Consider the following 72,089-nt stretch of genomic DNA (forward strand, 5'->3'; position numbering starts at 1 on the left):
AATACGTAGGGCAAAAAAATGTTCATCAAAAGAATTACTACGAGGGCGTAAGAAAAGCACTCGATTTCAAAAAGCGACTCGTGAAAAATTAATAACTCTTTGTGTCGTTGTTGGGCCTCCTACGACGGCAATGCTCGGCACCAAAACCGAACATGCTAACAACTATGAATGTCACACGGGCAAGTGTTTCGAAAATCAAAAGAATGACCAAAATAAAAAAAAAAACCAAAAAGTGTACCGACAGAAGAAAGAGTGAAAAACCAATTTAGAGAGTCGAAGTCTAGACTAAGTAATGCTTGAAACTTTGGGAACCTAAACTTTAGCTTATCTTATGCCTAGGACTGGTCCTGCCACTTGGTGCCGATCAGGGAATCAACGGTTAGTGTGTCTCGAAGATACATCGCCAACACCAGGTTTAGTAACTCCAAGCTCCGTCCGTCGTCCCTCGTTTCAAGGATCTCCGCTTCCCCAACCTCGATTCGCACCTTCAAACATGTCCATCGAAGATTTGCGAGACCAGATGGTCCAAATGACCCAACTTATGGGCCAACTGAAAATGGAAAATGAAGCTTTAGCGGCTGCGCAAGCCAAAAATGACCTCGATAACGAGAAGAGGATTGAAAAAATGGTCCTACAGCAAACCATGGGGAGCAAATACTTCTCCCTCGATCCCGAACCTTTTCCTGGCAAATTACCAGAAAAGTTCAGTTCATCTGACTTACCAAAGTTCAAGGCCACGGACAACCCCCGTGATCACATACTGAGCTTTGTGAACACCATGAACTTGAAAGGCGTGGACAAGTCCATGTATTTACCTGCCTTTCCTTTGTCCTTGGAACCTGTGCCGCTCAAATGGTACTATCACCAGGACCCTAAGCTCTTCCCCACTTGGGAAGACTTTGTCAATGTCTTCATCAAGCAATACTCGTCGAACATGGATTTCCAAGTCACCATGCGCGAGCTGGAAGTTCTCTTCCAAAAGAAAAATGAGGGTTTCACAACCTACTTTGCTAGATGGAGGGACCAGGCGGCCCAGCTAATCAATAGGCCTCCCGAAACAGAATTGGTCCAAAAATTCATTGACAACCTGGACCCGGCTTACAGACAACACCTTAGGTACCTGGGACTTGACACTTTCAAAAGAGTTTATGATGTGGGAATAAAGATCGAGGACGACCTCGCCAAAACCATACAGAACAAATCCACATATAAGACCAACACCTATAATCGGGGTAACACATCCCAAGCCCAAGAAGTCCATGCTGTAGAAGAGACTCCCGCCCGAAGAAACCCTGGAAGATGGGTCCGAGACCGAAAGTTTGCCCCACTCGGGTCGACTTTGGTACAAGCCTTTGAAAGACTAACCAATCAAGGAAAGTTGAGACCTATGGGCCCCACCCGTGACCCTCCTGTCAAGAGAAAATATTGGGTCGACGGTACTTACTGCAAATTCCAACAAGGAAATAGGCATGACACTGAAAAATGCTGGAACCTAAAGAATACCATCCAGGACATGATAGAGGATGAAGTGATACCTCTCCCTAACGTTGGCAAACCCAACAACAACAAGAGCCCACTCGGCTCTTGTCACATCTCTCTCGACCAACCAGAGAATTTCGACCCCACGGTGTATATTACACCTCAAGGTGCACCACTCGATGTGGTCCCTATGGATCGAATCGAGAGGGAAGTGTGCGGTGTGTGGAACGATGATGCTGAAGATATTTACCTATCTCAAGTCTCGGGCCAGGACAACTTCACTGAAACTTGGCCCGGGTATGCTCTCATTGACACCACCCCTCAGGAGCCCGAGGTCGATAACCTCACCCGATCCGGAAGAATATACCAACCGGATATTCACCCACCTCCTATGGACGACATCCCGGTTAGGTAAACTCCTGAGAATGGACGGCACGCTACCGTCGCGGAAGTCATTGAAAATCCTCTCCTGAAACAACTAAAAAGAACCAAGGCCGAGATTACCATCTGGGATCTTATGTGTACTTCAAAGGAACATCGCGAAAAGCTTATTCGCTCACTTGACCTCATCTCAGTACCTACAGATATCACACCTGACTCATTGGTTAGCCATGTCACGAGAGATGCCGGAGAAAAGGCCATAGTTTTCACCGATAAAGACTTACCCAAAGAGGGGGGTGCTCACAATAAAGCCCTTTACCTAGTGGTCGGATGCAAAGGACAAAACATCCCCCTAGCGCTCGTAGATAATAGTTCGGCGGTTAACGTCTGCCCATTGCGAACCGCCCATTGCTTGGGGCTAGGAAACGATGACTTCCAAACCTCCACACAAGGGGTACGAGCTTATGATAACTCCCGAAGGCCTGTATTGGGAAATATCAACCTTGCCATACAAACTGGGCCTGTGGCACGCACCACGGAGTTTCAAGTAATCGACATCAAGCCCACTTTCAACCTCCTCTTGGGGCGACCTTGGCTCCATGACTTAGGAGGTGTGGCTTCTACCTTGCACCAAATGGTTAAACTTAACCATAACGGGGTAATACTAGAAATCCGCGCCCCTCCTCTCGACGTTAGCTGTACTATGGTTGGAACAGCCGAAACTGCAGACGACCTTTATGGGTTTCAAATGGAAGAAACAATCCAGTTCATCGAAGATTATGATCCAGCATTCCTAGACCCGCATGCATCCCGAGTCATCCCTAGAATGCTGTTAGCTCAAGGTTATTTCCCAGGAACCCCATTGGGCATAAGGAAGAAGGCATACACATTCCATCCTTTTCCCAACAAATCTACTCCCTTTGGCTTAGGTTATGAACCAACGGAGGAAGATATTGCTGACCGCCTATCTAGGCTACGCCTTAACAAAACCAAACAAACCACCCTCCTTCCCCCATATCAAAGGAACCTTAACGGGATGTTCGTTCGGGAAGGAGAAGAACACCCATGCTGTGATTTCCCTGAACCCTTCATTCAGGATGGCTTGCTAAAACCCGGATTTGAAATTTTCCATGACTGCCACACCTTGGATGAGGCACCCCACCTCACCAAGACTAAAACAGCTGAGATATTGGACAACCAGGCTCTATGGACATTGTTTAACGAATCGAGGCCTATGGAGGACGAGACTGTGATGACTACCCTAGCTTTACAAGATGAAGGTTTTGATCCAACCCGGTTAATCTCTCCTGCATCAACACTAGAAGAGGTCGAGAACGGATGGATGAAGACATATCAGTGGGTCAACGCAAAAGGAATGGAATTCAAGATGAGTACCGGTGAAGGACCGAAGTTTTATGAGACTAAACCCCAGGCTTGAGCCACATAGAGCACCATTAGTAAAAAGCGCGTAGTAGTTCTTTAGATTGATAGAAAAAATAATAGAGACTTTAGATGGTCCTAAGGCCCTTTAGAATATGGGTTAGTTTTATTTCAGTGTGTTTTCCTTACTTTCCGAATCAATAAAGGCGTAATATTTCTCCTGAAAATTTTATTCTAACACTAAATAAACACCAAATGTACTTGCAAAATACAAAAATAAAGAGGCGGCCCACTCTAGGCCGAACAAACAAAGCCCACTCGGTTTTGAAATAGTGCCATGGGAACCAATTCCCGAAACCCACAAAATAAACCACACTATCCCATTCATATCCCCAAAAACCGAAAAAGCCAACCAGTGTCATCATAAGAGCCAATTCATGCAACCCAAAATCAAAGGAAATCAAAAATTTAAAACAATGCAAATGTTACCAAAAAAACAGATTCATAAAACATAGATTCCATCATACCCTTCACTAACAACCCACCTCCAAAGCCTACACAAAGATCTTCATAACTTCCGCACCCTAACTCCATTTTCAAAACTGTTTCGAGTCACCAATAGAAAAAATTAATCCAGACAAAAGTGCATTTCACGCTAACAGTCAAAAAGCCTCCAAAATAGCCTCAAAATTAACTTTAAGTACGAAGCAAAATATCAAGGCACAAAAAACATAGAAATAAACGCAAGAACATGTGAAGCAAAGCGTCAAAATTGACAGCCCAAGTCATTTTCAGCGCCCAGGGCTGGGCGCCGGAATTTCTGACGCCCCAGCCTGGGCGTTGAAACTCTCTGCCTGCCAAAAGTTTTCTTTTTGAAAGTGCTCGTCATTTTATCCGCACACAACGGAAAAATAACGAACACTTGGGGGGTACAGTACGTATCGAAATAGGTTTACCAAGAATATAGCTATACAAATTAGTCGAATTTTACGCAACCTATGGCAAAAAAAAACGGCAGATGAAAATAATGATAATACTTCACTCATTTGACCGATCAAGTAATATGTCTCCACCTCAGGGCATATCTACCGAAATCCGGCATACTAGAACTTATTCTAAAGCTAGAACTACGCGCGACCTGATTCTGACAAGATACGTAGGCAATCCTTACCAAGGAATCGGTCCAAATAAAAACAAATATATTCTTTGTGCAAAAAGTGTTAGACATATAAAATACATAAAAAAGAGGAGAAACAAAATAAAAGAGTGAAAATGAAAACTAAAAATACGCCTTTATTAAAATATAATAAGAAGGAAAACAAAGCGCTAGAAATAAAAACAAACACAACTGAAATAAATTAAGGGCACCTACACCCTAGCAAGAACTACACTACTCTAGTTCTTCCGGATCATCAAATAAAGTCTTGTAGAGAGCAATGTTCGCAGGATCCACCCCCACAGTCTTCTACGCTGCCCCAATATCAATCTCCATAAGAACCGGCTCCTGGACACTAGCTTCCAAAGATGTCAAGGCTTCAGAAACATTCTCAATTATAGCCCGCTCAGCCTCGAAGGCACAGGCAATGGTGGGAGAAGGATTATTATCATCAACTAGACTAGCCACTATTTCTACAGGCGGCTGAGCCTTCCTAACCCATACATTGTTCCGGCGACGATCTTCGCGAGAGCTTGCATTTCTTTTAACAACAGCAGGCCCCTTCATGTTAGGCATCTTTTTAGGCCTGAAACTGGAACGGGGAGGAACTTCCTTTCGCTTTCGAGCAGGACGAGCTTTCACTGTCTTAATACTATAGGTACGAGGTCTGGCAGAATCAGGACCCTCATACTTAACACGAATACGAGGTATAAAAAGCTCAGCCGGCTCCCCATTTCGAGCCTCGGTCCTCACATCTTTGTCATCGGAGCTCATCGACAACTTGTAGTTTTCAGAAAGACCCACAAAGCCATTTGTAGCTACGGCCCAACGCGGGAGACCATCATAATACTTAGCCCACGCTAAGACCCGTGTTTGTGAAAAGGCCGCTACCAAAGGAGGTACCGTATCAGAAAAGGGGATAGTCTGCCTTAAACCATATTGACGCATGACTCGGTAAGGGAAAATATAAATGGGACGAGATAGCCCCAACAAAGAAATATAAACTGATACATCAGAACCCCCTGTCATAGTAGTCAAACCCCACCATGGTACCACCCACTTAATAGAACAAATACCATAAGTAAAAAAGGAGGTCCATTAGGCCTCGTCCTAGCCTTGGTGCAAGTATTTTCGGTTACCAAGAGCTATAGGGCGATAATGTTTAGGATCGGCAGGAGCTTCCAGAAGTCTAAGCCGTTCCGCAAGCCAAATCTGCAAAAAACAGGTATGATCGAATCAAAAGAATGAAAAGAAAGAAAAAAAACGGTTCCTGGGGCGCAGTTTCAACGCCCAGGACCAGGCGCCGAAAATTCCAGCGCCCAGCCCTGGGCGCTGAAATTCAGCCCCAGGCAAAAAAATATATATGCAAAAGGAACGTGTACGCGCGCAAAGAAAAATCGATTACCTGCAGTAATAGGGGGCTTCCCTTAAAATGTTCAGATTTGGCATCCTTCTTCAGCTCATCCGCACTCAGCAAAGTCTCGGCAACAACCAGCGGCATAATAGAATATCAACTTTCCATCTGGCTAGCTAATCAAGGGGATCAACCTTATGTCACCGAACTCACCATTGTTATTCGACAGCAAATAATGATTCAACAAGCAAAATACAAGGGCTCGAATATTCAATTTCTGTTCGGTCATATTCTTACTAGGCCTAAAGTGATGTTTTACAAGTTTTGCCAAGTTAACCTTATCATCTACAACAATTTCAGCAAACATGTTATCATCTAGCCCTAGGAAAGCCCTTATGGTTGTTTTACCCTCTTCAACAGTGTCAGGGGTAACAGGAGTAGCATTAGTAGGATAACCAAGGATCGCAGCAAATTCATCGGGCAAAGGACATATTCCATTGCCCCGAAAGGAAAAAACATGATGATCGGAGTCCCAAAAGCTTAGGGCAGCATGCAGAAAGTTATAATCAATATTAATTTGTTGTAAGCCTAAAAGTGCCTCTAAGTGGTATTCTTTTAACAAAGCTTTTTCTGTGGGAGTAAGGGCCCGTAGCCAACGCCTAACAGTCCGTTGGAGTGAGAAAGTAGGGATCGATATGGCAAAAGCAGTGAATAATTAGAGCACAGCAAAAGGAGAGAAAGAATTTGAGAGTGGTGGGAAATAAGGACGTATCTAGCCCCTATATATAGCTGAACGCACCCAATGACATCCTGATCCCATTCGGAAACGTGTTAAGAGATCCGAAAATCAAATATTACCAGGAAAGGACCTTCAGCGCCCAGGCCTGGGCGCCGAAATGTTTAACGCCTGAACTTGGGCGCTGGAAATGCAGCCCAAGGCCCAGATTTCACAAAACACGGAACAGGAGAGGACTTAAGACCGTGTTGCTAAAACACGAGGCCCTATTGCAAGTAAGATCAAGCCCAAAGCACCTTTAGCTCCCAAATAAGCAAAAAAATATAACATTAAAACTTGGTTGAAACTTAGACTCGTCTCCGAAAATGCTTATGTACACTTTTCAAAAAAAAAACAAGTTAAATATCAGGGTCATTCTTCGAAACACCAAAAATATGTGTCGTCAAGTCATTGGTTTTCCAAATAAAAAATGTTTGTCTATCAAAGGGTTAATCCGGGCCAAGCCAAAACCGGATGTCGCCTGAAAACTAAAGTCGCACTCCACGGCTTCGCTAAAGTAGCACACTACCGTAGAAGGTCGCTCGCACATACGAGCATGACCCCAAACATGATTACAAGATGCGAAAAACAACCGACGAGCCCCAGTGCTTGGGGGCTCGCGAAAAAATAGACTCCAACGAGGAGAGCGCGATCAAAATCACATTCCCAGACTGCGCCATACACCATATCATGTTTGGATATCTCAAAAAAGAACGACAATAGGTTCGACCTCATCGAAAGGACGTCATTGACACTTGTGCATGGTCCTCTGATCAAAGACCAAGTAGTGGCAAAAATCGAGCCGTAAAGACTAGCTCAAACCACGAAAGCGGACGGTCGCAAGACAAAGATCCGTCTGAACACGTTGTCAGCCCACGTTCAGGTTACAACTAATTTCGAGCACCCCTCGAAAGAATTCGCTCTTGCAAGAATGAATAAAAAGAAATTATCAAAAAAAAAAAAAATTACAAAGAACCAAAGAAATAGGAACTTGCCCATCTTCAGTCGGCAAGATCGCGCCACAAACCGCGCGAGTTCCCAAATCGAAAAGAAAACGAATTCAGGGACGTCCACCCTCAGCGGACAGGGCTCGCCCACCCTCAGCGGGCGGGGTCTGCGTCACTAGCCGCGCAGGTCCTCAGTTTTCGAAAAAAACAAAGTCTTCAAAATTAAAACAGGCTCGCCATCTTCAGCCGGCGGGGTCTACGTCACAAACCGCATAGATCCTTATTTTCAAAAAAGCAAAACAAATTTCAAAATAGATTCGTCCACTTCTATCGGACGGGGTGTCCACCCTTAGCGGACAAGGTTCGCCATCTTTAGCCGGCGGGGTCTACACCACAAACCGTGTAGGTCCTTATTTTCAAATTTCAAAAACAGATTCGTCCACTTCTATCGGACGGGGTGTCCACCCTTAGCGGACAGGCTCGCCATCTTTAGCCGGCGGGGTCTGCGCCATTAAACCGCGCAGGTCCTTAGTCGCTGCAGCGATAACTTTTGCTGGATTTTCCTTCGTTTTACGTCCTATAAAAGCAAGGGTGCTGGATTTTCCTTCGTTTTACGTCCTATAAAAACAAGGGTGCTGGATTTTCCTTCGTTTTACGTCCTATAAAAACAAGGGGGTTTTCTCGTTTAGCTAGCCCTGAAAATGAGAATCTTTAAAAAACATTTTTACCTCGTGATTGGGCTTGGCCAGGCCCAATTACACTTTATAGCTTTGATTTCGAAAACATCTGTAGCTACTCCCAATGAAAAAGTGAGGGAGTTTCTACGCACCTTTAGAACCTTCCAATGACAAAGTGAGGAAGTTTCTATACTATCAGTTGACAAATCCCAATGACACGTGAGGGATATGTCGACACTACAAGTGATGACCCTTAAGTCAAATGTTATCACTCGGGGGCTCGTGAGACCCTCGCAAAATAGGTGACATACACCATGGCTTGTGTGACGCACTCCGTCTAATACTTTGACCATCGTCTTACTCCAAGACTCAGTCAAAGTGGGGCCTAAATGTAGACACCTACTTTTGTCCCCATTCCCGCAAGGGAAAGGTGAAGGAAATAATGCCCTTGGTCCAAGTATGCATTCTATGTTAAGTCTAATAAATGCGGTTCAGTATTAATTAACAAGTTAATAATTCAGTGAGATCAAGTGAGCTGAATGCCTAGCTAGAGGCCGCTTCAGTTCAAGTGGAATTAATGATATTAATCCACAGCTTACTCTTGACTGAACCCGTAGGGTCACACAAATAGTACGTAAACGGATCAAGTATTTAATGGCATTAAATACTCCATCTATGAATATTCGGAACCGACGGATCTTGGTTTCAGTGGGAGCTAAGATCGTCACAGGCAAGAAATGAATACTCCGGAAACGATGATATTGCCGGAAACGGAAATATGGATCGTATCGGAAATATGAATATTATCCAAGTCGTAGATGTTACCGGAAACGGAAACATGGTACGTATCGGAAAATATTATTGGAAATGGAAATATTACCAGAATCGGAAATATTGCCGGAAACGGAAATATTGTCAGAATCGGAAATATTACCGGAATCGGAAAATAATTCCGGAAACGGAAATATTAAATATTTGTTCGAAACGGAAATTAATTCCGGAATCGGAAATATTGAATATTGTTCGTATCGGAAATAGATTCCGGAAATGGAAATTTAATCGGAAGCGTATCGTACGAATTAGCATCGGACGAGGCCTGCCGGACGAAGGCCCAGCACGAAGCCAGGCCATCGCCCAGCAAGTACGCACGCCACAGCCCAGCGCGCACAAGGCCGCGCATGCGTGGGCCGTGCTGCGCGGGCTGCTGCTCGCACGCGCATGGGCAGCCCTTGTGGCTGCCGTGTGTGTGTGAGTTTCAGCTCATGCGAGATTCCTGAATCTGCAAGAGTCAGTGTATGATTAAATGTCTATTCCTATTGGATAAATTGATTAAGTAGAATTCGTGTAGAATTCTAATTCCAATTAATTCGCATCCTACTAGGATTACGATTCCTTTTCCATAACTCTATAAATAAAGGCCTAGGGCTCATAATTTATACACAAGTTTTCAAGTATTCAAAAGTGAGTTTTTGAGAGAAAATCAAACACACATCTTGCTCAAAAGTGCCGAATTTTCTGAGTACCTTAAGGGCGATTCTAGTTGGTCAATCTTAAGGCGGATCCGGACGTGCTGTGGACTTTCTACGGAGGGACGACACTTGGAGTCCTAAAAGACTTGTTCTTGTTCGGTTCGGGCGCAGCTAGGGAAGGCACGCAACAAAGAGTATGCATCTAATTATGCTATATGATTATGTGTAAATAATATGTTTCCTGGGTTAATGGTTGTTTCCGCATGATCTATGTAATTGTCATATGTATCATAACCTAACAGTGGTATCACGAGCCCCTTATTATTTTCATAATCTAAATTGCATGAACATGGTTAAATATTACAAATTTGCAAGAATTAAAAGGGGTGATTAATTTTCGTAATTGTTAATTAATTGCAAATTGCGTTTATTTAATTATATGTACGCAGTTTTTCGGCAGTTTCTTCATTACTCATCCGAATTGAGTGATTTTTGTGTCAATTCCGCATGTAAAAGGCATTCTAAAATTTTGACAAAAATAGTATTTTTCTGCCGAACCCAGAATTCTCAAATTCGAAGCCTAACTATGACTTTTCGAAGGTTTTAGTTTTTCGGATGCAAAATTTCGTAAATTTAAGATGTTAAATTAAATATTTGCGATTCCTGTTGATAAATCTTGAATTTTTGATTGACCTACTGCATATGTTTAACAAGTTTGAATGCCTAGTCTTGTTAATTATGCAATCTAATTTGTAATTATGATTAATTTGTTGAAAATTAGAATAATTTAGAATTAATTTGATTTTCATAATTAATTATAATTTAATTAGAAACCTATGATTAAAAACCACCATAAAAATTGTAAATTTACGATAAATTTTAAATTTTTATGACCTAGACTTGAATCCATAACAATCGGAAATCAATTGGATAATAAATTTTCGATTTTTTCGCCCTAAAATTATGAAATTAATAATATTTATTAATTTGTCATTAATTTTAAATATAAATTTTAAATTTTATGCGATTCGTTCAAATAACTTGCACGCACGAAGCAATGGACGCTTCGTGTTACCCTTAAGGGGTGTTGTATAATGCGGGCATGCGACGACGAGCAAGGGAGCTCGTCGCCCGTGCGGCACGAATGCAATGAGCAAGGCCGTAGTGCACGAGCACAAGGCAGCAGCCCTGCCTTGTGTCGTGTGCCACGAGCAATGAACGTATGGGCATGGGCGAGGGGCGAGCCAAGGCAGTCGCGTGTGGGCAGCAAGCGAGCTGCGCCACAGCGCGCGCTGCCTCGCATAACAGCGCGCAGCCTCGTGCGCAGCGAGCGCAAGCTCGCGTGCCACGAGCGCTGCGCACAGCATCACTCGCGCGCACCAGCGAGCGATCTCGCGCGCCAGCGAGCGATGGCTCGCGCGCACCAGCGAGCGATGGCTCGCGCGCGCGCAGCGAGCGATCTCGCGCGCCAGCGAGCGATGGCTCGCGCGCACCAGCGAGCGATGCAGCGCCCCAGCGAGCGATGGCTCGCGCGCACCAGCGAGCGATCTCGCGCACCAGCGAGCGCGGTAACGCGCGCGCGCTGCGAGCGATAGCTCGCGTGCGGTGGGCGCTGTGCGGAGGCTTGCGGATAGGACAGCAGCAGCTATGCGACGAGCGCATGGGCTGCGCGCACATGGCCAGCAATGGCTGTGTGCGTACGGCCCATGGGCGTGCAACGCGTAGGGTGTTTGCGTTTCGATTAGATCGTTTTGAATGTTTAATTTGAAAATTTCAGTTCACGTAATTTTAATTAATTTTAAAATTAATAATTTGAATTAATTTCTTGGATTTTAATTTTGAATATTATAATTATAATAAATGGAATTTATTCTAATTATTTTACTAAAATTAAAATCATGAATTAATTTAAATGCGACTGAAATTAAATTAAATTTTGGATTCAATTATAAATTTATATGAGCTTTAAATTTTAATTAAATTTGTATGTTTCCGGTTAGACTAGAAATACAATTTTATGTTTAAAATTAGTAAAGCATATGAATTTATTGGTTTGAGTGGGAGCACTTTTTATTCATAAACTCTTGATTAGGTCTACAAATCCTTAAGGTTAAAACAACTCGATTAGAATTAATAAGGACTGAATAATTGGTAGATTATTGGTGCCCTTGATTAATTGCTGCAAATGTTTACGTGATGCATAATGTGTTTAACTAACCAGCTATGTGGGCCATTCATGATAATGAATGGGTGAATGGTATATATTGTATATGTACTGTTTTGCAGGTTATGAAGTGACTAATATGGCCCAAATAGGATAGAAAATATGGTCTGCGTACCATTAATTTGAATGTAATTGGTCTAAAGTACCAAAGTTGTTTTTCAATTCAAATATGGTCTGCGTACCATCAAATAGTTGTAATTAGTTATAACTTATCCTATTTGAAGAAAATGGTGCCTCCCACGGAGATTTTCAAGACGGACTTTGAAGTCAAAGCTTCAAGATGAAGTCGGGCCATACTAGATCACAAATATCTTATGCATGTTTTAAGTTATTTATTGCTTTAAATATGTCTTAAAATGCATGAGATCAAAAGCTTGATTATGTTGCATGATTAAGGATTTTAGTTCACTTAAAATCTAACCAACATAGTAAGAGCCTTAAGTTCCAAACTTAAAAATTGAGTTAAAAGGTGCCATGCCAAAATATACACTTGCTTGGATATCCTTTACATCAATCTAGTAATAGTTTTCGCTCAGCGAGGTGTTACTTATTGGTCCTAAAGGGGCAAGGTACACAAATAATTGTGAGTACATGTTAGTTTTGGTGAAACTCAACGATATAAGTAAGGAGTCCTTTTATGTCGTGGCAAAATCGATAGGTTTACCTAATAAGTTCTTAGACGTACCTATCAACCAAGAATAGTTTCTAGACTATTAGCAAAAGGCTTTTGCTTACCTAAGATGTTCTAGGATTAAGTCGACAAACTGTGCTTAGTTCTTCAATGATTTTAGGATCTTGGAATCATTTTATTCACACCTGCCGGAACACATAACTTGAATAAAATGCTTAATAAACATTGAATTATGCATGTATGCTAGAATTTAAGTTTATTAAGAGAAACTGTGAATGGTTATTTATTTGTTTATTCTTTTCAATTGTAGTTTTTAATATGGCAAACAACAATTCATTCAACATTCGATCAATTCTCGAAAAGGAGAAGTTGAACGGGAAAAACTTCCTTGACTGGCAAAGGAACTTGCAAATAGTTCTTATGCAGGAAGAAAAGGAGTATGTCCTAGATGAGGCGATGCCCGAAGCTCCAGGCGACGGGATCACTCAGGCAGCCCTCAATCGTTGGATTGATGCCAACAAGGATGTGAAATGTCTAATGCTCGCCACTATGAGTGCGGATCTGCAGAAAACGTTCATCAACTCAGATGCTTTCACAATCATCAGTGAGTTGAAGAACATGTTCCAAGATCTGGCTCGAGTCGAAAGATTCGAGACTCATAGGCAAATTCTTGAGACCAAGCTTAAGAAAGGCGAGCCCGTAAGTCCACATGTTCTCAAAATGATTGGACTCATTGAGAATATGAGTCGGCTGGATCAGCAATTTTCTCAGGAAATGGCTGTAGACACCATCCTCCATTCTCTTCATAGCGGGTATGATCAGTTCAAACTGAACTACAGTATGAATAGTCTGGACAAAACGCTCACTGAGCTTCACGGTATGCTGAAGACCGCTGAAAAGACGCTCAAAAGTGATAAGCAAGATGTGCTTATGGTGCGTGGGGGCAAGTTCAAGAAATCTGGAAAGAAGAGGAATGCTAAGAAAGGTGGCAACAAGGCCAGCCCAACTAAGCAAACTGGCGCCAAATCTGCAAAGAGGAAGGTCAGTCAACCCACTTCTGAATCCGAATGCTTCTACTGCAAGAAGAAGGGGCATTGGAAGAGAGATTGCTTGAAGCTAAAGGAAGATCAGAAGAACGGAACAGTCGTTCCATCTTCAGGTATTTTCGTTATAGACTGTATACTTGCTAATTCAACTTCTTGGGTATTAGATACAGGTTGTGGCTCACACTTATGTTCCAATCCACAGGGACTAAGAAGAAGTAGAAAGTTAAGCAAGGGAGAAGTCGACCTACGAGTGGGAAATGGAGCACGGATTGCTGCATTAGCTGTAGGAACTTACTATTTGTCGTTGCCCTCCGGGCTAGTTTTGGAACTGGAAGAATGTTTCCATGTTCCAAGTCTTACTAAAAACATCATTTCAGTTTCTTGCTTAGATGCTAAGGGATTTTCCTTTATAATAAAAGACAATAGTTGTTCGTTTTATTTTAAAGAGATGTTTTATGGATCTGCTAGATTAGTCAATGGACTTTATTTATTAGATCACGACAAACAAGTATATAACATAAATACCAAAAAGGCCAAAAGGATGATTCAGATCTCACCTATCTGTGGCATTGTCGATTAGGCCATATAAACTTGAAACGCTTAGAAAGACTTCAAAGGGAAGGAATTCTAGAACCATTTGACTTAGAGGATTATGGTAAATGCGAATCATGTTTACTTGGCAAAATGACAAAGCAACCTTTCTCTAAAGTTGGAGAAAGAGCAAATGAACTATTGGGTTTAATCCATACAGATGTATGTGGACCAATGAGTACAAATGCTAGAGGTGGTTTCAGCTACTTTATCACTTTCACTGATGACTTCAGTAGGTATGGTTATGTCTACCTAATGAAGCATAAGTCTGAATCCTTTGACAAATTCAAGGAATTTCAGAGTGAAGTAGAGAATCAATTAGGCAAGAAGATTAAGGCACTGCGGTCTGATAGAGGCGGTGAATATCTGAGCTATGAATTTGATGACCATCTGAAAGAATGTGGAATTCTATCAGAATTGACTCCTCCTGGAACACCACAATGGAACGGTGTGTCAGAACGGAGGAACAGAACCTTGCTAGACATGGTCAGGTCAATGATGGGTCAGGCCGAACTTCCATTAGAATTTTGGGGACATGCACTAAATACAGCTGCACTCACTATAAATAGAGCTCCGTCTAAAGCTGTCGAAAAGACTCCATACGAATTATGGTTTGGAAAGCCTCCAAATGTGTCTTTTCTTAAGATTTGGGGATGTGAAGTATACGTCAAACGATTAATTTCAGACAAACTTCATCCAAAATCTGACAAATGTATCCTTGTGGGCTATCCAAAGGAAACAAAGGGGTATTACTTCTACAATACATCTGAGAACAAAGTGTTTGTTGCTCGAGATGGTGTCTTTTTGGAGAAGGATCATATTTCCAAAATGACAAGTGGGAGAAAAGTAGACCTCGAAGAAATTCGAGTCGAACAACAAACTCTAGAGAATGCTCAAGATGACATTCAGGATAAAACTCAGAGATCTTTAGAAGAATCTGGTGAGAATCATGGTCAATCTAGAAATGTTACCCCGCGTAGATCGCAAAGATATAGATCTCAACCGGAAAGGTACTTAGGTATTTTGACAAACGAGAGCTATGACGTTCTATTACTTGAAAGTGATGAACCTGCGACTTACAAGCAAGCTATGACGAGCCCTAGCTCCAAGCAATGGCAAGAAGCCATGCAATCTGAATTAGACTCCATGTCTGAAAACCAAGTATGGGATTTGGTCGATTTGCCAGATGGCTACCAAGCCATTGGAAGCAAATGGGTTTTCAAACTGAAAAAGGACAAGGATGGGAAACTTGAAGTTTTCAAAGCTAGATTGGTTGCAAAAGGTTACAGGCAAGTCCACGGTGTGGATTACGATGAAACCTTTTCACCAGTTGCAATGCTAAAGTCTATTCGAATAATGTTAGCAATCGCTGCATATTACGATTACGAAATATGGCAGATGGATGTCAAAACTGCTTTCTTAAACGGCGTTTTAACAGAAACTGTGTTTATGACACAGCCTGAAGGTTTTGAGGATCCAAAGAATGCTAAAAAGGTATGCAAGCTAAAGAAATCAATCTACGGATTGAAGCAGGCATCCAGGAGCTGGAATATACGTTTTGATGAAGCAGTCAGTGACTTTGGTTTCATCAAGAACGCGGACGAATCTTGTGTATACAAGAAGGTCAGTGGGAGCAAAATTGCTTTCCTAGTATTATATGTCGACGACATATTGCTTATCGGAAATGACATTCCTATGTTGAACTCTGTCAAGATTTGGCTTGGGAAATGTTTTTCGATGAAGGATCTAGGAGAAGCACAGTACATATTGGGCATCAAGATTTACAGAGATAGATCTAAAAAGATGATTGGACTTAGTCAAAGCACTTATATCAATAAGGTGCTTGATAGGTTCAAGATGGCGGACTCCAAGCGAGGCTACCTACCCATGTCTCATGGAATGACTCTAAGCAAGACTCAGTGCCCAAAAACACTTGATGAGCGTAGACGAATGAATGGGATTCCATATGCATCATTGATTGGTTCAATAATGTATGCTATGATATGTACACGCCCGGATGTTGCGTACGCACTCAGTGCTACGAGCAGATACCAGTCAGACCCAGGAGAGGCGCATTGGACTGCTGCCAAGAATATTCTGAAGTACCTGAAAAGGCACAAAGATGACTTCCTGGTCTATGGTGGAGATGATGAATTAATTGTTAAAGGCTATACGGACGCAAGTTTCCAAACCGACAAAGATGATTTCAGATCACAGTCTGGGTTTGTCTTCTGCCTCAACGGAGGAGCAGTAAGCTGGAAAAGTGCTAAGCAAAGCACCATTGCGGATTCTACAACTGAAGCGGAGTACATTGCTGCACATGAAGCAGCAAAGGAAGCTATATGGCTAAGGAAGTTCATAGGAGAACTTGGTGTAGTCCCCTCCATTAAAGGACCAATAGCCCTGTATTGTGATAATAACGGAGCTATTGCACAGGCAAAAGAGCCTAGACACCACCAGAGAGTCAAGCATGTACTTCGTAGATTTCACCTTCTACGAGAGTTCGTTGAAAGAAAAGAAGTCGAGATAAGCAAAATTGGAACTGATGACAACATATCAGATCCATTAACTAAACCTCTGCCGCAAGCGAAGCACAACTCGCACACTGCAGCTATGGGAATCAAGCATATTGGAGAATGGCTTTGATGTCTCTGTTTAATGTTTTAAAGTTTTAGAGTTTAAATCTTTGTAAAACATTATTGGTTAATCATTCACAATAAATGAAAGGAATTCATTTTTCCATTTAATTTGTGGTTTATTAAATGATGAGTCCCTTCAACTTGACGATATATTCAAGATAGACTGTCAGGACCAGTCCTGTGACTAAGAAATGTCTATCAAGTGAACTTGAATGTCAAAGGTTGAAAATGGTCCCTAATCGGAGTTTTCTATAAAATTGGACGCATAGAAAACGTTAGACGATTAGAATGCAAGATGACTAGTAGTTCTGTTTCTTGAACTATGTGGACATGGCAATGTCATAATCATTTGCATAGATACTTACTTTGGGAAGACTAGTATCGGACAAGACCTATGAAACTTTACTGTAAGAGATGAAAGTCTGTCATAAGTAAATTTCATTAAATTATTAGACACTAAATCCTCAATACCTGAGTGATTTGAGATTACTTGTTTGAGAACTGGTTGCTTTGACGTTGACCAACCGTCGCACCGTAAAAGGAGGCTATAAAGGCAACGCTCAGGTAATCACCTATCAAACGAAGTCTAATCTCAAGATCGCAAGATTGGGATTGTCCTCCCATAAATCGGGATGAGATGCTTAAAAGTTGTACAAGGCCACTCGGAGAGCTAGAAACTGTGAAATGCATGGCCGTGCTCGGATGAATCATAGGCTATGATTATCTGTTTATTTGATCAGTTGAACTCTGAAACCGAGGAACACCTCTGGACATAATAAGGATGACAACTCTTACCTTATGTTCAAGAGCAAGCATCGAGCGACAAAGGAATTAGGAAATGCACACTTGTCCCTAAGGACAAGTGGGAGACTGAAGGAAATAATGCCCTTGGTCCAAGTATGCATTCTATGTTAAGTCTAATAAATGCGGTTCAGTATTAATTAACAAGTTAATAATTCAGTGAGATCAAGTGAGCTGAATGCCTAGCTAGAGGCCGCTTCAGTTCAAGTGGAATTAATGATATTAATCCACAGCTTACTCTTGACTGAACCCGTAGGGTCACACAAATAGTACGTAAACGGATCAAGTATTTAATGGCATTAAATACTCCATCTATGAATATTCGGAACCGACGGATCTTGGTTTCAGTGGGAGCTAAGATCGTCACAGGCAAGAAATGAATACTCCGGAAACGATGATATTGCCGGAAACGGAAATATGGATCGTATCGGAAATATGAATATTATCCAAGTCGTAGATGTTACCGGAAACGGAAACATGGTACGTATCGGAAAATATTATTGGAAATGGAAATATTACCAGAATCGGAAATATTGCCGGAAACGGAAATATTGTCAGAATCGGAAATATTACCGGAATCGGAAAATAATTCCGGAAACGGAAATATTAAATATTTGTTCGAAACGGAAATTAATTCCGGAATCGGAAATATTGAATATTGTTCGTATCGGAAATAGATTCCGGAAATGGAAATTTAATCGGAAGCGTATCGTACGAATTAGCATCGGACGAGGCCTGCCGGACGAAGGCCCAGCACGAAGCCAGGCCATCGCCCAGCAAGTACGCACGCCACAGCCCAGCGCGCACAAGGCCGCGCATGCGTGGGCCGTGCTGCGCGGGCTGCTGCTCGCACGCGCATGGGCAGCCCTTGTGGCTGCCGTGTGTGTGTGAGTTTCAGCTCATGCGAGATTCCTGAATCTGCAAGAGTCAGTGTATGATTAAATGTCTATTCCTATTGGATAAATTGATTAAGTAGAATTCGTGTAGAATTCTAATTCCAATTAATTCGCATCCTACTAGGATTACGATTCCTTTTCCATAACTCTATAAATAAAGGCCTAGGGCTCATAATTTATACACAAGTTTTCAAGTATTCAAAAGTGAGTTTTTGAGAGAAAATCAAACACACATCTTGCTCAAAAGTGCCGAATTTTCTGAGTACCTTAAGGGCGATTCTAGTTGGTCAATCTTAAGGCGGATCCGGACGTGCTGTGGACTTTCTACGGAGGGACGACACTTGGAGTCCTAAAAGACTTGTTCTTGTTCGGTTCGGGCGCAGCTAGGGAAGGCACGCAACAAAGAGTATGCATCTAATTATGCTATATGATTATGTGTAAATAATATGTTTCCTGGGTTAATGGTTGTTTCCGCATGATCTATGTAATTGTCATATGTATCATAACCTAACAAAAGGTTCGATGATGACAGCATAAAATCTCCACTTGACAACGCATCTCCTATAAAATAAACGAATCTCGATTCCCCATTTCATTTCACCCGAAACCTGCTATTTATGGAAACCTGCTAAACATAGTAACTGCCGTAAAAAGTAGCTTCTAAAAGTGGCAAATCATAAAGGATAGAAACCTGTCAGAATTAGGTGTTGCATTCCAACATAAATCTTAAATGAGATAGAAAACCGCGAGAATCCTATTCCTAATAGGATTCGGAAATAAGAGTTACGTATTAATTAAAATCCTAACGAGCCTAGAGTTCGTAACGGGCCCAGGCGCATTCCGTCATAAAATTGATACGCACTAAAAGACTCGATTAAATCTCAAACTCTACGGATTTCAGGAATCCGAATCTGACTAAAGAAAACAGCCCAGACCCTATTTTCAACGCCTGGCTCTGGGCGCCGAAATCTTCGGCGCCCAGGCCTGGGCGCTGAAAATACCTGGGTACGTGTTTTTTCCTAATTCTTTGAGGATTAGAACTCTGCAATTCTATCTTTCCACGAACTCTTCCCTATAAATAGGCCCCTAAATTCGACGTGAAGGAACACACAACAACACATAATTATATTCTGAGTATTGACTCTAAACCCCTCAGCCTAAGCCTCTCGCTGCGAAATTGTTCACGCGTTCTGTCGCAATCGATCCATAAATCGAACAGAACGTATCCTGTCCCATAATTGAGATTCGTTAAATAAAAAGGAGAAATAACAAAGTCAAAGTGGTTAGTTTTCTGAGAACCGTGACGCACCTCTCAAGGGTGCGTCGTAATGTGTCCCTTTTCGATGATTTAACTGCTTTCCTCGCCATTTTTATGAACTGTTAAACTAACCTAATCTGATTGTTCTATCACGCCTAACAAATATAATATTTTTGGGAAATCGGATTATCATGCTAGGTCCCTTAATGCTATTTAAATCAGATAATCACGATCGAATTAGTATTATATGTTGCATATTGCTAAAATCAATTCAGATTAGTTTAACAGTTAACGCATGTCCCTTCAATTATTTATGTTGAGCTAGTAAGGATATCCCGCCTCTGGAGTTATCGACGAGCGAAGTACTCCTCTCGGTAGTTACAGTCCCCCGAACCCTCAATCTCTACCTTGCGGGTGTATGTTGAGAGATCCCCACACCAGGGATCACAAGGGAACCTACGGCCGTCGTGGTCAAACATAATTGCACTCCCTTTATGTCACGATAACCGGGTTTTGTCAGTTTTTCTCATTGTCGTTAAAAACTGAATGGCGACTCCTCTATTACTAGTCAATTGGGTGTAAACTCACAGGAAATCCAATAACACTTGATTGAATAAAAAGAAGCGTCACACCCACGAGGGACGAGGTCACGCATTAGCCTCGTGCTTTTTTGACCCCATCACAAGCGCCCATGGCTGGGCGCCGAAATGTTTAACGCCTAGCCTTGGGCGCCGGAAATGCAGCCCAAGGCCCAGATTTCAAAAAACGCGGAACAGGAAAGGACTTAAAACCGTGTTGCTAAACACGAGGCCCTATTGCAAGTAGGATCAAGCCCAAAGCACCTTTAGCTCCCGAATAAGCAAATATAAACATTAAAACTTGGTCGAAACTTAGACTTGTCTCAAGAAAATGCTTATGTACACTTTTCATATCAAAATAAATATCATGGTCATTCTTCGAAACACCAAAAATGGGTGTCGTTAAGTCGTTGGTTTTCCAAAAAAAAAAAAAAATGTTTGTCTGTCAAAGGATTAATCCGGGCCAAGCTAAAACCGGATGTCGCCTGAAAACTGAAGTCGCACTCCACGGCTTCGCTAAAGTAGCACACTACTATAAAAGGTCGCTCGCACATACGAGCATGACCCCAAACCCGATTACAAGATACGAGAAACGACCGACGAGCCCCAGTGCTTGGGGGCTCGCGAAAAAATATACTCTAACAAGGAGCGCACAATCAAAATCACATTCCCGGACTACGCCATACACCATCTCATGTTTGGATATCTCAAAAAAAAGCGCAGGTTCGACCTCAGAGAAAGGTCGCCATTGACACTTGAGCATGGCCCTCTGATCAAAGACCAAGTAGTGGCAAAAATTGAGCCGTAAAGACTAGCTCAAAACCACGAAAGCAGACAGTCGCAAGACAAAGGTCCGCCTAAATCCGTTGTCAACCCACGTTCAGGTTACAACTAAATCCGAGCATCCCTCGAAAGAATTCGCTTTTGCAAGAATGAATAAGAAAAGAAATTCTCAAAGAAATCACGAGAACAAATGAAATGGGGACTTGCCCACCTCAATCGGGCAAGATCGCGCCACAAACCGCGCGAGTTCCAAATAGGAAAACGAATTCAGGGACGTCCACCCTCAGCGGACAGGACTCGCTCACCTTCAGCGGGCGGGGTCTGCGTCACTAGCCGCGCAGATCCTCAGTTTTCGAAAAATAGAATCTTCAAAAACAAAAGAAATAGGCTCGCCATCTTCAGCCGGCGGGGTCTACGGCGCAAACCACGTAGGTCCTTATTTTCAAAAAATAAATAAACACAAACAAATTTCAAAACAGATTCGTCCACTTCTATCGGACGGGGTGTCCACCCTTAGCGGACAGGCTCGCCATCTTTAGCCGGCGGGGTCTACGTCACTAACCGCGCAGGTCCTTAGTCGCTGCAGCGATAACTTTCTTTGGTTTTCCGTTTTTCCCAAAAACGATGTGAGTAGCCTTTGGTTTTCCGTTTTTCCCAAAAACGATGTGAGTAGCTTTTGGTTTTCCGTTTTTCCCAAAAACGATGTGAGTAGCTTTTGGTTTTCCGTTTTTTCCAAAAAAGAGCGATGTGAGTAGTTTTCCCTTTTTTCCAAAATTTAAAAGATTGGTTTTCCGTTTTTTTCAAAAAAGAACGATGTGCTGGATTTTCCTTCGTTTTACGTCCCATAAAAACAAGGGGGTTTTCTCGTTTAGCTAACCCTGAAAATGAGAATCTTTAAAAAACATTTTTACCTCGTGGTTGGGCTTGGCCAGGCCCAATTACACTTTATAGCTTTGATTTCGAAAACATCTGTAGCTACTCCCAATGACAAAGTGAGGGAGTTTCTACGCCTCTTTAGATACTTCCAATGACAAAGTAAGTGAGTATTCTATACTATCCGTTGACAAATCCCAATGACAGTGAGGGATATGTCGACATTTCAAGTGATGACCCTTAAGTCAAATGTTATCACTCGGGGGCTCGTGAGACCCTCGCAAAACAGGTCACATACACCATGGCTTGTGAGACGCACTCCGTCTAGTACTTTGACCATCGTCTTACTCCAAGACTCAGTCAAAGTGGGGGCTAACTTTAGACACCTACTTTTGTCCCCATTCCCGAAAGGGAAAGGTTCGATGATGAAAGCATAAATCTCCACTTGACAACGCATCTCCTATAAAATAACGAATCTCAATTCCCCTTTTCATTTCACCCGAAACCTGCTATTTATAGAAACCTGCTATTTATGGAAACCTGCTAAAAATAGTAACTGCCGTAAAGGGTAGCTTCTAAAAGTGGCAAGTCATATAAGATAGAAACCTGTCAGAATTAGGTGTTGCACTCCAACATAAATCCTAAATGAGATAGAAAACTGCGAGAATCCTATTCCTAATATGATTCGGAAATAAGAGTTACGTATTAAATAAAACCCTAACGAGCCTAGAGTTCGTAACGGGCCCAGACGCATTCCGTCATAAAATTGATACGCACTAAAAGACTCGATTAAGTCTCCAACACTTCGGATTTCAGGAATCCGAATCTGACTAAGAAAACAGCCCAGACCCTATTTTCAACGCCTGGCTCTGGGCGCCGAAATCTTCGGCGCCCAGGCCTGGGCGCTGAAAATACCTTGGTACACTAAACCCCAAAAATAAGAGTTTTAAACTCGAAAACTGAATCCCGCGCAGCCGTGCGATCGGGCAGACCCAGGTGCGATCGCATCGGTGCGATCGTGTTGTGCATCAATGCGAACGGGCCCTGCAACGATTCTTCTCCTTCGTGCCGTGCGAACGTGCCCAACAACCGTGCGATCGCACGGCTGTAACTTGGCCAAATCTCAGAAAATCCTCGTGTGCTCGCACAGGAATTTAGTGCGAGCCCACCGAAATTCCGTGCGAGCGGGCTCCTCTGCGGTGCGATCGCACAAAATCACTCATAGTTCCTGCATCGTTTTTGCGGATTTGTGTGAGCACACGAATTTGAGGCACGAGCGCACACACTGCCTTGACTTTTGGAGCCAACTTTGTAGACCCGTGCGAGCGCACAAAATGTTCGTGCGATCGCACGACACCTGCTCGAGCAAATCTCGGTTGTTTTTCCATCATTTTCAACATTATCACCTGAAAAGCACAAAGATGGAAAAGGGGAATAAAAGAACAGCAAAACTATATAATACTAACAAAAAAGCATAATAAAACTCTATAAAATCCTAGCCTAGAGCGACATAAATGCCGCTCATCAAACTCCCCCAAGCTAAGCGTTTGCTAGTCTCTAGCAAACAAAACTCAACTAGGGAAGAATGAGCAACCTATCAAGTTCTAAAATTTACCAAAATCGAAATCTAGCAAATCTAATCAAGGCAAGACTAAAAATAGAAAACGCAAATCAAGAAAAGAGAGAAAGAAAAGAAGAAAAGAAAAGAGAAGAAAAGAAATTAGACTACAAAATCCAAGATGGGGGCTTTATTATGGAACAAGTATAGAAGAGCACTAATATTACTAATCAAATAAATGAGTACACGCTAACTAATGTCCTAAATCGAGTGAAAGATTCGAGCATCAAGCAAAGCGAACTAAAGGCAAACACTAGTCAATCCTCCTACATCCGGGCATACCACGTCAAAACTCTAGATCTTATTCACCTTTGAGAATAGCGTCTCGAGACACCGCGAAGGCGCCAGAAAATCAATATTAGGCTACCCGACATCTTAGCATGACAACCTTGTTCCTTAAGCTTGACCAAATCCTCCCTCCACCGTCTTCACTCAACTCTAAAGGGTCAAGAGGACTTTTAGGGCGTAACGTAGGCTAGGGGTAAGGTGTGGAATAAATTTGGCAATTTGGTGCTCATACCTAAAGTGAAGCGCAACGAGAACTCAACTCAAGCATAATCAACCAAACACAAACTCGTACCACTTATTTGGGATACCCCCAAGCTTATTCAACAACAACTCTAAACTACAACTCTTTTTATTCTTTTTTCCTTGATTTGATTTTCCTCTTTTTTTTGTGTTTCAATTGAAACTTTTCTCATGCCTTGTTTTTCTCTATTTTTGGCTTTTTCAGAATTTAATTCTATATTTTTTGCTTTTTGCATCAATTATTCACTATGTACAACACTCGTCCAAAACTTTGTCATTCACACCAAACAACATTCATTTCTCAACTTTGCATATTCAATCCAAAACATCAAGCATCATAACTCAAAGCTTCACTATCACTTCTAAGGGTGAAAACAAAACAAAGGCTATTAGGCTTGTATTGTGCTCATAAGAAATGAAGGGTCAAGGCTCAAATGGCTAGCAATGGGGCAAGTGCAAACAAAAACATATGAGAAAAATAGAAAATAAAGTTCTAAACTAAAAAGAAAAATAGTCACCGAAAGAAATGCCTCTATTGTCCCCTAAAGTAGTTCGGTCGCGGTCTCGGGTAGGAAAAAAATTCAAACTCGGGAGACAAGAAAGTCGATGCTAAGGATCCATGCCACTCAATGAATGTATATGTGTTTGGGCTTATTTTTGAACATGAATCTCACAAGGGAGCAAATACCATTCCCTCCGGCTTCAAATCACTAGAGAATTCAACACCATCTTACCACAAGCCAAGAGTTCATGACGCATGCTACCCAAAGTTCAACCAACTTTCTTGACACCAAATCCTAGACTCGACCCAAGACATTAAGAACCGTGTAAAATCTACCAACTAGGAATAAAAGCATTCTAATCTACAAGTTCCAATTTTATATGCCCCAATCAAGAATATTGCCTAGAAAGCCTAGAAAACTTGCCTTGACGAAAAAGAAATCAAAACAAAAAGAAAAGGAAGAAAATAAGAAAACACACCAAAAAGGAAACAAAAAACAAAGAAAAAGAAAAGAAACTAAAAATCAAGCTAAATCAAACTAAAAACAAAGAAACAAGCATGTATTGGTATGATTTCAAAGCAATGAGCATCAACAAGTAGGCATCCACAAACAAAACTCCCCCCAAGCTAGAATTAGGCCATGTCCTCAAGGCCGAAAACTAAGCAAGGAGGGGCACATCTACCCATCCAACCAAATGCCCCAACATGATGTATGCCCGTCCCCTGAAGAATGCAATAGAGTTAGAAGGATGTTACCGGAAGTATCGTGGGAGCAAGTCCCGCAAAGAACCGTTAAAACCCGAACAAACTCACCAAAAATGGACGGACAAGGCACAAGGTGGAAAGTGAGAACCCACCGCAAAGAATCATACCAAAACAATGCTAAAAAACAAGCAAGAAAAATTGTTAGTAGACAAGGGCCAAATGGCCAAAACACACCAAAAACATCATCAAAGACTCATCATCATCATATATACAACCACATGAAGTGGTAAGAAGACCATCAACACCAACAAGCTGCAAAAGATCCCAAGCAAAACCCCCACTCCGCAATTCTCCCCCAAGCTAATTGCAAGCATACCATCATATCAAGATGGGGGAGAAACGGAGGGAACCCTAAGAAGAAGGACCCGGGGCATGCGCCTTACCCTTTGCATCATAAATCCTCCAAAAGTCATCCCTCTCAAGGCGATGGGAACGAGCCGCATCGTCGGTGAAAGGGGTGACATTGTAGGTGGGGTCCACGTCGGGCCCCGGAGCATCGGTGTAAGGCGGCCAACCATATTCGGGCCGAAGGGGGTAGTTGCCATGGGGAGGCTCTCCTCGGGGACCATCCCAACCTCCCATGTAGCCCCTAGGCCACCCGGTGAAATCCTCGGGCCAACCATTTGGCCGATCAACCGGTGGGGGAGTGGGATACATGGGGTCACCTCGGTAGTCACACCCGCCCATCATGGTATAATCATAAGGCGGAAAAGAGAGAGGAGTGACACCGGGTTGGGATGGGCCCGTCCAATACGGATAAGTGGGTGTACGCTCCTCATTCCAACTAGGAATGGGCCCTTGTTGGGGAGGGTGATAGGGATAGTTGACATAGGGGGCAAAATCCCCTTTGTCAACATGGAAATCGTACACCCGCCTACTGTAGTAGGACGAGTCAAAATCGGGATAAGAATCCCCCGTGCGGCTACCTTGTGAAGCAAGAGAAGCTAAGGTGTTAGCTTGGTTCGCTTGTCCTTGTAAGATAGCCGCAAGGGTGGATTGCAAGCCATGGAAATCAAAAGGAGAGGATGAAGAGGACATACCACCCTCATTAGGGGAAGGCTCCAAGATAGGAGGACTACGGGGAGGACCATGGGGAGGAGACTCCGAATTAGGTGGAGGAGGAGGAAGCCGCTGTGCTTGGGCAATGAATCGCGGGTCACGAGGAAGCAAGTACCGGACATTAGGAGTCCAAGAAGTGATGGCGGGATTGGGGAGGATGCACCAATCTCGCTGCTTTACCATCCAAATATACTTGTCGTCCTTGGTGGCCTTGATCCACTTGGCATTGGAGAGTGTCCTCAAGTCAAGGAACTCCCCTCCGGGAACCTCATCCAACTCAGCTAGGGTGTGCTGATAGGGATCACCGGGGAGTGCCCTCAAGAGAAGAGTGAGCATCCCTCCTAAGAGAATATCCCCACTAGTCGGCTGCCCATCCCGATGCTCAATGATTCGGGTGATCAACAACTGCCCAAAATCTAGGATCCCCTCATCCTTCTCCGTGGCTAACCATAGGGCGCCAAGTTCCGCACTAGACAAGGATCCGGTGGCCCCCTTTGCAAAGACCGCATATAGGAGCATGCGGTTCAAGTAACGGATGGCGGGGTGGTGAAAAGAAGAAGACTTGGCCGAGGAGGAAATGAATTTCTTCTCCTCTCCCGTGAGCTCTCCCCACCAAATATTCTCATCATAGTTGTCCACACACTCCGCCACAGGATTAACAATCAAACCCCGGTTCGGGTGAATGGTAAAGAAATCATTCGGGTAAATGGTAAAGAAATCATTGATCGCCTCGTCGGTGAGCACGTGTTGATTATTGAAAGCTTGGAAATGAAGCTCAACCGACTCTTTTCCATTTTCATGCACCCGGCGCCTCCTAGCCGAGGAAAGAACCTCAAGAGTGACCCTCTTATAAGTTTTGGCATTCATGGTCACAAAATCCTCAAGATTAAGCCCCGCAATCAAAGCGTTTAGCTCCTTTTCGAACCCCAAGTCCTGAACGGTCTTCTTGTGATAGAACTTTGTCGGGCGGATGTTCCGCTTAGACAATTCCTCATAGTAACTCCATGACCGTTGCTCCGGAAAAACAACTCTGTAGGTCTCGAAGGCCGGAGGAGTGATAGCCTTCCTCTTGTTCTCTTGGGAGTTGGGTACCTTCTTTGTACGCTTGGTCATCATGATGAATCTTAGGGACAAAAATCTACACACAAGCAAGAAAAGAGACACAATGTAAGGCAAAAGGAAAAACTAAGTTAGTCAAAAAAGACTACAATCTACTATCAAAATTATCACCAACAAGTATCACTTCATCACTCAAGTTCAACCTAAACAATCCTCATCAACCAATCCTCATCATCCAAAAACAATAACCCATCAAAAATTCCACCAACATTTCACCAAAAATCGATCAATAGACTAGTCTTGACAAATATTCACAATGAAACATGCATAATAAGTGCAGACTAGCAAGGAACAAACACAAAAACAAACATGCAAATCCAAACAATCAAAATCAAAGATTTCAGAATTTCACCCAAATAGTATGAACAATGAGCTTAAATGTAAAGAACAATGAAGAAATAAGGGAAAGAAATCGTCACCACAAGTAAGGGAGGTAGACAAGATCACCCAAAAGCAAACTCCAATGCTCTAATCACAACAAGGAATCACAAAATCAATGTTCAACCAAACCCTAGAAATTTGGGGGTTTTGAGAAAAATCTGAAATTATTGGTTTTGAGGTGAGGAATGAGGATGAATTTGTGAATATGAGTGGTGTAGAGTGAAATGTGTGAGAAAGATTGAGTAGGAAATGGAGTTTTGAGGAGTTAGAGTAGAGAGGAAAGTAGAGAGATGGTGAAGAAATGAGAAGTGAGGTGAAGAAATGAAAAGAAGGGGATGGATTTTCCAATAAACACGATCGCAGAACAGCTCCGCCCGACCCGTGCGAGCGCACGAAATAACCGTGCGATCGCAGAACAGCTCCGCCCGACCCGTGCGAGCGCACGAAATAACCGTGCGATCGCACGGTTCGAGCCCGATCGCACGCCCAGCAGCGCTCGATCGCACGGAATGGTTGGGAGCTACTGCCTCGATTTTCCAGTTTTGTGCGACCACACGAATCAACCGTGCGATCGCACGGAACTGGAATTATGTTTCTTGGCTTGCTCGACTATTGCACACCCATCTCATCATATTTATTATGAAAAGAAAAGTAAAAGGATGAAAACACACAAAAACAAACCAGTACAAGAGTTAGACAACCGGGTTGCCTCCCGGGAAGCGCTCGTTTAACGTCATTAGCTTGACGGACCCCCCCAAAAAGGTCAAGGGGGGTCAAACACGACCAACTTTGGGTCAACACTAGTCACCATGCACTTCTTTGCCCCTTTGGGCACAAAGATCTTACCGATACCGCCTTTCAAGAGACGAAAGCCAAACGATCCACCAACATGCCCCTCCTTGGGAGTTGATGGATTCTTGACCTTCTTGGACTGCTTGGCTTTCTTAGCCGACCAATGGAACACCTTGGAGCGTTTAGCTCCATTAACATCTTCATCATGCATCTCAAATAACTCGGGGATGGTTACAACATCATCAAACTCATCCCCAAGAGCCTTTGGATCTCCATGGACTTCCTTTTCACCGAGAGAGGACCTAGCAAGCTTATTAGCACACTTAGAAACATGAAAATTGTTAGAAGAATTAGCACAAGTATGGTTGTTCTCAACACAAGCAAGAGTGTCGATTTTCATGCAACTTTTCATTTTGGGACAACATTGATCATCAATAGTGAGCTTGAAGCTAGCTTTGGCATCTCCAACCTTCAAGGTGATAAGTCCCCCTTGCACATCGATAAGGGCACCCGCGGTGGCCAAGAATGGCCTCCCCAAGATGATGGGGGTGTGGGCATCCTCATCGATGTCCAAGACAACGAAGTCAACAAGAAAAGTAAGCTTGCCAACTACGAGGGGAACATCCTCAATCCTACCCAATGGAAACATTACCGATCGATCGGCTAGTTGCAATGACATAGCGGTAGGAGAGAGATCACCAAGAGTAAGCTTCTCAAAAATCTTATATGGCAAGATGCTCACACTTGCCCCCAAATCACAAAGAGCATTCTCAAATTTTAGCTTTTGAATGCTACAAGGGATAGAAAAACTCCCAGGATCATTGAGTTTTGGGGGAAAGGAGTGCTAAATTAGAGCGCTACAACTCTCCGTGAGTTGAACGGTCTCCATGGGTTCACACCCTCTCTTGCCACTAAGAATGTCCCTCATGAATCTTGAGTAGTGGGGCATTTGTTTGAGTGCCTCGGTAAAAGATAATGACACATGAAGTTTGCTAATGGCTTCCCAGAATTTGTGGAATTGGTCATCCATCTTCTTACCGACAAATCTTTGAGGGTAGGGGGGAGTAGGAGTTGGGAGAGGAAGAAGGGTAGTCTCTTTCGACTTATCACCATCACTCATGCCATCGACATGAGACTTCCCTTCCTCATCATCATGGTCCGAGGACTCATCTCCCTTAGAATTTTCCCCCCTAGAGCATTGAGCTTCAACATGCGTAACACCATCATCTAAAGTCTTCCCACTCCTTGTCACAATTGCGTACATTTGCTTAGGAGGTTGACCTTGGGGTGGGAGACTTGTGTGCACTTGTTGCTCCTTGATGGTGCTAGCAAGTTGAGCTAGTTGGGTCTCAATCATCTTAAGATGAGTATTGGATTGCTTGAATCCATCCTCAAATTCAACGTTTTTCTTGGCTTGCGCCCCCACAAACGACTCCATGAGAGCCTCAAGATTCGACTTGAGAGGTGGGAGTGGTGGAGGTGCAACGCCATAACCACTTGGGTTGGATTGATATTGGTTGCCAAAGGTCCTCGGTCCATTGAATCCGGGAGGTCGCAAATGAGATGCACCATAAGGAACTCCCGAGTTCAAAGGATAACCCCCACTTGAGGCACCCCTAAATTGCCCATAAGAGTAGTTATAACCCCCTCCACCTTGATGGTTGGGATTATAACCCCCTTGGTTGTATTGGTTGATCGCCAAAAGCTTGAGATTGACCGTAGGGCGCTTGGATTTGATAGCCTTGTGCTCTATAGCCACGTCGGCCTTGGTTATCATACCCACTTCCTTGGCCATAGCCTTGGTGGGGACCATACATGGAGGGCCCTCTAGGTTGCCTAGCAAAATTAGGATTGTTAGGGTTATCATTCCTAGACCTCTCATTGATGGCATTAGCATACTCTACATCAAAATCTCCTTCATACGAAGGGCCATAATCCACAAATGACAAGTTATGAACTAAAGGGCATGCATCGGGGGGATGATTATAGTCTTGGCAATTTTCACAAAAGAATGTGCCCGGAGGCATTGAGCCATAAGAACTAACCTTGCCCTTCCCCTTATTGAGAAGAGTTGCCGAAGGAGATGGAATTGTGGACGGAGATGGTGGCTTGCTTGCTGCACTTCCCGCAAATGGTGTATTCTCAAGCTTCTCTAATCTCGAGCTAAGCTTCTCTATCATCCGTGCTTGCTCTATGGCGTACACCGAACCCTTACCATCCTCATTCCTACTTTTCCCATCATAACTTCTTGCACCTACATGCCAAGATTGGTAGTTTTGAACTACATCTTCAATTATCTCCTCAATTTGATCTTCCGTTTTGTTCATGATGGGGCCTCCCGCGCCCGCATCTAAACTTGTTTTCGAGCTTGGACTCAATCCTAAGTAAAAGGTTTGTATCAACAACCACTTGGGAATCCCATGATGAGGGCATTCCCTTTGGTACTCCTTGAATCGGTCCCAAGCCTCGAAAAGCGATTCATCACGCCCTTGCTCAAATGATTGAATCTTGTGGCGAAACTCCGCCGTCTTCCCATGAGAATAGAACTTGTTCAAGAAGGCACTAGTTACTTCGTTCCATGTGCGAAGTGAGTTGGGCTTGACCTCCTTGTCAAGCCAATCACTAGCACGCCCAAGCAAAGAGAAGCGGAACAAAGTCAACCTAACATAATCCGAGGTCACACCGTTGTGTTTTATTGTGTCACAATAGTGCTCAAACTGCTTGAGATGCTCGTGAGGCGACTCATTGCTTTTCCCACAAAAGGGATGACTTTGCACCAAATTGATCAAGGCGGGCTTGATCTCAAAATTATTAGCACATGTCGTTGGTGCTTGAATCCCACACGTAGCCTCAAATGCTCCCGGTATTCCCAAGTTCTTAACCGGAAGAGCCATGTTCTCACTAGCTTGCTCACTCACTTCTTGTTCCGTATCAACACTCAAAGCCTCAAACCTATTATGATTTGACGAGCTAGAACGAGCACGCCTAAGTCTCTTTAAAGTCCTTTCCAATTCAAGGTCAAGAGGATGGAGGATCCTTTGACGAGCACGTCCCCTATCAAGCATAAACACTCAAGAAAACCGTGAGCAATGCAAAGGAAAAACTAAAGCAAGAATGAAATATTTTTTTATTTTCAATTAATGAACTAGTCTCAACTAACCTCAATAACAACGACCGTTCCCCGGCAACGGCGCCATTTTGATAAGCGTGTTTTCCGTCGTTGATAGAAAACCACCTATGCAAACAATATTTATAAAACCACTTCAACTACCGGCAAGCGGTAAGCAAAGGGATCGTCCCAAAGAAACGGTGAATTATTGAGTTGGAAGTCAATCTAGTTCGATCAAGGATTTGTTTTGAATTGTCACTTTTTAAGAGTCTAAAAACAAATAAGGAACTATGTAAAATTGAATCAAGAAAGGGAAACGTTAGGGAGTTGGGGATAGCCTAGGGAAACCGGGGGAATCAATTCAACTATTTAGCAATGGTGATCATGCAACGAAATGGTGATTAGGCAAATGGCATCTAAAGACGAACCCGCCACCTCTCGGATAGGGAACGCTAAGCGTCTAATCCACGGAAGAGCTTTCGCCTAATCCTAGACTAAACTAACTAGCATATAATAGGTACCGCCATTTGATCAACACAAGATACGTCCACAATGTCTTGCCAAACCTATCCTATGGTTCCACGGAAATCTAATCGAATAGCATTTGCAACTACCACTCAACTAGCATGGATTTCCTATCATCAAATCTTATTTAATCACATGAATCAACCAACAATCAATAATCTATTTCCCCTAATTCATCCCCTAGTTTCTCCCCTTTCCCTAACCTAAAACTACTCACTAATCATCCTAACAATCAAGCTATCCATTAGTTCAAAACTAGCTATCATGAAATTAAAGGAGAAGAAGTAGAGAATACGAAACTCAATTGCACAATCAAATCAAAAACTGAAAATCAAAGTAACAAGCAAAATTGAAATCAAGAACTCAAGGTATTAAGGAATTGCAAAACAATTATCAACTAAGCAAATGCAAGAATTAAAGAACTAAGAATTCAATTGCATAAAGAAGAGAAGAGTTGAAGATAATTACTGAATTGATGCTTGGAATTAAAGAGTTTCTCCCTCTAGATTGAAGAACAAAATCACAAAACCTCTAGAATTGAAAGTGTAAAAATATGAAATGTAAAATATGAAAGCGTAAAATGAAAATAATAAAAAATCCTATTCATACTAAACCCCAAAAATAAGAGTTTTAAACTCGAAAACTGAATCCCGCGCAGCCGTGCGATCGGGCAGACCCAGGTGCGATCGCATCAATGCGATCGTGCTGTGCATCAATGCGATCGTGCTGTGCATCAATGCGAACGGGCCCTGCGACGATTCTTCTCCTTCGTGCCGTGCGAACGTGCCCAACAACCGTGCGATCGCACGGCTGTAACTTGGCTAAATCTCAGAAAATCCTCGTGTGCTCGCACAGGAATTTAGTGCGAGCCCACCGAAATTCCGTGCGAGCGGGCTCCTCTGCGGTGCGATCGCACAAAATCACTCATAGTTCCTGCATCGTTTTTGCGGATTTGTGCGAGCACACGAATTTGAGGCACGAGCGCACACACTGCCTTGACTTTTGGAGCCAACTCTGTAGACCCGTGCGAGCGCACAAAATGTCCGTGCGATCGCACGGCACCTGCTCGAGCAAATCTCAGCTGTTTTTCCATCATTTTCAACATTATCACCTGAAAAGCACAAAGATGGAAAAGGGGAATAAAAGAACAGCAAAACTATATAATACTAACAAAAAAGCATAATAAAACTCTATAAAATCCTAGCCTAGAGCGACATAAATGCCGCTCATCATTAATTAATACTGAACCGCATTTATTAGACTTAGTATTAAATGCATATTTGGACCAAGGGAATTATTTCCTTCAAATCCCTATCCTGGTTTATAAAAAAGAGGACTTGAGACTCAGCAGATGTCAACATGTGGTACACAACTATATCAACAGTAAAGAAAAATTCCCTAACCATATAGAACACTCTTCTTGAGGGGCAAATGATGTGGTTGAAAATATTACTGGTCTACCCTAGGCCAACGACGATGCAACAAGTGACATCCCTCATGACAAGTGACCCACATCCAGGGCCTACAAATAGGTCTCAATAGCTAGATTATAAAAGAAGGCCCATGCGTCTTCCAGCTTGATGTGGATAAAAACACTAGTCCATCTTGGACCAATTGCCAAACGACACCTGGCACCCTCTATGCTTACCTATTACATGTTCCAAATATGAATGAACAGAAGCTGGATGAAGACCAAAAGGCCTAACTACCTAAGGCCCAATCTCAAGAGGCACACTAAGCCCTCTATCCAAGTGTATGATGGGGACACATGTCCTTATCTCTGAAATTAACCAATCAGATAGCTAGGGTTTGGGAACAAATCCCAAAACCCTAGCCTTATAAATAGTTCAGATCCCAAGATGGAAAGAGCAATTAATTCATTCCCACCTACCTTAATTATTTTGCTCTGCCTTCTCTCTAGAAGTTAATTTTTCTCTCTATCAAATACTTACTTAGGCATCAGAGGGAATATTCCTACAAAAATATTCTTGTTTTGCAGGTTGTAAGAAGATCGTGCCAACGCATACCTGATACCTCCGTGGTAAAGGTGACACGCCAGCACCGATAAAGTTCTCACAACAATTTGGATTCTTGGGAAATCAAACATGTCTACCAAGAAACTAACAAGATATCAAATTTCGTTGTAATAGTCATAATTATCTTTAATTGTATAAAACAATTACTTAGAAATTTTCTCCGTGCGGAGGGTTTACTACGTTTATTTTTCTTACCTTATACTTTGTATTTTTTTTTAAAAAGAAATCCTTATTTGACACCAACAATGAAGTAGATTAATAGTAAATCCTAATTTTTTTTAAAGAAATCCTAATTTTTTTTTTTTTTTTTTTTTTGAGGGGTAAAGAAATCCTAATTTGCCAAGAAGTAAACACGGTAAACAAAACCAACACTTTCCCAAATTCTTTCATAAAAAAGAAAAAAAGAAAATTTCCAAAATTATAAACCCCTATACCCTCTCTCCTTCGAGTTCTGATAATCATACGAGTGTAATAAATCTAGGGTTTGTTTTCTCCGTTTTCGTCTTCTCTCTGTATCAACAACCAGATCATCTGCTCCACCTTCTCAAGCTCCACAATGGCGAGAAACGAAGAGAAAGCGCAGTCCATGCTCAATCGCTTCATCACTATGAAGCAAGACGAGAAGAAGAAGCCTAAAGAACGCCGCCCCTTCTTAGCCTCAGAGTGTCGCGACCTCGCCGAAGCAGATAAGTGGAGGCAGCAAATCATGCGAGAAATTGGCCGAAAAGTCGCAGAAATCCAGAACGAAGGCCTCGGAGAACATCGTCTTCGTGACCTCAATGACGAAATCAACAAGCTAATTCGAGAGAAATCGCACTGGGAGCGTCGAATTATTGATCTGGGAGGTCCGAATTATACGAAGCAATCGGCTAAGATGACTGATTTGGAAGGTAATATTGTTGATGTACCGAACCCTAGCGGTCGAGGTCCTGGATATCGGTACTTTGGAGCGGCGAAGAAGCTTCCGGGAGTGAGAGAGTTGTTCGAAAAGCCGCCGGAGTTGAGGAAGAGGCGGACGAGGTATGATATATACAGGAGGATTGATGCGAGTTATTATGGTTATAGGGATGAGGAAGATGGAGTTTTGGTGAAGCTGGAAGCACCGGCAGAGGTGGTTATGAGGGAGATGGCGGTGGAGGAATGGAATTTGATGGAGGAGATTAAGAGGGAAGCGAAGAAGGCAGTGAAGAGTGGCGAGGTGGCAAATGTGACGGATATTTTGTTTGAGGAAGAGGAGGAGGTTGTGGAGGAGGAGAGGAGAGAGAAGGAGAGGCTTGATGAAAATGATGCAATGCAGAAGGAGTTTGTGGTGCACGTGCCATTGCCGGATGAGAGGGAGATCGAAAGGATGGTTGTGGAGAAGAAGAAGTTGGAATTGTTGAGTAAGTATACAAGTGAGAATTTCTTGGAGGAGCAGACTGAAGCTAAGGCCATGTTGAATATCAATAGATAGAGAGCTTTGAAGTGGCTTAGTAAGTGTTTTGTTCTTGATAAGTGCAATCCTCTTAGTGTTTATGTTAATTTGATGCTTAGCAGGAACTAGTTTTGGACAATAGAATTTCTATTTTATGTTTGGTGTTGATTCAGTTTTAGAATATAGCTTAACAGTTACTATTTGAATGCTGGATTATCAGTTATTATTCATTCTAATGCAAAGTCTCTTCATTTGGAAGGTTATCGTTTGATCGTGTTACTAGTTGCTTACTTGGTTGCAATGTTATACCATTTATAGTGAATTATGCAGTAGATGTCAAGATGATGGTTAGTTTGATCAAGAATCATACATTATTAGATACTGATTAGTCTTATGTTGACGAGCTTGGTAAGAGTGGTCAGCGCAGGTGGATTTATATTCACCAAGAGTTTTGTAAAGAGTTGTGACTCTTAGACAGAGCAATTGCTCACTTTGCTGTGTTAGATAGTTTAGTACTAGAAAATATATGTATAATATTGCTTACAATATGTGAGCATGTGATCATTCTGGTTGGTCTTTGAGCGGTTTCTTCTTGTTCCTTGGCTATAATATCTTTTGCTATACTTAGGTTTTGGTATGCGTTTAGACCAGCCGTTTTAGTTCTGTTTTGATGATCTTGATTGTCAACATCAAAAGAAGTGAGATTGAAAGGAGTATTTGATACTCTTTTTGTCCAATACATTGGTCCATATTATAGCTAAATCCGAACTACTTACTTACAACTAAACTCGATGAAAGTGTACAAAAAATGTGGGTTTTTCTACTGAAACACTTGGCACGAAGCTTCTTAAGGGACACCTTAGTTTCTCTCTTCCTTTGTCACTAGTTTGAAAAAACCTCAAGTGCTGCAAGCCAAGTGCTTGGGCCTTCTCCCCTTATTGCTCTACTGGCGCTGCTCCTCCTCTCATCGCCGTCTCACGGCCAAGGTCAGCCCTACTCTCATCGCCGTCACACGGCCAAGGTCAGCCCTACTCTCATCGCCGTCACACGGCCAAGGTCAGCCCTACTCAACTCCTCCTGAAAATTGGATTGTTTTTAATTGATTTGGACCACCTGAAAAATAGGTTGCTTAATTTCTTGTTTAATTCCACGCCAATTGCTTATTAACTCGTTAGATAAGTTGAGAATTCTGTTTAGGATGCTTGATACTCTAATGAGTAATAGTAATAAAATGTTAGCTACTTTGGGAAATATTTTTAGGATGTTTGACCTTCTGCAAACCACACTCTTGGTTCACTGAAACCCCAATTATGTAAAGGGCCTGATACAGTTTCAGTGAAATCATCTTCAAGGCTGCCTGGAGATGCACTAATCAGATGAAACAATTCCTTCTTAGCATTTAGGTTTGTTCTTTGCTCTGTTGCTCTTGTTTTAGTGTTTCTTTTTGCTTCTTTGTTGTTTGGGTTGTAAGCAGACCTGTGTTGGTTCTGCAGTTGCTGTTGGTTTATCTGAATTTATGAGAAAGTTAAGAATTTCTTGGTTGAGTATGTGGTGAATCTGATAGTTTTTTGCGTTTTCTGTTTTTGTTGAGGTTAAGTGATTATGCAATGTGCTTGAACTGCTTGTAATATGTGATTTCTTTCTGAAATCATTTTCCTTCTTAATGCATATGCTTATGAATTGCTGGTTATGTTTGCGGGTTTTCGAGCTTGGTATGAGGTTCTAACTAGAAAGAAAAAGGTAAACCTTAGAGGAAACTGAGCTGAGAGTCTGAGACACCCTCGTAAAGGTCGAGCTTGTCTATTGAGCTTGAGCTTGGTGTTCAGGGTTCAATCAGGTTGGTTATGTCATTCATCTTAGCGAGAGCTCGTGGTTGAGGACTTGAGGGATAGGAGAAGTTAATGGATTTCTGGATTCTTTTGGCTTTTGTTTAATTATTGTCACAGTAATTGAGCTCCTTTTGCTCCTTTGTTCCATTAACCTCGGTTAGATTTTATTTCTTTTGTTACTATTACAGTATTTGGCAAAACCTTGTGTTTTCCTAGCCATAAATTGAGAATATTTGGCTCTTAGCTTGGAGAAGATTGAGGATATACAACAATCTAGGCCGAAGTAGCAATGACTGAGTACCTCCCTTTTACTCTTGGTTTAGAAGAATTTCTGTACTCCGTCCTTTGAGATCTTTGCTTGTGGCATCTTCACTACTTTGGCTTTCATACTTGCATCATTCTGAATTCCTTTATTTTGGAATATTCGGCGGTATTGGATGAGCCAGGGCAAGCGTTGCTGCGGCTTTGGAAAATATTTATAATAAATAATCCATCAACAAACAGAAATCATGTACTGGGGCTTGTATGTACTTGCTGAACTCCGTATTATAGCCAAATTGGAGTAATAATACTTGTTTTACTGCCTGCTTGTTAGGGCAGTCAAATCTGTTGAAGCCTTCAGTGCTGGTTATTGGAGCTGGAGGCTTGGGATCACCTGCTCTGTTGTATCTTGCAGTATGTGAAGTCAGTAAGACATAATTTCATGATTTTGCTTTGAAATTGAACATAGAGGACAGATATTGGCACCTTGCACTCTATCCTACTAGAAGATATTTTTCCCATTTGTATGATACGATAAAAGTTATTTAAAGAAATTAAATTTATCAGAACCAACATAGTTTCCGGGTTGTGTTTCAGGTCCAATAGGTATTGTTGATCATGATGTAGTGGAGCTTAATAATATGCATAGGTAGGTTTGCTTCTTTATAATGTTCTCGTCTAGTCTCTACTCTCTAGTGATTTCTGGAGTTGTTATTGCATTTTTTATTACTAGATGTAGTATTACAAATTTGAAAGATTATGAATTTTCATCTTTTGATTTGGTCATCTGTTTATCCACATTGGGAAGTCCAAAGTAGAGTCTGCAGCTGCTGCCTGTCGCTCAGTTGGACTGTAGTTTGAGTATAGTACAATGCATCATATTAATATGCTAGAATAAAGCGGAGTATCGTCTTCAGAGACCGGATTTTCATCCTGCTAGATCTTATCTCCATTAGTTGACTCTTGCTTGCCTGGCTTTTGAACCTTCTTCTTTATGTTATTGCCTCCATTTTCCGTGACTAATTTTGTCTTAACAAGTTCACGGTTAACAGATGCTCGCGTTTTGATCACTGGAGTAATCCTCTGCACATTCTCCTTCTTGGAAGAAGCTTGAGCATCAGTGTTAAGAGATTTCGGTTTGAGCTTTTTGGTTGCTGCTGTAGAAGAATTACTCTGAGCATCCTTACCAGAGAGATTAATAGCATCTTCTGGCACATGAGAGCAAGTCACAGATTCTTGCAATTGTTCTGGGTTTCTAAGATTTCATAGCTCTCAAATATGCTTCTGACAGTCTCTCCAAGTTCAGAAAGGTTGTGCCTCTGCACATAAGATTTTAGTTCCTCACGCAGTCGCTGCATAGGATGAACAAGAGCATATAAATCGGAAAAGCTAATCAAATGACCAATCATGGTTAGCCTAATCACAGTATATACTGCATTGAGATTCTGTGTTTTCAATAGCGAATAAGGCAATTTGTACAATGGAAAAGAAGCGTAGTCTTTGGCTCATAGGACAGCAGAAAATGACTACGCATAACAGATGTGATTTATGCGAAAGTAGCAATAAACTGAATTGATTAAGGGTTATAACAGGAAAAATCTCTTCCCAAGGTGTGATCAAGGTGGATCTCAAAAAAGCGTATATGACTCCATTGAGTGGAGCTTTTTAAGATCTATGCTTTTTGAATTCGGTTTCCCGTCTTTGTTTATAAGCTGGTTTATGGAATGTGTTTCTACAATCTCTCATTCTATCTTGATTAATGGTACAAGTACTCCATACTCTCCCTTTCCTGCAAAAAAAGGCCTCAGGCAAGGCCCACTCGCTCCCTTTTTATTTTCCCTTGGTATGGAATACTTCCTCCGTCTTTTAATACTCGCAACGTTTGTTAGTTTCACGCATGCCAATGCACAACTTTGATCATTTATATCTTAAATTCTCTTTATGTAAAAATTATAAAAAGTTGATATTTTGAAAATACACATTGAGACGAATCTAACAAAATCACACATGACTATGTTTTATCTTATATAAAAAACACTACGAATAGTCAAAGTAGATTATATGAATAGTGGCAAAAGTACAAACGTTACGAGTATTAAAAGACGGAGGAAGTATATGTGTAGATGCATGAATAACCCCCATATTAATTTTCATCCAAAATGTAAAAAAGTTGAATATCACACATCTTATGTTTGCAGATGACTTATTACTCTTCCATAGAGCTTATCCTATTTTTGTTGATCTTACGTACTCTGCTTTCTTGAAATTTTCTTGCTCCTCCGGTTTTTCCAAACCATGATAAGAGTAGCATTTACATATATGGTGTTTCTGAAGAGATTAATAACTCCGTTAAGCACGTTCTTCGGTTGGATGAAGGTACTTTACCTTTTAAGTATTTAGGGTTCCTCTTGCCTTCAAATGGTTGACTACTAAGGATAGACTTGTTGTATGGAACATCCGTACAGACTCCATATGTTCTTTTATGTTCTTTTTGTGGTACTGATATGAAATCCATTGATCATATCTTCTTTCAGTGCTCTTATTTTGCTGGTATTTGGGGGCAGTTGTTGCACTCTTAAATTGAATAGTCAGTTTACCTTTCGATCAAGAAGTGTTGGCCCCTGCTAAAGCTTGTAGGGAAATGGATGATCCACGCTTTGATCTTCACTAAGCTCTTTATGAGATTTGGAGACAAAGAAATCAACTGATTTTTGAGGGGAAATGCGATACTCAGCAAAATGCCATTAACTGTGATTTTTACAGAGTATGTAAGGTGTACAGATGTATTGAAGAAGTTAAATGTCATTAATTATGTGATTTATAGAGTTAATGTAAGGTGTACAGATGTATTGAGCAACTTCTTCTATGGTGTACAAATGTAATGAGCAATTTCTTCTACTAGTTCTTGGTTGTTTATTTTAGGATAAATTGTTTTTCGCAAAATTGCTAAAAGGGATCTTTTTATAGTCCAGATTTTGTGAAAAAGGACCTTTAATTTTTTTTTTTGTAAAAACACCCCTAAATTTTAAAATAATTTGCGAAAGACAAAAAAAAAGAATTTTCAGGCATTGACTTTGAGAATCCGGCGTTGACTACCACGTGAGAGGCACGTGCTCCCTGTTTTCTATGCACCCCTTCTCCCTCCAAAAGATCAGCCTATATAAACCCTTTAAAACCTAAAAAAAAATTCTGGGAAACTCTTCAACTGTTGCGCCATCAATGAGCTAATCATAAATGAAGCGTCATCAATGAAGTTCGAAAAATTCAACCAATAAGCACAAGTAAGTCATCATCAATGGTCCAACTACTTAAATTCATGTTCTTTTTTCCATTTTTGGGCAAATTTTCTGACTTTTTATTTCCCGTTTTTGTCAAAATTCTCTGCACCTTCTGCTATTCTCTGCTACTGCTGTACTTCCATGGCTAATAATGGAAAGGGGAAGGCGTCATCATCAAGGAAAAGAAAGAGGAAGGAGACAAGTGTCAACAACTACCTAAATTACAGAGTAATATACAAAGATAGGTAAATTACCATCTTTAAACCTTGATTTTACTGTAAAAATTAGGGCTTAGTTTACTAATTAATTAGGATTAATGAAACACATGTGTATTTGTTAAATTCTGGTAATATTACTTAAGTGTTCCTAAAAATCGATTATAATACTGATTAGGGTTTATGGTTGATAATTGAATAAATTGATGCTTAATGTGGTTGTTTATGTGTGGTTATTCTGGATTATTAATTACGAATTGATATGTAATGGTGGGAAATATGGTCTTAATATGGTTGCATAATTTGGATATTTAGCCTATTCTTTTATCCTTTCATGAGAGAATTACACATTTTGGTGAATTGTTGAATTTGTAATGTTGAATTTTTTGTTGTTGGCATATCTGTGATGAAATTGGAAATTGAGTTTAGTGTGTCGTTGTATGTGCATCAAGTTTAACGGTAGGATTAGCGTAGAACAAAGCTGGTATAAATTGATGGAGCCTGTCACTATTAGGTTGTTCCATGGGTGTCAGTTTATATCTAGAAATAACAAAACTACGTATGAAAGGGGGAGAAATCCTAAGGCTGGTATGTCACTCAAAACAAATGTGGAGGAAATTGCTACTTTGAATTTGCAGATTGGATTAGGAGGGAATTGGGATACGAAGTAGGTCAGATATGGTTTAGGAGGCGAGGGTGTAGTTTACATGGGAATGGAAGGAAAGAGATCAAGAGTGATGTTGAGATTCCCGAGTTTTTGAGTGCACCCGAGAAGGATGGGTCGTACCAATTGTATGTGACACATGTTGAGAAGGAGTATGATGATCGTAGTCGTTTTCCCACATATGTGAAGTGGTATAGTGATAGTGAAACCCAATCAAGTGGTGGAGGGAGCAATTCTGTGAGTGGTGACACATCAAGGGGGGGGCCCACACATTAATCTAGTCAGCAGTACAGTCAGCAGCTCAAGTCAAAACCCTAATTCTAGTCTACACTCTACACATAGCCACACTTTAAATGGCTTGCCTCCACACACAAATCAGTCCAAAATACTCCCACCTTCCATTCTGTCCAGAGATATCCCACCCCCCGCCCCCCCCTCCCACTGTCCTGCTTCCATCGACACTACTCAAATTTCCCCCACTGTTAGAGAAAGCAGTGAGACAAAAAATCCCAATAGTGTCCCTTTTTAAGAGAACACTTGCTGAAAAGGAGGCATTGCTGAAACACAAATCAGCCGAGGGTGAGGGAAGAGCTGCTGTGAGTGAGGAAAGAGTTGTTGACGGTGATCAAATTTCAACTGGGGGTGAGGGAGCTAAGGAGATAGCTTTTGAGAATGAGCTGATAGCTGAAAGGTGAGCAGAGATCCAGAACATCTGAGTGTGAGGGGAGAGCTGCAGGAACTGAGGGGAGAGCTGCTGAGGATGAAACAGGTGAAGAGAGAATTGTTGAGGGTGAATCTGAAAATGGCAGTGATGTCTTGCTGAGTGAGGGTGACTATGAAGATGAGAGTGAAGATGATTTGTTCCATAGATATGTGGACCATGAGATAACTGAGGGGGTTGAAAGGAGTTTAGCAGGTCTTAAGCAAGCAGCAGCAGGGGAAGAAAGGGAAGAAGATGAAGATTGTATTGAGGGTGAGTTAGACATTGGGGATGATGATGAACTTAATGACAGTGATAATGAGGTTGTTAATATAGTAGGATCAGATGATGAGTAGGATCAGATGATGAAGGACCTGATTACCCTTGTTTCAATCCCAATGTTGATTTCAAAAGTCCAATTGAGTTGTTTAAGGGGTTGAAGTTTCCATCAAACACTGTTTTGAGGAAGGCAATTAGGCACAATGCCATCCAGAAAGGGTATAACTACTATTATTTGCACAACAACAAGAATAGAGTATCAGTGTATTGTGCAAACAGATGTGGGTGTCCTGTGAAGGGGGTAGGGCAGTGCAGTGTGTGTGTAAAAAGAAGAGGAAGTGCAGATTTAAAATACATGGCAGAAAACTAAAGGGAGAGGAAAGTTGGCAAATAAAGAGTATCAGGCCAACACATATTTATGGGTGGCAGTTTGACAACCCAAAGGTTACCTCAAAGTACCTAGCTGAGAGATACTTAGAGGATTGGAGGGATGAACCTAACACAAAAATAAAGGCATTCATAAGACGAGCAAGGAGGGAAGTGAAATCTGAAATTGGGTATTACAAAGCTTACTACAACAGAACTTTAGCTATGAAAATGATTTCTGGGGATGCTAGTTTGGGGTACAAAAGGGTATGGGACTATGCAGCAACTATTAGGAAGTACAACCCATGAAGTACAGCTGTGGTAAAGGTACAAGACATAGAAAACCCACCTTCACTATTTCAGTGGTTGTATGGGTGTTTGCAAGCTTGCAAAAAAGGGTTTATGGCTGGCTGCAGGCCATTAATAGGGGTTGATGGGGCACATTTGAGGGGAGCATACCCAGGTATATTGTTGACTGCAGTTGGGAAGGATGGGAACAACAACATCTTCCTTGTGGCATGGGCTGTAGTGGAGACTGAAAATGCTGAAACATGGAGCTGGTTCTTGGAGCTTTTGAGAGCTGATATCATCTCTGTGGCTGACTCTGTTACTTGGGTTCATGAGAAGGAAGATCTGACCTACATGTCTGACAGACAGAAAGTACTATCCTTCCCCTAAGCTTTCCATTACTTATTGTTTCAAATTGTTTTATGTTATGTTATTGTGTAGTTATTTGGACATATTTGTCATTTTTTAACTTGATCGTTTCCGATCTCAAACCCGAGTATATAATTTTCATACATGGACATATTTTTAATTTTTTAACTTGATCGTGTCCGATCTCAAACCCGAGTATATAATTTTCAAACATGGACCTATTTTTAATTTTTTTAACTTGATTGTGTCCGATCTCAAACCCGAGTATATAATTTTCAAACATGAACGTATTTTTAATTTTTTTTTAACTTTATCGTGTCCGATCTCAAACCCGAGTACATAATATTCAAAATTGGACATATTTGTCATTTTTTAACTTGATCGTGTCCGATCTCAAACCCGAGTATATAATTCTCAAAATTGGACATATTTGTCATTTTTTAACTTGATCGTGTCCGATCTCATACCCGAGTATATAATTTTCAAACATGGACATATTTTTCGTTTTTTTAACTTGATCGTGTCCGATCTCAAACCGAGTATATAATTCTCAAACTTGGACTTATTTGTTATTTTTTAACTTGATCTTTGTGATCTCCATATCTGACTTTTCCAATGCATTCATGGTTGCCTTGTGTGCAGGGCTTGCTTGATGCTTTCAGAACAGTCATGCCAAATGCAGAGACCAAATACTGTTGTAGGTATATCTGGACTAACTTCAAAGGCAAGTTTCCTGGTGTAGTGTACAAAGAGCATTTCTGGAAGGCAGCTAGAGCTTCCACAAAGGTATTCTTACTCTCTACTTGCTTTCCTGATGTAATGTGGTCTGTCTATCTGTATACAACTTGATCTAACACATACATATGTTGTTGCCAGCATCATTTCAACACTCACATGGCAACTATAAAAGAATTGAATGTTGATGCATTTAAGTACTTGGCTGACATCAACACAACTCACTGGTCTAGACATGAATTTAGCACTGCTTCTAAGTCAGGAATGCTACTAAACAATTGTTGTGAGAGTTTTAATAATGTGTTGAGGGAGGCAAGGGCAAAACCAATACTACAGCTGATGGAGTGGGTTAATTAGGAGGTATGTCATGGAGAGATTCAATTAAAAAAGGGAGGGACTGAAGGGATTTAAGGGTGTTATTATGCCTTCTGTTGTTAAGATGGTTCAGCAGGGTCTTAAGCAAGTGCATAACATGAGAATCCGGCAGCTGACTTACATGAGTTCGAGGTGGACCATGACCAAGACACATTTGTTGTCAACTTAGAAACTAAAGTATGTGGATGCTACATATGGAGTTTAATGGGAATCCCTTGTTGGCATGCATTGGCATGTATTCAAACAAAGAGGCTCAACTACGAAGACTTCATCCACCCTGCCTATCATGTTCAAACTTATACCAAGTCTTATGCCCCACCATTCAAGGGTATGCCTGGTTAGAACCAATGGGATCAAACACCTTACCCAGGTCCATTGCCTCCACCTTACAGAAAAATGCCAGGCAGGCCAAGCAAACACAAGAGGCATAAGGCAGCTATAGAGAATGAAGACAAGCAGCCTGTTAAGAGAGCAAAAGGCAAAACAAGTGCAGCAGGTGTGGTGGACTTGGACACTACAAACCTAAGTGTCCTATGCCTGCACCACCTGGTGAAACAGTGGCAGCTTCAACCCCTGCTGGTGATACTGTTGTTTGTCAGACTACAACTCAAGAAGCTTCTGTGGTTCAATCCTCCCAAGGTGCTCCTCAACTTAACCCAAGTCAACATCAAGATTAGATTAGGTTGTTAGTCAGTTGGAATCCTAGTTTTTGGTATTTTGTAAGTTAAAGGAATACAATTGCTGCTTGCTTGTCTCTTGCTCTTATTTTGGTCATGAAACTAAAGTCAACTTTGGTATGCTAAAGTCAACATTAGTCATTTTGACTACTTTTGTAAAATTATGTCAATTTCACCTCTTATATAAGTGTGTTTCTCTCCAATTTTTCATCTTATATAAGTCCCTTTCATTTTGGTCACGAAACAAAGTACCTTAAACACGACACAATATATTCAAATCGACGGCTACCAAAATAAACATCACCTTAACTTAAGCATCAACAAAATACGGGAAGATTCATACCAACAAAACAAGTAATTTTTAAATTTTTACGAGTCCGATTAATTTTGGCAAAATAAATGAGGCAAACTTTCCATTCATTCTAAACCACAATGGTTTGATTACAACAACAAATGCATTAAACCTAAAGGCATTACAACGTAGAATTAAACCAAACCTAGATTCTTAATTGCCTAACATATTGATAATAAGTTCATCCTACCATCTACCCAAATAGCTTGATTACAGTGAAACTAAAAAGCACAGACACAATTGCACACACACAAATCATCCCCATTAGCTTATTCTGACCCAAGCCAGGCTTCTCAGACCCAAAACACCCATCATCATGCCCTTGTTCTTCTTCAATCTTTCAACCTCTTCGATTAGCCTAATATTCTCTTGTTCAATGCAAGCGAATCGGTTCCTCAAAATTGCAAGATCAGTGGACAACCTATGTTTTTCAGCAACCAACACATTAGTAACATCCCTTTGCCATTCAACAATATCTTCATCAAGCCAATGAAATTTGTTGTACCCCCTTTGCCCAGTTTCAGGATTGTAGAATTTGCAAGCAATGAACTTTCTCCCCGGGTTTTCATGAGTCCAAGCAGTCCTCTTGGCTACAGGAAACCCATACCCACATTTCACTTCCTTCCATCGAGCCATAATTACTGCAACAAGTAATCAACAACATTCGATTCAATTGATTTACAAAATTGGGGAAAAAAACCCTAATTTTTCGACATTCAAATTCCACAAAATTAGAAGGAATTCTTTCCAGATGATTCGTGCCCATACTCGAATTTTGATGGAGACGCTTGCAGTGATTCGTTATTCAACTTAATTTTGCAGAGAGATTGGAATTTTTTTCGAGTGTGGGGCGGGGGGAAGAAGAAGAACAGAGGAGGGAAAAAGGATGAACGAATTTTTTTTTAGGTTGGGTGGTATATAGGCTGATCTTTTGGAAGGAAAAGGGGCGCTTTTAGAGAAAACAGGGAGCACGTGCCTCTCACGTGATAGTCAACGGCGGATTCTCAAAGTCAATGCCTGAATATTCGTTTTTTTTGTCTTTCGCAAATTATTTTTACATATAGGTGTGTTTTTACAAAAAAATAATTTAAAATCACCTTTTTCGCAAAATCTGGACTATAAAAGGTCCCTTTTAGCAATTTTGCCATTGTTTTTTACCAACTATTAAAATCAAAAATTGGTTTTCTAGCATTTAAAAAATTAAAACTCGTATTTTACCACCAACTCTCTCCGTATTTAATTAAAAGATTTAGTTTGATCGACAAGTAGGTTTAGGAGGGTGAGCTAAATTTATTAAAATAAGATGAAAGGGGGTATTGAGTTATTATTTACGGTAAGAATCGATAATGGGTAAATTATTGCAGTAATAAAGAGGATGTGAGTAAGTGCGGGGATCACATGAGGGAGAGAAAGATTAATATCAATGAAAGTGAGACCATGACATGCCAAGAATAGGAAGTGTATCGTTTAATTACAAAATGTAGGTCTGGTGATTAAAGATGGAAAACCCACTATGAACATAAAGCACATCGACATCAAAGTAAGCGAATTCCAATCCAACCTACATTTTATTTACCACTTTAAACATAGCAGTTCGATGGATAACACAATCCCAGGCTGCATGTCCGGTTCCTCCCTATGCTCCCTTGGCGCATGTCAGTAGCGAGACGTACGTTCTGTCAACCGGGGAAGGTTTTTGGTGACAACACCTGGAGCGCATAGGGGGGAAGATAAACGTAGAAGGGCTTGGCAAATTCCATTAAATTGTCCAGACTTCTTGGCAGGGGTGGTGCGAAAATTGCTAGAACTGAATGCGGAAAGTATGGAAAAGCATTAAGACAATCGCCAATGGGGCTCCCCTGCAACCTAATTCCTAGCGGCTTTTTAATGCACTATGCGAGTAACACAAAAGCTATGCAGGAGGTGAATCAGGTTGAAAGTGAAAGTCGCCAAAAACTGGTAGAATGCTCTAGAAACCAATTCACTTGGGTGAGACAGCAAGCACATTCATTGAGAAGCAAAGCGATTCGCGGGAGTGAAAAAGAATCTTATATTCAACTTCAAGCTTTAGCGAGTCAACTACCATAAGCAATGCTTAAGCCAGTTAACAAAAGATTCGCTTAAGCGATTACATACGTAGATTGGGTTCCCGGTCGAGCTGGTACTGCTCGCGGGCTATGGGAGGAAATTGAAAAGGTCACGATTGAGGGAGTAAAAAGAAATTATAACTTGTTTTGTGCCACCTAAAAAATGGAAAAATAGATGAAACCGTTATGTGGGCCGCTCATATAATTTCCCTCAAATTTTAATATGAATTCATGGAAATGATGGAAACAGGGGAAGAAAAGAGAGTTAAATACATGAAATCGTGGAAGAAGAAATATCAGAATTAATACCGTTATTACGCCCCCACATAACGGTTTCATCTCTTTTTTTTCATTTTCACGTAGTAAAGACACAAGTTTTAATTTTTTTTAAGTGATGCAATACGGAGTACAAGTTTTAGTTTCTTAGCTGGTTGTAAAAAAAAAAATTTAATTTTTTTTTAGGTGGTTAACAATAAAATTTCCTTTATTTTATGGGAGAGGATCAAGGTGTTTTTTTCTCAACCCTTCGTGGGGGTATGCCTATGCCTAGGAGTTGTGGTTACTATTTTGGTGCATCTATGTACTTATTTTTTACCTTTGGTTAATAATAAAATTTCTTTTTTTGTCCAAAAAAAAGCGATAAACGTTTATGATGTTAATCATTTGAAGATGTTAGTACGTTACACAAGATTTTGTGGAAATATGTATCACCAATTAAGTTACTCCCTCTATTCCTTAATACTCGACCTATTTGGATCACATATCCTTGTCAATGCACAATTTTGGCCACTAATTTTTTACTACATATTATAAAAACTTATAAAAATATTAATATTTTGAAAATATATATTAAGATGAAGCCAACAATATATTATATACTAACATTTATTTTCATATACTAGAAATAAAATATAGTCAAAATAAATTATGTAAATAGTGCAAAAAGTCAAACTGAGTCGAGTATTAAGGAACGGAAGGAGTATTAACCATATGGGTATATAAATGAATGTCTTGTAAGATGCAAATGCCTACGGATTTTACTGCTCTATTTCGTTATTGGTTTATGACTTTTATGCAACTCTTTCATTAAAATCTCCTATTAATATTTTTTTTGAGGGTGATGGATGATGTTATCATCAATGTAACCACCCTTGATTGATAGTTATTTTTATTTTTATTTTATTTTTATATGTGTTGCGATTGTAGAAGTATATTATATACTTGTGTTATTGAATGATGTATGGATGAACAAGGGGCATGAGCCGCATGACTATAATGATGTAGTGCATACGTTGCAGTGGAATGAGGTTGCTTGGTGTAGGTGTAGGCATAGGTTTCTAGCTACATCAGTAGGGGTTGTATATAATGTGTTGTAGTTGTACGCCGTTGGTACTTTTTTTTTATATAAAAAAAGGTTAATATCAAGTGCTTGAGGTACTTTAAAAAACACAAGTATTTGATAGTATGGTGTTAACAATGTTTATATCACCCATCACATGCCGTGTCTATAATCCAAGGTAGAGCCGAGCCGATGACACATCTGTCATCTTATCTAATTGTGGAGTATAAGGATATTCAGAATAATCTTTACTTGCTCGGGAGTGTACCCTACAAGAGGATCTTTTCCGAGTTAATCTCCAAGATTAACAAAAATAGTATATCAAGTGGCATTTTGGTAAATAAAAGACATATCACCTACCAACTCCGGCTTCCTCATCTTCAATAACGACTCCCTTCCGCCGAGTTCCGCCCCATCTTCAACTGCACCTTCTCCCACTCTCTCTCCCTCGTCCACATGCTACTACGCTACGACATCCTCGTTCTCGTCGGTGGTGGTCCCCTCCTCAGTTCCGACAACCAGTGCTGCTGAATCGGTGAACTCGGCTCCGCCGTCCTCTTCAAATACTGCAAGCTGCAGCCAATCCAGACCACGAGAAGACGGATCTTCCCGCACTCTTCGCCTGCTGCTGCTTGCCACCAACACCATGTTGACATGCTAATAGCAACCGATGACCTCGTCGTCCCCTCTGCCTCCCTCCATGTTGTCCAGATGTGATTGCATCCAATTTCGAATTATATACAGTCACTATACAACAATATACAGTCAAATAAGCCTAATTCATAGTCATTTTACAAAAATATACAGCTAGAATTTTATAATATATAATCAATTTTACATTAAATGAGTTCACCTTTTTTTCCCGAGTATACCCCCTAATTTACGTGTTCTTGTTAATCAGGAGATAAACTTGGAATTTCTCTTAAAGGAGGGTATGCAACCCCACTTCAAGAAGCAACTCCACTATCAAGTGTAGTAGGACAATTCCGCAAACTGCTTCCAGAGATAGAAATTTACCCTAGCTGGAACAATTTGTCCACGGGCAGCCCCACCTTGAGCACGTCGGCTTCTCATATCTTCGTACCAATCCGGTTAACCATGAAGTTTGAAGCACGTACTATTCTCGTGGCCATCATGCAGGCAGTGAGTACAAGTTTCATGATATTTATTGGGTATCTCAAAGCGAGCCTTGGGATCGATTTTGCCTTCGTTGTCCATGAGAAATTTAGAACAAATAACACTGGTGAACAATGGCAGATCCGAGAATTTATTAAAAGGGGTGCTAAAAAGTAATACACGCCGACACTGGTAAAATAATGTCAATTTTTTTTCAACGATTATGAGGCATTATTCTACGAAGAAGAATTATGTAATTAGGTCCTAATAATTTTCAAAGAAACTATTAAATAAAATATAGTACCAATATCTTATTGTAATAAGAAACAATCACCCGTTCAAAATCCTACTCAATTAAACATTGTCTAATAATTATTTAATTTTTATACATCGAATTTGGCAAGTTAAAAAAATTGCAAAATCCTTAATAAAAACCACAACTAAATTTCCATTATTTGTATAATTAAGCAAGTGAAAAAATTGTTCAAGTAAAAAAAACACCGAAGAGTTGGTTAGATATGACCTCAAAGTCAGGAGGTAGAGTTTCACACGGATCGAGTACAAAACACTACTAAGCTGTTTTTGTGTTTGTTGTTTCTAGCGAATATTAATTGTAAATATATACTCCGGATGATTTATTAGTTTTTGCTTTTTCTAGAAAAATGGGGTTCCTTTGGACCCCTCTAAGACCAATTCAGGTCAATGGGTTAGGTTCGGGTTGATTTTGAGTCGATTTAGGGTTGTGTCAAAAAATATCAGAAATATTGTAAAACTTAATATTACTACAAAATATGATAAATGGGTCAAATCGGGTCGATTTCAGGTCATACAGGTTCGGTTCAATTCAGGTCGGGTTCGGTTTTCTCTCAATAACTTCAGATCAGGTTCGACTCGGGTTATCAGGTCGGGTCAGAATTTGCCAGCAGCTGGTCAAGTTCCAAATTCTGGTACAATAATGGCGAGAGATAAAGAATCCTAAAACCCCTAATTTTTGAATGATAATAATGTAAAATAATAATAATAATGATAATAATAATAATAATAATAATAATAATAATAATAATAATAATAATAATAATAATAATACGTTTTTCTCTCAATAATGGGCGATTAGGGATTAGGGCTTTTTGCACGGAAGTTCATCTCTCCGGCGGGGTCAAGGAGGGTCTCAGGCAGGTCGGCGGCGGGTTGCAGGTGTCTTGGGTTTTTCAGGCGGCTTGCAGTTGTCGGGTTCATTTCAGGCGGGTTCCAGGGCTGTTTTGGTCGGCAAGCGGTGCAGTTTCAGCGGTATTTTGGGCGTTTGTTTTGTCCAGTTTCAGGGTTGTATTCGGTGTTCGGTTTTCAGGCGAGGTTCGATCGGTTTTCAGGCGTGAATTGCGGCTGTTTTGGGAGCATTTTGATGTGGGTTTTCAGGCTGTTCCATGTGGGTTACATTTTTCTGGCGGAGCTCTCATCAGGTCAGTGGCCGTTACGTGGACAAGGGGTTTGTGTGGGTGTTGTGCGCCGTTCAGTGGTGTTCAGTGGTGTTCGTCAGTGGTTTGTCGCTGTCTTTCACCGGTGTGCGTTGTTGTGTTCGAGTGGCTGTCCGATCAGCGTCGTTCAGTTGGTGTGCGGTGTTTGTTGGTTGTGTGTATTGTTGGTTGTGGGAATTTGTTAGTGTACGAAGGTCGGTGTTCGGAGTTTGAGTGGTCGGAGTTGTTGGTGTACGGAGGAGGCATTTTGTGTTGCTCGTGAGTGTTTTTGGCAGTGTTTGTGACGTTGTTTGTGGCGTGGTGTTTCTGGCTTTCGGTGGTGTTTAGTGTGGTTGTGGTGTGTTGGTGTGTTGGTGTTTAGGGTGGGTGTGGTGTGTTGGTGTGTTGGTGGCTTTGGCTGTGGTGTGTTGGCAATTCTGGGCTTTCTGTTGAGTTGCTTTGATATGGCGGCTTCCGTGGAGAAGTTTCATTGCCCTTTTGTGGGTCTTAGCGGATGCCAGGATGGAGGTGGGCGTGGTTTGGTGAGGAGTTCTCTGATCACTCACTTACGGGATCGTCATTGTTGCTCTGGTGTGCGGGATGTAACCCGTCACTCCCATACTACCAATTTGCAGGTTTTTTCTACGGCTGAGGTGACCCTCCGTCGTATGGGAATTTGGCTATGTGGAGATTATTTCAAGACACATACTCATCGTACTAGGTGTCGACATGGCAGTGGTTCTAGTACGGTTTTTGTGGACCCACCTAATTCTGGGGATGGTATTATTCGTTTTATTCTCTACGGTATTCAAAAACCACAAGCTCCTACTTCCGAGCTGTCTTCTTCTGATGCGCCTCGTGAACATCATTTTTCCTTTGATGTTGCTCTTCTAGACACTTTATTGTCTAAGCTGTTGCGTTCTGTGAAATCCATCCCTCCCAAATGTCGTTTGGGTTTTTCGCGAGTTCTTAAAGGGGCGCTTGATAAGGTGATTTGCAGACCAGATGACATCGCTTGTTGGGTTCAGTTGCTTGTGTTACCTCTTTGTGTCCTCACGACTTTTTCACCGCGAAGTAATCGTGAGTGTTCCTCTAGTGTTAGGCGGCGACGACAGGAAGAGGGTATCACCTCTGCTATTCGTTCTTGGGGTGAGCCTGGTGGTTCTGAGCAGCTTGTCATAGACACATTGGCTAGCGTGTCTCCATTGGATGTTGACGAATACCATGATTCGACGGAGCGTAATATTAAGCAATGCAAGCGAAAGATTTCTGACGGTCACTACACTGCTGCTGTTAGAGTTCTTTCGTCCTCAGGTCTTGCCCCTTACAGTGATGCTACTCTTGCAGATTTGCAAGCAAAGCACCCTTCCTTTCCGGTCCTACCTTACCGGATATCCCTGTTGATCATCACCTTACTGCTTCCTCCGCTATTGTGTTAGAGCAGATTAGGGGCTTTCCGTGTGGTACTTCGTGCGGTAGAGATGGCTTGTGTGCTCAACACCTTTTGGATTGCTTGGGTGGTGCTGCTGTAGCTGTTTCTGATGAGTTGGTGGATGCTATTACTCAGGTAGTTAATCTCTTTCTTGCTGGAAAGTGTCCTGGTGTGCTTGGAGGATATATTGCTAGTGCTCCTCTTACGCCACTTGTTAAGCCTGGTGGTGGTATTCGGCCTATTGCTGTGCGTACTATTTGGAGGCGCCTTGTTTCTAAGGTCGGGGCCGCTTTGATTGGTCCGCGTTTAGGACACTACTTAGGAGGGCTTCAGTTTGGAGTTGGGGTTCCAGCGGGTGGTGAGGCCATTCTCCATGCTGTGAATCGTTTGGTTGAGGCTCGTGGGGCTGATGTTGGACTTTCTATGTTACTGGTGGATTTTCAGAATGCGTTCAATTTAGTTGATCGATCGGCTTTGTTGCGTGAGGTTCGGCTACATTGTCCTGCTCTTTCGCATTGGGTTGAATTCTGCTACTCTTCTCCAGTGCGGCTGTATTATGGGGAGCATATCTTGTGGTCTTGTCAAGGTGTGTAGCAAGGGGATCCTCTCGGCCCTTTGCTTTTTTCTCTGGTTCTACATCCATTGGTGTGTCGAATCAGAGACTCTTTTGATCTATCTCTTCATGCTTGGTACTTGGAAGATGGCACTATCATTGGTGACACTTTGGTGGTTGGAAAGGTCTTGGAGTTGATTTTGGAGGAGGGTCCTCATTTAGGTATCCATGTTAATGTTGAGAAGACAGAGGTTTTCTGGCCTTCAGAAGACCCGCGCAGTCGTCTAGAGGGGGTCTTTCCTACGGATATTGCTCGTCCTGCGCTTGGTGTTAAGTTGCTTGGTGGTCCTGTCAGTACGGATTCCTCTTTTTGTAAGGAGTTGGTTTCGCAGCGTGTGTCGAAGACTGTTGTGTTGATGGATGCTGTAGCTAAGCTTAATGATCCCCAGTGTGAGTTGTTGCTTCTTCGTGCGTGTACTGGAGTTTCTAAACTCTACTTTGCTATGTGCACTTGTCCGCCCAATTATCTTTTGATGTGGCTCTTGGGGCTTCTTTAGAGCGTGTCGTGACTGCTTCGGGACCTGGGTTCGGTGACTGGCAATGGCGTCTTGCCACCTTGCCTTATTCTTATGGAGGATTAGGTGTTTATTCAACTGGTGATGTTCGGCATTATGCTTTTCTTGCATCCCGTTTGCAGTCTTCTGGTTTGCAAGATTCGCTTCTTCGGCTTTCAGGTGTTGATGGTCCGGGACCGACCTTTGATGATGCTCTTGGTCTTTTCAATAGGACCGTGGAGACCGACCTTATGAGTAACCCTAGTGAGATCGCTGCCCCCACACTCATGAAGAAATTGGCAGACATATATTTCACGAAGGTTACTGCTGATGCGGAATCCGCCTACTCCTTATCTTCGCGTCTTGTTGCCTTATGGAAATCAAAGCAGGGTGATCACTCCTCAGCTTGGTTGCGGGCAGTCCCCATCCCGGGTTTAGGCCAGATTATGAACGGTAAGACTTATCGTTCGGTTCTTTGCTATCGGTTAGGCATTCCGTTGTTCTCTGATTCGACTCCGTGTTTTGCTTGCTCTCGGGTTTTCGATGGGGACATTTATGGGGATCATGCCGTGTCTTGTGCTGGGATTGTGGGTATCAAACATCGCCATAATGTTGTTCGTGATACCCTTTTGGATATTTGCTATCGGTCGGGGATTTCTGCACGCAAAGAGGTTGATGTTGGGTTGACTATTGAGTGTGATGGAGCTCTTCGTCCTGCTGATATATTGCTTTATTCATGGGATGGCGGTCTAGATGTGTGTGTTGACTTGACTGGGTCTTCCCCTATGACGCAATCTGGGTTGTCTGGCTTCGTTCCGGGTCGGGTTGTGGCGGTTGCAGCGCAGCGGAAGTAGGATAAGTATGCGGCGCGTTGTAGGGATTTGGGTTACGGGTTCTTTCCTTTTTCCTTCTCTTCCTTTGGGGAATTAGAGAAAGATGCTGTTTCGTTGCTGAAGCGGGTCCAGACGTACTCCAGGGCTCAGGACATTGGGGCGCGGGCAGCTGCCCACATTTTCAGTAGGATCGGGTTCGCCATAGCTAGAGGAGTGGGGGCCCAGATTGTATCTCGGCTCCCCTCCAACTTCTTGTAGTTCACTTGATCTTTGTAGCTTGTTAAGCTTGTAACGTTTTGGTGTTTTCCCATAATAATAATAATAATAATAATAATAATAATAATAATAATAATAATAATAATAATAATAATAATAATTTTATCGTTTGTGTTTTGCTTTGAATAAGGGTGTTGGAGCCTAATTAGTGGCTAGGCTCCCATCCAACTTTGTGTAATCGCTTCTTTTTATAATAATAATAATAAATAATATAATAAAAAAAATTAATAATAATAATAAAAACAATCAATAACAATAATAAAAGATAATAATAATAATAATAATAATAATAATAATAATAATTATTATTATTATTATTATTATTATTATTATTATTATTATTATAGGAAAACACCAAAACGTTACAAGCTTAACAAGCTACAAAGATCAAGTAAACTACAAGAAGTTGGAGGGGAGCCGAGATACAATCTGGGCCCCCACTCCTCTAGCTATGGCGAACCCGATCCTGTTGAAAAATGTGGGCAGCTACCCGTGCCCCAATGTCTTGAGCCCTGGAGTACGTCTGGACTCGCTTCAACAACGAAACAGCCCCTTTCTTTAATTCCCCAAAAGAAGAGAAGGAAAAAGGAAAGAAACCGTAACCCAAAGCCCTACAACGTGCCGCATACTTATCCTGCTTCCGCTGCGCTGCAACCGCCACAACCCGACCCGCAACGAAGTCTGACAACCCAGATTGCGTCATAGGGGAAGACCCAGTCAAGTCAACACATACATTTAGACCGCCATCCAATGAATAAAGCAATATATCTGCAGGACGAAGAGCTCCATTACTCTCACTAGTCAGCCCAACATCAACCTCCTTGCGAGCAGAAATCCCCGACCCATAGCAAATATCCAAAAGGGTATCACGAACAACATTATGTCGATGTTTAATACCCACAATCCCAGCACATGACACGGCATGATCCCCATAAATGTCCCCATCGAAAACCCGAGAGCAAGCAGAACACGACGTCGAATCAGAGAACAACGGAATACCCAACTGATAGCAAAGAGCCGAACGATAAGTCTTACCGTTCATAGTCTGGCCTAAACCCGAGATGGGGACTGCCCGCAACCAAGTTGAGGAGTGATCCCCCTGCTATAATTTCCATAGGGAAACATGACGTGAAGATAAGGAGTAGGCGGATTCCGCATCAGCAGTAACCTTCGTGAAATATATGTCTGCCAATTTCTTCATGAGTGTGGGGGAAGCGATCTCACTAGGGCTACTCATAAGGTCGGTCTCCACGGTCCTATTGAAAAGACCAAGAGCATCATCAAAGGCCGGCCCCGGACCATCAACACCTGAAAGCCGAAGAAGCGAATCCTGCAAACCAGAAGACTGCAAACGGGATGTAAGAAAAGCATAATGCCGAATATCACCAGCTGAATAAACACCCAATCCTCCATAAGAATAAGGCAAGGTGGCAAGACGCCATTGCCAGTCACCGAACCCAGGTCCCGAAGCAGTCACGATACGCTCTAAAGAAGCCCGAAGAGCCACATCAAAAGAAAGATGTGGCGGACAAGTGCGCATAGCAAAGTAGAGTTTAGAAACTCCAGTACACGCACGAAGAAGCAACAACTCACACTGGGGATCATTAAGCTTAGCAACAGCATCCATCAACACAACAGTCTTCGGCACACGTTGCGAAACCAACTCTTTACAAAAAGATCCGTACTGACTGGACCACCAAGCAACTTAACACCAAGCGCAGGACGAGCAATATCCGTAGGAAAGACACCCTCTAGACGACTGCGTGGGTCCTCCGAAGGCCAGAAAACCTCTGTCTTCTCAACATTAACATGGAAACCTAAATGAGGACCCTCCTCCAAAATCAACTCCAAGATCTTTCCAACCACCAAAGTGTCACCAACGATAGTGCCATCGTCCAAGTACCAAGCCTGAAGAGATAGATCAAAAGAGTCTCTGATTCGACACACCAATGGATGTAGAACCAGAGAAAAAAGCAAAGGGCCGAGAGGATCCCCTTGCTGCACACCTTGACAAGACCACAAGGTATGCTCCCCATAATACATCCGCGCTGGAGAAGAGTAGCAGAATTCAACCCAACGCGAAAGAGCAGGACAATGTAGCCTAACCTCACGCAACAAAGCCGATCGATCAACTAAATTGAACGCATTCTGAATATCCACCAATAACATAGAGAGGCCAACATCGGCCCTACGAGCCTCAACCAAACGATTGACAGCATGGAGAATGGCCTCACCACCTGCTGGAACCCCAACTCCAAACTGAAGCCCTCCTAAGTAGTTTCCTAAACGCGGACCAATCACAACAGCCCCGACCTTAGAAACAAGGCACCTTCAAATAGTGCCCACAACAATAGGTCGAATACCACCACCAGGCTTAACAAGTGGCGTAAGAGGAGCACTAGCAATATATCCTCCAAGCTCAGCAAGACACTTTCCAGCAAGAAAGAGATTAACTACCTGAGTGATAGCATCCACCAACACATCAGAAACAGCTACAGCAGCACCACCCAAGCAATCCAAAAGGTGTTGAGCACGCAAGCCATCTCTACCGCACGAAGTACCACGCGGAAAGCCCCTAATCTGCTCCAACACAACAGCGGAGGAAGTAGTAAGGTGATGATCAACAGGGATATCCGGTAAGGTAGGGACCGGAACGGAAGGGTTCTTTGCTTGTAAATCTGCAAGAGTAGCATCATTGTAAGGGGAAAGACCTGAGGACGAAAGAACTCTAACGGCAGCAGTGTAGTGACCGTCAGAAATCTTTCTCTTGCATTGCTTAATATTACGCTCCCCCAAATCATGGTCTTCGTCAACATCCAATAGAGCGGGAGACACGCTAGCCAATGTGTCTATGACAAGTTGCTCAGAACCACCAGGCACACCCCAAGAACGAATAGCAGAGGTGATACTCTCTTCCTGTCATCGCCGCCTAACACCGGAGGAACACTCATGATTACTTCGCGGAGAAAAAGTCGCGAGGACACAAAGAGGTAACACGAGCAACTGAACCCAACAAGCGATGTCATCTGGTCTGCAAATCACCTTATCAAGCGTCCCTTTTAGAACTCGCGAAAAACCCAAACGACATTTGGGAGGGATGGGTTTCATAGAACGCAACCGCTTAGACAATAAAGTGTCTAGAAGAGCAACATCAAAAGAAAAATGATGTTCTCGAGGCGCATCAGAAGAAGATAGCTCGGAAGTAGGAGCTTGAGGTTTTTGAATACTGTAGAGAATAAACCGAATAATACCATCCCCAGAATCAGGAGGATCCACTACAACAATACTAGAACCACTGCTGTAGACACCTACTTTTGTCCCCATTCCCGAAAGGGAAGGTTCGATGATGAGAACATAAATCTTCACTTGGTAACGCATCTCCTATAAAATAACGGATCTCAATCACCTTTTCATTTCAGCCAAAGCTGCTATTTATAGAAACCTGCTAAGAATAGTAACTGTCGTAAAAGGTAGTTGTTAAAAGTGGCAAAGTAATAAAAGATAGAAACCTGTCAGAATTAGGTGTTGCACTCCAACATAAATCCTAAAAGAGATAGAATTTTCATTCTTGGTATAATTCGAAAATAAGAGTTACGTATTAATTGAATTCCTAACGAACCTAGAGTTCGTAATGGGCCCAGACGCATTCCGTCATGAGTTAATACGCACTAAAAGACTTGGATAAATCTCAAAAGCTCCGCGTTCTAAGAGTCCAAATCTGACAAAGAACTCGGCCCAAATCCCATTTTCAACGCCTGGATCTGGGCGCCGAAATCTTTGGCGCCCAGCCCTGGGCGCTGAAAATGCCTGGGGTCGTTTTATCTCCGGATTCTTTTTGGATTCGTATCTTAAAAATCTATCTTTCCACACACTCTTTTCCTATAAATACAGCCTAAAACCGACGTGAAAAGACAACACACAATTCCATAATCTGAGTATTGACTCTAGCCTTAAGCCTAAGCCTCATGCTGCGAAATTGATCCAGAGTTCTGTCGCAATCGACCCAAAAGTCGAACAGAACGCATCCTGCCCCTTGTAGCTTGATGAATTAAGCCTAAATACTGGAACATTGCTTAGAAACCCGAGATTCGCTAAATAAAAGGAGAAATAGCAAAGCCAAGTGGTTAGTTTTCTGAGAACCACAACGCACCTCTCAAGGGTGCGTTGTAATGTGTCCCTCATATGATTTAATCGCTTTCATCACCCTTTTATAAAATTGTCAAACTATTAATTTGATCGATCTATCACACCTAATAAGATAATACCTTGGACAATTGAATTATCATGCTAGGTACCTTAAATCAATCTAAATAAGATAATGACGATCGATTTAGTATTATGTGTTGCATATTGCTAAAATAAATTCAGAATAGTTCAATAGTTTAACGCATGTCCCTTCAATTATTTATGCTGAGCTAGTAAGGATAACCTGCCTCTGGAGTATGATCGATGAGCACTCCTCTCGGTAGCTACAGTCCCCCGAACTCTCAATCTCTGCCCTGCGGGTGTACGTTGAGAGATCCCCACACCAGGGATCACAAGGGAACCTATGGCCGTCGTGGTCGAACATAATGGCACTCCCTTTATGTCACGATAACCGGGTTTTGTCAGTTTTTCTCATTGTCGTTAAAAACTGAATGGCGACTCCTATATTACTAGTCGATTGGGTGTAAACTCACAGGAATTCCAATTACACTTGATCTGACAACGTCACGCCCACGAGGGACGAGGTCACGCATTAGCCTCGGGCTTTTTCGACCCCCTCACAGTGGCGACTCCACTGGGGACGTTAATGAAATACTCGTGCTCGTAGGTAATCAAAATAGCCGAAGGGTGAAAGGACATAACCGCATAACGAATCTTGGCTCCCTTGGCATGTTTCATCTCGGGAGTTGGGAATAAGGATACCCATCGCCACCCGGGGGGTGCATACGCTTCGAATGTTGTCCACTCGGCACTTTCGCTAGTAGTACACCTATCCCAAACCAAATCGCTCGCCCACTAGGTCCCTCTCATTGGTGCATGCCCCCTTGGCTTACATCGTGATTGGCCTCTTGGGACGAAATTCGTTCGTGAATGCACTTCCCCGACCGGGGCATGTGTTGGATCGACGATAGAGGAGGTACCAAGCCGGCGCGAATATTACCCATAGAAGCCTATCATAAACTACGTGACATATTATTTTGCTTCATGTTGTAATGTTAGTTATGTGTAGCGAATTATGTGGTTGTGTGTGACAAATAACACTAGAAAACCAACGACCCTAAAAATTGCCCAAACATTCATAAACACCAATTGGCCAAAGAGTTGTACCAAAATACGTGTTACGGAGCCCCGGGCGATCGCCACAAAAATAAGCGACGCCCAGGACAGCCTGTAACGGATCCCACAACGCCGCACAACGCGTAAAGCACGTTATTAGGCAAAGACGCAAAATCAAGTCGTATATACGAAAAAAGGATACGCGAACAGAATACGAGTACAAGTCAGGGACCCATTTTCAACGCCCCTGGCTGGGCGCCAATCATTTTCCACGCCCAGCCTGGCCGCCGAAGTTGCTGCCTGGCCTACTGGTTAGGCCCAACAGCTTTAGTGCCTGCGCATAAAAAAAAAATGAATAATGAGCGACAAATTTGTTGCAAGGACGTATTGGAAAAAAGGCACTCGACTTTGGAACACGACTTATAAACTAAACAACTCATATTCGAACACGACTATGTTCGGCACTAAACCGAGCACGCTGATTAAATGACCTTGAATGTCACATGGGAAAAGTATTCAAAAAATGATGTTCAAATAAAGTTTTCAAGGAAAAATAATGTTCGAATAAAAAATAAATAAATTCGAGTCTAGACTAGGCTATGCCGAAGTACAATCTAAATCCTAAGTCTTAGTTGTCTTATACATAGAATCGGTTCTAATGCTTGGTGTCGTTCTGCAAGTTAAAAGGTTAAACCATATTGAGTCTCCCTTCCTAACATTTAAATCAATAAGCACCCATATGCAATTGTCATCCCTTGCTAAGAATCTACGGCCTCAATACTCTCTCTCACCAATAAAAAGAATATATTATGTAATTCAAGTATTTGCCAAATGGAAACAGTCACATTCTGAAAATCATTCCCCATAGTGGCACAACCCCCAAAGTGAGCCTAAGGTGTCAATACCATTGGCAAAAAAAAAAAAACAAAAAAAAAATTAATGGCCTCAAGGCTTATTATCACATTGGGTCACGACTATCATAGTCCTCTCGAGCCACTCGCTCCTTGAAGTACTCCTAAGTACGGACTAAAAGATTTTCCATGAATGCAACATGACGAACCATGAAAATACCCAAATCGGCATGCCATAAGGCTACCATTGGGGTAAAGCAATACACACTAAGAGGGAAGCCGCACTAATGATTCTAGTCTTGCAAAAATGAAAATTCGATCTCCCCAACTAACTACCTTGCCAACATTAAGCAAAATGGCGCATGACAAATGAACACCCAAGGGTTAAAATGTAAAGTGTCAACCAACAAAAGTTATGGTCCAATTAGCCTAAGTCTGAAAGTCGCTTGGTCAAGTATTATAGGCATACGCCACGTCATTATTTTGAGTCCAGGCCACCTCCTTGTATTCATACACGGGTTATAATCAGAAAAATTAATGAAAGTTCGAGTCTAAATCACAACTTCCAATTAAATCCCGGAAACTGGAATCTGAAAAAAAAGCAAAAAATTATTTTCGATGTAATTCTTTCGTTAAATTTCAATAAAGTAAAGACAACATTTTGAATCTACGCTATTTGCACATTTTAAGAAACGACTAAATACGCTTGCAAAGTAAGACAATTTAAGGGTCCACCCTAGGCCTACTAAAATTAAAGGTCCACTATAGGCCTACCAAACGAGGCTCACTCAGTCTCGACTCGTGACTCAAAGATCACAACCATCTACCTTTTAGCCCAAATAAAAAGGGGGAGAAATCCCAAGCAAAAAAGAAAAAAGAGAAAGAGAAAAGGGAGAGCAAAAAGAGCGAGCCATGAAATACTTAGCCCGTACCTCCCAAAGTGCGAAATTTACCCAAGAAAACGAAGGAAAAGAATTGAGTCAACCAATCCAAGTCGTACCACAAAAACTATATAAAGTTCTACGATCTTCTACCCTTTCCAATCCTCATGCTTGACTAATACCTATACAAATTATCCTATCTCATTCAACCCATCTTTCAAGCCGTCTTGAGTCACGAATAAAAAAAAGACAAACGAAAAGTACATTCTACGCTTAACGTAAAAAAAAAAAAAAAAAAACAAAAAAGAAACTTTGCAAAGCGCCTTTAAAGTTCGTCTAAAAAAAAAGCATTTAGCGCACAAAAAAGATTCGCAAATATTTGGCACAAAACGAAAAGAAGCAACGCGCCAAGAAATCTCCCTAGGAATCACTTTCAACGCCCAGAGTTGGGCGCCGGAATATTTTGCGCCCCAACCTGGGCGCTGAATATCTCCGCTTGCCAAATTTTTCCCAGAAGTGCTCGTCATTTTATCCGCACATACATGGAAAAATAACGAACACTTGGGGGGGTACAACACGTATTCAGATATACGTACCAAAAACCACATGAAAAGATTTTTGTGCAAATACATGTACTTAAAAAATAAAACAAATTTTTGGCTTACGGCAAAGCAGCAAATTAAAATAATAATAAACTTCACTTATTTCACCCTATTTCAAACATAACGATTCCACTCGAACGTACTTGTTTAAAATCGGCATTCTAAGAAACCATTTTCTGGCTAAGAACTACGCAAGACCTGATTCCAAATTAAATCTATTTAAGGCGGATACGTAGGCAATCCAACCAATTTGCAAAAATGTTAAAGCCTATAGAATAACAAGAATAAAAAATAGAGTCCCTTATTGAAATTTAATTACTTGAAATCCAAATCGAAAGAAAAATTTAAGTCAAAGGAAGAATCCAAGTCATCAAGATGCCAAAATGAGCACACATCAAAAAATAATAAGGGCACGTACCCTTGCCAGAAGGAGCACACACACTCCTAGGCACTTAGCCAATACTCAAAAGATCGCTTTGCCTCAATTGAATGGGGGCTAGCGCAAGCGTCCATGACCTCTAAAGTACTCGACTTGACCCTCCCTAAAGCAAAGTAACTCACTTAAAGACCTCCTTTCACCACTAGACACAGTCATAATCGCCAACAAGTAGTATGAAGGAAATAATGCCCTTGGTCCAAGTATGCATTCTATGTTAAGTCTAATAAATGCGGTTCAGTATTAATTAACAAGTTAATAATTCAGTGAGATCAAGTGAACTGAATGCCTAGCTAGAGGCCGCTTCAGTTCAAGTGGAATTAATGATATTAATCCACAGCTTACTCTTGACTGAACCCGTAGGGTCACACAAATAGTACGTAAACGGATCAAGTATTTAATGGCATTAGATACTCCATCTATGGATATTCGGAATCGACGGATCTTGGTTTCAGTGGGAGCTGAGATCGTCACAGGCAAGAAATGAATACTCCGGAAACGATGATATTGCCGGAAACGGAAATATGGATCGTATCGGAAATATAATTATTATCCAAGTCGTAGATGTTGCCGGAAACGGAAACATGGTACGTATCGGAAAATATTATCGGAAATGGAAATATTACCAGAATCGGAAATATTGCCGGAAACGGAAATATTGTCAGAATCGAAAATATTATCGGAATCGGAAAATAATTCCGGAAACGGAAATATTAAATATTTGTTCGAAACGGAAATTGATTCCGGAATCGGAAATATTAAATATTGTTCGTATCGGAAATGAATTCCGGAACCGGGAATTTAATCGGAAGCGTATCGTACGAATTAGCATCGGACGAGGCCTGCCGGACGAAGGCCCAGCACGAAGTCGGGCCATCGGCCAGCAAGCCAAACGCGCGCCCAACCAAGGCAGCGCCCAGGCCCACCGCAAGGCAGGCCCAGCGCGCGCCAAGGCCATGGCCTCGCTGCGTGGGCTGCTGCTCGCACGCACACGCATGGGCGGCCCTCGTGGCTGCCGTGTGTGTGTGAGTTTGTGTTCATGCATGATTCCTAAAACTATTAGAGTTAGTATATGATTAAATTCCTATTCCTAAAAGGATAAATTAATTAATTAGAATTCTTATAGGATTCTAAGTTTAATTAATTCGTATCCTACTAGGATTCCAATTCCCTTTCCATAACTCTATAAATACGTACCTAGGGTCACATATTTACATAGATTAATTCAAGTATTCAAAGTGAGTTTTGAGAAAAAAATTCAGCCATATTTCTTACCTAAGAGTGCCGAAAATTCTAGTACCTTAAGGGCGATTCTAGTTGGTCAATCTTAAGGCGGATCCGGACGTGCTGTGGACTATCTACGGAGGGACGACACTTGGAGTCCTAAAGACTTGTTCTTGTTCGGTTCGGGCGCAGCTAGGGAAGGCACGCAACAAAGAGTATGCATCTAAATTATGCTATATGATTATGTGTAAATAATATGTATTCCTGGCTTAATGGTTGTTTCCGCATGATTTATGTATTGTCATATGTATCATAACCTAACAGTGGTATCACGAGCCCCTTATTATTTTCATAATCTAAATTGCATGAACATGGTTAAATATTACACATTTGCATGAATTAAAAGGGGTGATTAATTTTCGTAATTGTTAATTAATTGCAAATTGCGTTTATTTAATTATACGTACGCAGTTTTTCGGCAGTTTCTTCGTTACTCATCCAAATCGAGTGATTTTTGTGTCAATTCCGCATGTAAAAGGCATTCTAAAATTTTGACAAAATTAGTATTTTTCTGCCGAACCCAGAATTCTCAAATTCGAAGCCTAACTATGACTTTTCGAAGGTTTTAGTTTTTCGAATGCAAAATTTCGTAAATTTAAGATGTTAAATTAAATATTTGCGATTCTTGTTGATAAATCTTGAATTTTTGACTGACCTACTGTATATGTTTAACAAGTTTGAATGCCTAGCCTTGTTAATTATGCAATCTAATTTGTAATTATGATTAATTTGTTGAAAATTAGAATAATTTAGAATTAATTTGATTTTCATAATTAATTATAATTTAATTAGAAACCTATGATTAAAAACCACCATAAAAATTGTAAATTTATGATAAATTTTTAATTTTTATGACCTAGACTTGAATCCATGACAATCGGAAATCAATTGAATAATAAATTTTCGATTTTTCGCCCTAAAATTATGAAATTAATATTATTTATTAATTTGTCATTAATTTTAAATATAAATTTTAAATTTTTATGCGATTCGTTCATATAACTTGCACGCACAAAGCAATGGACGCTTCGTGTTACCCTTAAGGGGTGTTGTATAGTGCGGGCATGCGACGACAAGCAAGGGAGCTCGTCGCCCGTGCGGCACGAATGCAATGAGCAAAGCTAGGTGCACGAGCACAAGGCAGCAGCCCTGCCTTGTGTCGTGGGCAACGAGCTATGGACAAATGGGCATGGGCGAAAGGCAAGCCATGGCAGTCGCGTGTGGGCAGCAAGCGAGCTGCGCCACAACGCGCACTGCCTCGCGCAAGAGCGCGCAGCCTCGCGCGCAGCGAGCGCAAGCTCGCGTGCCACGAGCGCTGCGCCCAGCGTTGATCGCGCGCGATGGCTCGCGCGCACAGCGAGCAATGGCTCGCGCGCACAGCGAGCGATGTCGCGCGCACAGCGAGCAATGGCTCGCGCGCACAGCGAGCGATGTCGCGCGCACAGCGAGCAATGGCTCGCGCGCACAGCGAGCGATGTCGCGCGCACAGCGAGCAATGGCTCGCGCGCACAGCGAGCGATGTCGCGCGCACATCGAGAAATGGCTCGCGCGCACAGCGAGCGAAGGAGCGCGCGCAGCGAGCACCACAGCGTGCGATGGCTTGCGATGGAGATGCAGCAGCTATGCGACGAGCGCATGGGCTGCGCGCACATGGCCAACGATGGCTGTGTGCGTGCGGCCCATGGACGTGCGATGCGTAGGGTGTTTGCGTTACGATTAGATCGTTTTGAATGTTTAATTTGAAATTTTTCAGTTTACGTAATTTTAATTAATTTTAAAATTAATAATTTAAATTATTTTCTAGGATTTTAATTTTGAATATTGTAATTATAATAAATTTTATTTATTCTAATTATTTTACTAAAATTAAAATCATGAATTAATTTAAATACGACTGAAATTAAATTAAACTTTTGGATTCAATTATAAATTTATATGAGCTTTAAATTTTTAATTAAATTTGTATGTTTCCGGTTAGACTTGAAATACATTTTTATGTTTAAAATTAGTAAAGCATATGAATTTATTGGTTTGAGTGGGAGCCCTTTTAGTCATAAAACTCTTGATTAGGTCTACAAATCCTTAAGGTTAAAACAACTTGATTAGAATTAATAAGGACTGAATAATTGGTAGATTATTGGTGCCCTTGATTAATTGCTGCAAATGTTTACGTGATGCATAATGTGTTTTACTAACCAGCTATGTGGGCCATTCATGATAATGAATGGGTGAATGGTATATATATTGTATATGTACTGTTTTGCAGGTTATGAAGTGACTAGTATGGCCCAAATAGGATAGAAAATATGGTCTGCGTACCATTAATTTGAATGTAATTGGTCTAAAGTACCAAAGTTATTTTTCAATTCAAATATGGTCTGCGTACCATCAAATAGTTGTAATTAGTTATAGCTTATCCTATTTGAAGAAAATGGTGCCTCCCACGGAGATTTTCAAGACGGACTTTGAAGTCAAAGCTTCAAGATGAAGTCGGGCCATACTAGATCACATTTATCTTATGCATGTTTTAAGTTATTTATTGCTTTTAAATATGTCTTAAAATGCATGAGAACAAAAGCTTTATTATGTTGCATGATTAAGGATTTTAGTTCACTTAAAATCTAACCAACATAGTAAGAGCCTTAAGTTCCAAACTTAAAAATTGAGTTAAAAGGTGCCATGCCAAAATATACACTTGCTTGGATATCCTTTACATCAATCTAGTAATAGTTTTCGCTCAGCGAGGTGTTACTTATTGGTCCTAAAGGGGCAAGGTACACAAATAATTGTGAGTACATGTTAGTTTTGGTGAAACTCAATGATATAAGTAAGGAGTCCTTTTATGTCGTGGCAAAATCGATAGGTTTACCTAATAAGTTCTTAGACGTACCTATCAACCAAGAATAGTTTCTAGACTATTAGCAAAAGGCTTTTTCTTACCTAAGATGTTTTAGGATTAAGTCGACAAACTGTGCTTAGTTCTTCAATGATTTTAGGATCTTGGAATCATTTTATTCACACCTGCCGGAACAATAAAATCGAATAAAATGCTAATAACTTGTTTGAATTGCATGGTTGCTTTAATTTCATGTTATTATTCATGATAAATGTTTAGACTTTGCATGCTTCAATGTATGTTTTAATTATTGTTTATAATTAAATATCTTGCACTGCAATAAATCCTTTTAGAAAGGTAACAGTAAATTTCCTCGATTGGTAGTGAATCCAAGAACGATTCACGGAAATGAGAGAAAGTGAGCAATTTAAAATGTACGTTTCTTATAGCGACTTTTATGGTTGTTTTCGAACGTCAAAATCGAATGGCAAACCAATTGGTGCTTGTGAATTCAAAATACACTGTAGTTTTGAGATCATAAAGCATTGAGTTTAATACGCTCAGCTTTACCAATGGTTAACAACCTAATATCTTTGTCCATTTAATTCTCGAATGAGTCTAGTCCCTAGACATTCGAATAGATCGATGCTTAGAGAACTTTAGAAGCTTCTGGTAAGATCATCTAGTTGAAACAAAATATTCAACATAAATTAAAATGGTAAAGAACCTTGTTGGTGACATTGGACATGTCTAACAAAGTATAAAAGTCAACACTAAAGAATTCAATTCTTAAGACTATAAGAAAAGGTACAAGAAATAGGAAAACGAGGAACAAATGAAAGGAATTTACGATTTCGTTTCTACCTATAAGTTTATGCTTAAAGAGAAGTGACCTAGCAATCAAACTTCCTTGGTATCATATACCGCTTGAGGTTCTTACTTCGGTAATAACTCAAACAATGGAAGCTAGGATACACTAATGACCTACAAGTGGGAAATGAAGCATGGCAATGCTACATTAGTTGTAGGGTCATCTAGTTTGTTTTAAGCCCTTTCAAAGGCTGGAACTAAATGGCTATTTTGTTCCATAATCAGCATACATAAATTTCTGCTTCAAACACAGAAAGACTCACATTCAGAAGAACAAAAACAATGCTTGTTTGTTTGTTTATTTGAATGAAATGGTCAATTACAGGTTGAGTCAATATGCTTGATTAAAACAAACAACTCTTTAAAGAACTTTACTAGGTTCAAATCAAACCCTTGATTTGAGTTCCATTAATCTTTGGCATTGTTGCTTAGACCATATCAACAAGTTAACATTCATAAGCTCTATTTTGATGGACTTTTTGAAAGTTGGTTGATTTCTAGATCAACTTAAGACAAGCTAGTCTTACTTGTTGAAAGTAACAAAGAATATGAACTATTGTTAGAACGCCTAGACGATAGAGTTCAAAGCTAAAGAAAGGTTTTATGAATTTTTTATTTCACATGGATTTGAGTGAATATAGGTTTATTTACTCAAATGTGATATAAGTTAAATCTGTTTGGCTAGTTCAAAGATTCAGAAGTATAAAATCCACTTGGCAAGAAATCATAAAGATCTAGGTTAGATCATGTTGATGATTACATGAGACCAAATATGATCATCAATGATTGTGTGTTGTAATTTCACAATCTAGGTCCATAAGATATGGCATATCTTAGTTGGGATAATCGAAGTCAATTAGTACTTGATTCGATTAATGATGATCATAAAGACTTTTCCTATAATTTCTAAAACAAAATGCTCAACTACCACCAAACTAAACCAAATTCGTCAAAGCTTTTGAAAAGTAATTTCAGAATAACTTTTCATAAATATATCTAAAGAGTTGCTAAACTCAGTGGGAGCTTAGTGTTTGTTACTCAACAAACTAAGGCCCAAGTCTAGATATATATTTCATTATGATTTATTCAAATGAGACACAAGGGTATTGTTTCTACCACGAATTTTTGAGAACATAATGTTTGTTTGCTCGAAATAATGTCCTTTTGGAGATTCGTTTCCAAAATGACAAGTGGGAGAAAATAGACCTCGAAAGTCTTCGAGGCAAACAACAAACATAAACGGACATTCCGGAGGCTTTTCGAAGTGCTTCAAAAAATCCGAACTTATTCTGTAAGGACTTTACAAGTGGCTTTAAAGAATAGACATCTCTTAGAAGACTTTACAAGTGCTTCAAGGAGAACAGAATATTCAAAGGACTTTCAAGTGGCTATTGATATTCTATTGTTTGATGTTCTATACCCAAGTAGGCATAGAATTCAAGTCACTGAAACTATGAGATTCTTCTATTAGATAGTGAAGAAACATAGAGATCAGGTCAATGAAACTATGAGATTCTTCTATTAAATAGTGAAGAAACCTACAACTTGCAGTCAAACTATTATCATATAGATTAATGAGTTTGTGACCTGTAAGAAAGCTATGACGAAACCCAGATTCCCTAAAATGGTTAGAGGCCATATATAGACTCAAATGTTTTAAATGGATAGAGGCCATAAAACATACTCAATGTTTTGATGACAAAATTGAAATTTTGTTGATTTGCAAGAATAGTTTCACACCTATTGGTTGCAAGTTTGTTTTAAGGATAAAAACCATCAAACATTGAATTGTGTTCACACACAAAGCTAGATTAGTTGCTAAAGGTTACAAGAAAATTCACGGCGTGGATTGTGTTGAAACCTCATGCATAATCGTAATGCTTAAGTCTATAATTCAAGCAATGATTGCATATTGGTACATATGGCAATTGGATGACAAAACATCTTCCTCAGTCAAATGTTGGAAGAAACTATGTACATGGCATGTCATAGGATTTGTGGATCCAAACAAATGCTTGAAAAGGAATGCTAACTTATGAAATCTAAGTACAGATTTAAGCAAGCAATTGGGAATTGGAACTGTATTTTAGTGAAGCTAATAAGCATTTTAGTTTCATAAAATATACATGATTCTTATAGATATATAAGATGTTTAGTGGGAGTACGTAAAACTTAATTGGTCCTATGTGTATTACACACATATCTCTCTATTGTGAAATAACATTCAAATGCTAATGACTTAGATTTGAAATTATTCATCAATAATGGACCAAGGCGAAACTTAGTACATACTGGGTATTAAGATCTATTTACAAAGATCTTATATTAATGTTTTAGATTAAGTAATGGCATTTACTAAATCAAACACGAATGACTCCATTGGAGATATTCGACCCATGTGAATAAATCTAAGTAAAGAATGTTTGAACTATGTATAAGCATTTACTAAGTTAAACATCCAAGGATCTAAGTAAGATTCTTCACCTATATTATATGTCAAAGAATTTAGTTGGATTCAGTATCTACTGTAACTGAATGAGCTAAAGTTACATGAATAGAATTCAATTGGCAATTATTCTGCAAAAGAATTTATCATGTATATTGCAATGACTTGTTTAAATTGCATGATTGCTTTAATATTCAAGTTATTATTCATGATAAATGTTTAGACTTTGCATGCTTCAATGTATGTTTTAATTATTGTTTATAATTAAATATCTTGCACTGTAGTAAACCCTTTGAGAAAGGTAACAGTAAATTTCCTCGATTGGTAGTGAATCCAAGAAATATTCACGGAAATGAGAGAAAGTGAGCAATATAAAATTTACGTTTCTTATAGCGACTTTTATGGTTGTTTTCGATATCAAAGTCGAATGGCAAACCAATTGGTGCTTGTGAATTCAAAATACAATGTAGTTTTGAGATCATAAAGCATTGAGTTTAAACGCTCAGCTTTACCAATGGTTAACAACCTAATATCTTTTTCCATTTAATTCTCGAATGAGTCTAGTCCCTAGACATTCGAATAGATCGATGCTTAGAGAACCTTAGAAGCTTCTGGTAAGATCATCTAGTTGAAAAAGAATATTCAACATAAATAAAATGGTAAGAACTCTGTTGGAATGACATCGGACATGTCTAACAAAGTATAAAAGTCAACACTAAGAAGTTAATTCTTAAGACTATAAGAAAGGGTACAAGAAATAGGAAAACAAGGAACAAATGAAAGGAATTTACAATTCCGTTTCTACC

General features: G+C 41.1%; 1 protein-coding gene and 1 pseudogene across 11 annotated transcripts; both read left to right on the forward strand.

Annotated features, from left to right (window-relative positions):
- Positions 1 to 31,117: 31,117 nt before the first annotated feature.
- On the forward strand, positions 31,118 to 31,218 carry LOC130464630 (uncharacterized; annotated as a pseudogene).
- Positions 31,219 to 34,786: 3,568 nt separating this feature from the next.
- LOC110805907 (uncharacterized) lies at positions 34,787 to 40,777 on the forward strand. 11 transcript variants are annotated; one of them, XR_008924843.1, is made up of 5 exons: positions 34,787 to 35,844; positions 38,216 to 38,290; positions 38,474 to 38,525; positions 38,929 to 40,252; positions 40,411 to 40,777. XR_008924843.1 is itself a non-coding variant. In XM_056833972.1 (2 exons), exon 1 carries the CDS (start codon positions 34,929 to 34,931, stop codon positions 35,823 to 35,825), a length of 897 nt encoding a protein of 298 aa, XP_056689950.1. In that variant the 5' UTR covers positions 34,787 to 34,928; the 3' UTR covers positions 35,826 to 35,844; positions 38,915 to 40,777. The 11 variants fall into 11 exon arrangements, 2 of the variants coding, with proteins under 2 accessions (XP_056689950.1, XP_021867221.1); XR_008924847.1 differs by having other exon boundaries at positions 38,211 to 38,303; positions 38,929 to 40,777; XR_008924848.1 differs by having other exon boundaries at positions 38,211 to 38,299; positions 38,929 to 40,777.
- Positions 40,778 to 72,089: the final 31,312 nt, after the last annotated feature.

Source organism: Spinacia oleracea, chromosome 6 (assembly GCF_020520425.1).
Source record: "Spinacia oleracea cultivar Varoflay chromosome 6, BTI_SOV_V1, whole genome shotgun sequence".
Taxonomy (NCBI): Eukaryota; Viridiplantae; Streptophyta; class Magnoliopsida; order Caryophyllales; family Amaranthaceae; genus Spinacia; species Spinacia oleracea.

Excerpts from the sequence above, each read along its gene's own strand:
- LOC110805907 (XM_056833972.1), top strand. The coding sequence starts at position 34,929 with ATGGCGAGAAACGAAGAGAAAGCGCAGTCCATGCTCAATCGCTTCATC.